The 72,089-nt window shown below is 47.3% G+C and overlaps 1 protein-coding gene across 1 annotated transcript; it reads right to left on the reverse strand.

The window, feature by feature from the left end:
- Window positions 1-9,025: 9,025 nt before the first annotated feature.
- Window positions 9,026-57,844, reverse strand: ddr2l (discoidin domain receptor family, member 2, like). Its single transcript, XM_080211921.1, is given in 18 exon segments — window positions 9,026-10,396; window positions 11,834-11,983; window positions 14,051-14,285; window positions 15,560-15,757; window positions 17,143-17,255; window positions 20,563-20,807; window positions 23,701-23,899; window positions 24,501-24,631; window positions 24,634-24,657; window positions 24,944-25,150; window positions 25,546-25,801; window positions 28,233-28,419; window positions 28,808-28,913; window positions 32,094-32,241; window positions 32,886-33,114; window positions 36,878-36,980; window positions 40,932-41,067; window positions 57,788-57,844. Coding segments are annotated over 17 exon segments (2,736 nt in total). The 5' UTR covers window positions 40,996-41,067; window positions 57,788-57,844; the 3' UTR covers window positions 9,026-10,255.
- Between the last annotated feature and the right edge of the window lie 14,245 nt (window positions 57,845-72,089).

The raw sequence follows: 72,089 nt of genomic DNA on the forward strand, positions 1-72,089 counted from the left end.
AATTAATAACTTGAACCTTAGTCTGGAACAAATCCATGTCAGCTCAGCTGGCTACCATGTACTTTCTCGATCCTGGATTTGGACTTCTTGTTCCAACTCTAAATTTGGCAATTCTCTATCTGCATTTTAATTGTGCATGTTGATTATCTTCTCTTGCAGTTTTAAAGTGCTTTCTAGTTTCTAAGAGCATTGACTGGGTAAAAGTAGGAAAATTGCTACGCACTGCTCTGTGGAACATAAGTTGTGCCAGTGGTGGAACATTTAAAGGTGTTGCTCTCAGATGAAACATTGCAATGTGTGATCTTGCTTGGTCTGTCTACATTTGAGAATTAAGGATTTCACCGTATTAATCATTCATTCAGCTAGGCTGTTAGAGCTAGGGTAATGGGGAGAAGAAGTATTATGATCAATATCCATCCACTTCTCACACACATCCTGAAATGGCTTAGAAATAAATTGTGGACCATTACCCACACAAGAAGACAAAAAGCCACAAGAGAAAGGCAAGGCATCACAGGGAGCAACAAGGGTTGGACATGAACCGAACGAAAAGTGGCAGAGCACCTCTCTCTGTCTGACTCCTAAAAAAAATCCTGAAATGGCTTATAAATAAATTGTGGACCATTATCCATAATAATCATGTCTAGGCACATCAAATAAACGGAAGATAGCGTGTAGATTGTGCAAGACAGTTATGCTTGACATATTGTGCAGTTGATGAAAAATGGAATATTTAGTAAATAGAGCACAGAACACTACAGCACAAACAGGGCCTTCGGCCCACAAGTTGCGCCGATCATATCCCTACCTACCAGGCCTATCTATAACCCTCAATCCCATTAAATCCCATGTACTCATCCAGAAGTCTCTTAAAAGACCCCAACGAGTTTGCCTCCACCACCACCGACGGCAGCCGATTCCACTCACTCACCACCCTCTGAGTGAAAAACGTACCCCTAACATCTCTTCTGTACCTGCTCCCCAGCACCTTAAACCTGTGTCCTTCTGTAGCGACCATTTCAGCCCTGGGAAATAGCTCTGAGAATTCACCCTATCTATACCTCTCAACATCTTATAAACCTCTATCAGGTCGCCTCTCAACCTTCATCTCTCCAGGGAGAAAAGACCTAGCTCCCTCAACCTATCCTCATAAGGCATGCCACCCAATCCAGGCAACATCCTTGTAAATCTCCTCTGTACCCTTTCAATAGCTTCCACATCCTTCTTGTAGTGAGGCGACCAGAACTGCGCACAGTACTCCAAGTGGGGTCTGACAAGGGTCTTATAAAGTTGCAGCATTGTCTCCCGACTCCTAAACTCAATCCCTTGATTAATGAAGGCCAGTACACCATATACCTTCTTGACCACATCCTCCACCTGTGAGGCCAATTTAAGAGTCCTATGGACCTGACCCCAAGGTCCGTCTGCTCCTCTACACTGCTAAGAGTCCTACCCTTGATATTGTACTCCTTCATCCCATTGGACCTGCCAAAATTGAGTAAAGTTGATGACAATGAAATCAATGCCACAGACATGAAAGAGATCAAATGTGATTTTTGGAGCAAAAATGTGGAGGAAATTCTTGATTAATCAATGGTTCTTTGTGCTGACTTGGCATTTGCTCTTGATGTGCCATGCATTTCTTGACAATGACTTTGTCGTCATTGTTCATTCTCAGTCAATGGGCTGTCTCTCTTGTGAGTTATTTCATCTAATCTACGATTATATGTGACTGATGGCATCTATGCTTTCCTTGTGATTGACATTGTATATCATGTGTTCTTCACTCCTTATCTTCTCCTTTTTTATTCATCTATGGAATGTGGGCATTGCTGGCTGGCCAGCATTTATTGCCAATGCCTTGAGAAGGTGGTAGTGAACTGCATTCTTGAACTGCTGCAGTCCGTGAGGTAGACCCGCAGTGCTGTTAGGGATGGATATCCAGTACATTGACCCAGAGACAGTGAAGGAACGGTGATATGTAAGAATAAGAATGGTGTGACTTGGTTGGGGAACATCCAAGTGGTGGCATTTCCAGGTATCTGCTGCCTTTGTTCTTCTAGATGGTAGTGATCATGGATTTGGAAGGCGCTACCTAAGGAATCTTGTAAGTTCCTGAGTGCATCTTGTAGATGGTATACATGGCTGCCACTGTTCATTGATGGTGGAGGGATTGAATTTTTGTGGAAGGGGTACCAGTTAAAGTGGCCTGATTTGTCCTAGATGGTGTTGAGCTTCTTGAGTGTTATTGGATCTGGACTTATCCAGGCAAAGGGACAGTATTACATCACATTCCTGAGGTACATTTTGTAGATGGTAGACAGGCTTTGGGGAGTCAGGAGGTGTGTTACTCACTGCAGGATTCCTAGCCTTCAACCTGTTGTATAGCCACAGTATTTATATGACTAATCCAGTACAGTTTCTCGTCAATGGCATCTTCAGTATGTTGATAGTGGGAGATTCAACAAAGTTAATGCAATTGAATGTTAAGGGGCGATTGTTAGATTCTCTCTTGTTGGAGATGGTTATTGTCAGGCTCTGGTGTATTGAGAATGCTACTTGCCACTTGTCAGCCCAAACCTGGATATTGTCCAGCTATTGTTGCATTTGGACACAGACTGTTTCAGTATCTGAGGAGTCACAAATGATGCTAAACTCTGTGCAGTCATCAGTGAACATCCACACTTCTGATCTTAGGATGAAAGGAAGGTAATTGATGAAGCAGCTGAAGATGGTTGGGCCTAGGGCACTATCCTGAGGAACTCCTGCAGTGATGTTCTGGTACTGAAATGATTGACTTCCAATCACCACAATCATCTTCCTTTGTGCCAGGTTTAACGTAGGTTCCTTGTATTTGTACCATTATGTCCCTATTGATAAAACGCAGGACTTTTTTTATTCATTCAATGGACATAGGCACTGATGGCTCCCAGCATTTATTGCCCATCCCTAATTGCCCTTGGAGGGCAGTTGATAGTCAACCACATTGCTGTGGCTCTGGACTCATATGTAGGCCAGACCAGGTAAGGACAATAGATTTCCTTCCCTAAAGGACATTAGTGAACTAGATGTGTATTTTGGACAATTGACAATGGGTTCATGGTCATCAGTAGATTCTTAATCCCAGATTTTAAAAATTCAATTCAAATTTTACCATCTGCCGTGGCAGGATTTGAACCCAGGTCCCCAGAACTTTAGCTGAGTTTCTGGATTAATATTCTAGTGAAAGTACCACTAGGCCATTATCCCTCCTGCCATGTGCTTTATTAACCACTCTCTCAACCTGTGCTGACACCTTCAATGATTTGTGCACATAAATGCCCAGGTTCCTTTGCTCTTGCATCCCATTTAGACTTATATCTTTTATATTGCTTGTCCATGTTCTTCCTAACAAAATAGATTATCATAGAATCCCTACAGTGCAAAAAGAGGCCATTGAGTCTGCACCGACCACAATCCCTAGCCCCATATCCCTACATATTTACCTGCTAATCCCCACTAACCTATGCATCTCAGGACTCTAAGGGGCAATTTTTAGCATGACCAATCAACTTAACCCCCACATCTTTGGACTGTGGGAGGAAGCCCACACAGACATGGGGGAGAACAAGCAAACTCCACACAGACAGTGACCCAAGCTGGGAATGGAATCCAGGTCCCTGGAGCTGTGAAGCAGCAGTGCTAACCACTGTGCTACCATGCTGCCCTACTTAAACTTCTCTATGTTAAATTTCCTCTGCCACAAGGCCACCCCATTCTACCAATCTGTCAGTGTCACACTACTTCATATTTTACATCACCCACACATTTGGAAATTGTGCTCTGTACATTAAGGTCTCTTCATATCCTCATGGATTAGAAAGAATTTTATTCCGCAGAAACAGACCGATGCTGCTCTTTATCCTTGAACCTTCTTTGATATCAACAAAACCTGGCTTTTTGCATCATTATTGTGCCTCCAATCCCCAACGACAGTCTTTCCACTTTTATTTTTCCCTAAATTTATTCATTTACCCATCATGCCCTGAAACTACCGGAATGTGCTATTATTAGCGCGTACTTATTGTGCACCAGAGTGGGGGAACTGTTGTTCTGGTATTCAAATAAGTTTTTAGTATTTTTTCAGTTTTTAAGTACTGCCATTTGTAACTATTCTTTAATTATTTTCCTATTTTTGGGAGGAATTTGTGAACCCATTTCTTCTCGCACCTCACCTCATCTTGCTCACTCTTTACCTTTCTGGAAATGCTCTTGTTCTCCACCTGTTGACTTTCTCCCTGTCCTGTTGGAACTAACTCAGTCAAAGCTCTGCTCACTCAGATATTAAAGACATTCCACTCACCATTCAGGTTCCTTAGACTCTCCGGGATTATAATCTCTCAGGCTCATATTCATCCAGGTATTTATAACCAGACATGTTCTAAATATCCAAGATATTTAGAATCCTGATATTATATTGTTCCATTTAGAAATCTGGATATCACATTATTTCCCAGACTTTTACCACCTGCGCACTCATAGTCTCCCGGGTGTTTATAAACCTAGCTCCTCTTTTCCCGGGTATTATATCCGAAACATCAACTCTCCCAGGTGTTTATAACTCTAGCCATTGTTACCGGTTTACTTCTAACGCTGGAGTTTATTTTCCCCGGATACTTACAATCCCGGGTCTATGCTCCCGGGCATTTATGATTTCTCACTCTGAAATAACTTGAGACTAGCGTGAACTATCCATCTCAGATTTCTCTTACCTCGGTATTAGCAGCCACTCTATTACTGTGAATCAGGGAGCTTTGGGAATAATGTCCGGCCCCGGAGGGGGGGGTGGGTGGTGACTATCGTCTCCGCCCTGAACTCATGGTCATCTGGGTCGTCACTATCAATAAGTCCTCGTCACTATCGCTCCGGGTCACTATCACTCTCACTGTCCCTGCTCAACATCACAAGACCAGTGCCAACTAGCACTTTACTGTTAAACCAGGTCAGTATCTCAGTGCCATCTCAGTGTCCTCTCTGCATTGTTACTAGACCAGCAGTATAGTGATTTACCCCGCCCCCACTCCCCCCAACTCCCCCACTCTTCGGGGGAAGCGGCAGTGAACAGGAGTCTAAGAGTATTTAACAGTAGGATGACCTTGGAATTTCCTACTTCCATTTTATTCTCGAGTCTTGATGAGTTACGGGCATTGCTGCAAACGCCTTTGACTTGAGTGGCTTGCTAGGCCGTCGCAGAAGGCAGTGAGGAATCAGTATCATCTGGAGTCACATGTGACCAATTTCCTTCCCCAAAGGATACTGGTGAAACTGATGGGTTTTTAATGACAATTGGTGGCAGTTTCATGGTGAGCATTACTGAGACTAGCTTTATACTCCTGATTTATTAATTTAACTTACGATTCCATTAGCTGTCACGTGGGATTTGAACTCAAGTCTCCAGAGCTTTGGCCTCTGGGTTAAAAGTGACATTACCAGTGCACCCACCACCATGCCACCAATTGAGGCAGGGCACAGCCAGGGAGTACTGGAGATTGAGCTTGGGCAAAGTGTCGTGTCCAGTGAAAGCAAGGGAGAGGAAACCGATGAGTGACTGTGATGGGTAAGGAGATTTAGTGGGGTAAAATTGAAATGGGGAAAGGGAAATCTCAGAGTGATCAGACTAATTAAGGTCACCAACTTGAAATGCTACCTCTGTTTCTCTCAAATGCTGCTGATCATGCTGAGTATTTCCAGCAGAATTTGCTTTTATTTCAGGTTTCCACCATTTGCAAACATTGTGTTTGGTTGGTTTGTCTGAAGGTCCTGAGGGGATGATACAAACACTGAAGGCCATTCAGCCTGCTAGATCTATGCTGGCTCTTTACAGACAAATTTCAGAAAGATGCAACAAGGTAGTGATAATAGTTCCAGATGTACACCAATGACACCTAGTTCTCCCTATCACTCTTGGATTGAGCATATAATCCAGCCAAACACTCCAGAGGAGGTGCTGGCTGGTCAGAGGTGCTGTTCAGATGAGACATTAAACCTCCCCAGGTGGATGGAAAGAAAATCCTATGATATTTTGTCAAAGAGCAGGATAGTTCACGCTAGTCTCAAGTTATTTCAGACCCATAACCTATCATCAGAACCAGATGATGTTGGAGGGGAGCAGATTCTCCACCAGAATCCTGTTTATCGTAAGATCTCTAATTGCTTAAAATATGCCCATCTCTTACCAACTCTGGTTGTCTAATGAGAGTGGCCGGGGGTGGGGGCATGGAAGAATAGGTGTTCGGGTGAAATAGGGGTGTAGCATTGAAGTAAAATGGGGCATTAGGTTGAGATGGAGGTAGTAGAGATGAGCAGAGAGACGCATGTTGTTGCTGATGGATATAATAGGGTGGCATAGTAGTTAGTACTGTTTCCTCAATGCCAGAGACCTAGATTCATTTCTGGCCTTGGGTGACTGTCTGAAATTTGCTCATTCTCCATGTCTGCATGTGTTTCCCCCCCTCAGTCCAAAGATGAGCAGTTTAGGTGGATTGCCCATTAGTGTCAAGATAGTCGTGGTAAATGCATAGAGTTACAGGGATAGGACAGCAGAGTGAGCCTGGGTAAAATATTCTTTAAATGTTGGTGCAGACTCAATGGGCCCAATGTCCTCTTTCCGCACTGAAAGGCTTCTATGGTCCTATTCTATTGGTCAAGGACGTGCTTGAAGCTCAGGTGATGATCAAACAGTAAGCCAATATTCCATGTTGTGCAGATAACCTGGGAAGGGCATGGAATCAACAGCAAAGGAACAAAGTTGATGCTGGGAACCAATCTTGTTTCTCCTGGACAGTGGCTGTCACCTCAGCAAATTCCCAAATGGTTATCTTGCTGGCAAAACCAAGGTAACAGGACACAGTGGTAACACTGCACCTGTGTAGGCACGATATCCAGTTGCTGTCATTTTGCCACCAAACAGTCAGAGACCATCAGTATTCAAGAACAGTAAGGAAGCAACAAGAGAAGTCACAACAATATTTCAACACTATTCACGAGTGAAACGAGGCTGGACTGGGGAAGGACAGAAAGCAGGGTAATGACAAATACAATACTTGTAAATATCAAACTGCAACTTTAAAAAGGAATTGGAGAAATACATGCAAAGGAAACTTTTGCTCAACTATGTGGAAAGAACACAGCAGTGGGATAAATTGGATAATTCTATCAACCAACTGTGATGGATACAATGAATCAAAAAACCTGCGTGTAAAATCTGATGAGACTATGCTCATGCGTGATGACCAAAGTTCACAGCAAATCAAACTCTCTGGTGCAGTGTCAGTACCACACCACTGTTCCATTATTCAGCCCCCATGAGGGCCATATACCCACACATCCAACCAGCTTCTCTTCCACCTCATCTTGGGATCCTTCAGGCTCTGAGATGAGGGTGACCTGTACCATCCAGGTAGGGTCACTAACCTCAGACAGCGTGTTGATGAATGTTAGGCAGACATGGTCTCATTAGAACTTACAACCCCATTTGGACATATTCCTGGATATGGCATCACCATCCCCCATCCTCCTGCTCCTGGTCACCTGTCCAATTTAACATTGTTCACTTTCAGAGTGAGAAGGTGGGGCAGACTCTTCAACTGGATGACCCCTGTCAAACATTTTCTTTATATCCAGTAACAACCAAATATTCAAATAATGTGCCTTTAGAAAAACAATTTGTCGCCGCCTAAATAATTTCCCCTGGGTTACTCATGACCGATTCCTGCAGGTTAATGTTTAATTCTTGGCTAGCCAAGCTGAGGCCTCCAAAATCCCTCGATGTATTCCGGAATGGAAAACAAAGTTACTGCTTACACAGATTTGATGAAAATTAAATTTTATTTGATGAAAACTAAATTTGATTTGATTCAGAGATCAGCGGCAGTGAAAATTCTGTAAGAATTGTTTTTGGCATTGCTGGGGACAATGTCCCCAAACATCACTGGACCAATCTGAAGTGAATAGATCAAACTTCATGATTGGCTCCCACAGCCACTGGCTCCTCCACAGTGACTCAATGAGTCCATATCTGCATAATGTTTCACTGAGAACTGGGAGGTGAGAACACACCCCAGGTCTGAGAGACTAGAGTTAAAATAGGCCCATATACAGAGAGAAATTCAGAGGCTTAACATTTAGAAAGATTAAAATTAATTTCAATGAAAAAGTGAGCTATTTCTCAGAGGCAATAAACATAAACATTCTGTTCATTCCAGTCCTATTTCCAAAGCTCCCCCTTACCCAGTATATGCTGCTTCCTACTACTTCATTCTAACTCAATCATAGTGGCTAAACTCCCCCAAAGATCCCACTCCAAGTACTCTTCTTAACAAGACACCTCCAACCTCCCCCCCACCCTCCGCAACAAACATTGGACCCAAACAGGGCAGCACGGTGGCACAGTGGTTAGCACTGCTGCTTCACAGCTCCAGGGGCCTGGGTTCGATTCCCGACTTGGGTCACTGTGTGTGGAGTTTGCACATTCTCCTCACGTCTGCATAGGTTTCCTCCGGGTACTCTGGTTTCCTCCCACAGTCCAAAAATGTGTGGTTCGGTTGATTAGCCATGCTTAAAATTCTCCCTTAGTGTCCTGAGATGCATAGGTTAGAAAGATTGGCAGGTAAATGTGTAGGGATATGGGGGTGGGGCCTGGGTGGGACTGTGGTCAGTACAGACTTGATGGGACAAATGGCCTCTTTCTGCACTGTACGGGTTCTATGGTAAAACTTCTCCACTGAGCCCCTTCCCTCCCCCACTGAATCCCATCCTCAATACTGAACTCCAGCAACTCACCTCTGTCCAACACCTGTCCAACACCGCCCCCCCCCCGCAGTCATTCACATGCCCATGGCTACCTGGGCCCATCATTACTGCCCACTTTGTGCAATTCTCCCCCATGCCCCCCCCCCCCCCCCACCCCACCGCATTCCTGTACAGACTCCCCTCCCCACACTTCTGTACAGACACCTGACCCCCACCCCCATACAAATGTCCAGCCCCTACATCTTCCTGTTGTGCAAACACTCCTCCCCCCGTACCCCTCAAAAAAAACACCCCACAACCAACTCCATATCAGAGTCTTGGGCTCCTCCCCTCTGTAAACATCCAGCCCTACTCCCAGGCTCCATTGTGTCAGTCACTCAATCTCTTCCCCTCTCCTGTGTTGGACACGTACCCCCCTTCCTCCTGCCTTGCATCAGACAGCTCAGTATTGAACACTCCCACCAGACCCCAGACTCCAGAGTGTTTGCCCCATCCATATACAGGGCTGTTGGAACTTTTTGGGGACTAGGACTTAATGAAATTATGACCTCCTATTCACTTTCCCCCTTAATAAAAATCTCTCTGTGCAGCTCCCTCCAAGTACCGGAGGAATTCTGGAGTGAGTAGGAGCCTGTGAGAACCCCTCACCTCAACCCACCAGCGCTGATAGAATGTGACATCAGTGCAAATGCAATATGCATCAAATATTTGGGCAGAGCGTTGGTCAGTCAGGGAGTTAGCTCACGCAGGCAGCGCTCTGCTCCTGGAGAACTGGCTCGCTATTCATTGCAAAGCAGTCCATTGCATTCAAAGTACAAATTTTTAAAAAAATCACAGTGACCGCAGCACAGTGACGCGCTCCTTTCGGCTGAAATCTCCTCAGAGTTACTGGGGTAGTGTTGACATTCTGAGGTGTAGGTAACTAGCAACAGCTAAGTCACCTATCTCCCCTATGGGCTTCTCTGCCCAGTTGTTAGTGTTGAACTTGGTTCTGTAACTCCAGTGTGAGGAAGCAATAACAAAACAAAGAAAGCAGTGCTTGTAATCGCCATAGGGAATGATAAAGAAAAGTAGTCTTGTGTATTCAAGCTTTGGCCTTGTGCACGTCTCTGGGAATTCAAGTCTCGGCCTACTGCAGGCTCCCCCAGCCTCTCCTGCGTTCTCAGAGTATTGGAAACCGCCTCACTGTGCAGTCGCTGGCTGTGCCTGATACTGGTTCCCCACAGAGAAGACCATCACAGCTTAGTGGACAACCTGATCGCCAGGAACTGATGTCATTGGAGAGGCATGAGGCGGAAATGTGCAGAAAATGTACTCATCACATGAGCAGTCACCACGGGCCAATCCTACAGCAGAGATGGCAGGAAGGCCAAGAGGCTGAGTTGTTCATTGGCGTACAGAAGCATGGCATGATGGTAACAACCATCACATCAGCAAGACAAAGGTCCGTCCCAATGTGTAAATGCTAGGCTGCATGGGCTAACTGCTGTTGGAGGAAGTGATGGATCTGCTCAAAGCTAGGTCTGTCCTTGATGTCTCTACTCCAGCAGCTAACCATTAAATCAAAGATCCGTTTCGGACACACGTTTGGCTGGGACAGATAGATCTGTGGAGAGAGGAAGAGACAACAGAATGGTGAGAAATGCACAGCGGATCATAATCCCCTGCTTCACAGTTCCTGACAGTGATAGCTCACTCTACACTAACCTCAGCTGCTGTGCCTGACACAGTGAAGGCCCACTCTACACTAACCTCAGCTGCTGTGCCTGACACAATGATGGCCCACTCTACACTAACCTCAACTGCAGTCATAACTGTGAGGGGGAAATGATGCATATCTGGTGACCAATGCAGAACTGAGGGATGCTGCACTGTCAGAGATGCCATTTACTGGCTCAGAAGTTAAACCAAGACCCTATTTGCCTTATCAACTAGATGTATCAGATCCCATGGCATTCTTTCAAGATGTGGGTATGCCGGCGTTGGACTGGCGTAAACACAGTAAAAAGTCTGACAACACCAGGTTTTAGTCCAACCTATTTATTTGATAATATACTCACTAGCTTTCGGGGTTACCCCCTTCGTCAGGTGAATGGAGAGTTCTGGCCTCAGACAGAGTAAATACTCTTGCAACTCGGCCAACATTGTCTACCTGATACGTTGCAAGAAAGGATGTCCCGAAGCATGGTACATTGGGGAGACCATGCAGACGCTACGACAACGGATGAATGAACATCGCTCGACAGTCACCAGGCAAGACTGTTCCCTTCCTGTTGGCGAACACTTCAGTGGTCACGGGCATTCAGCCTCTGACCTTCGGGTAAGCATTCTCCAAGGCGGCCTTCACGACACACGACAGCGCAGAGTCGCTGAGCAGAGACTGATAGCCAAGTTCCGCACACATGAGGACGGTCTCAACAGGGATCTTGGGTTCATGTCACACTATCTGTAACCCCCATGACTTGCCTGGGTTTGCAAAACCTCACTTACTGTACTGTCTGGAGACAATACACATCTCTTTAAACTGTGATCAGTGCTCCTTCCACTCACATTATCAGCCACTTCAGGTCTTGAACAGCAGGTTAGGTGTAAGGATTCGCATTTTAATCAGTAATCTCTAAACTGTCTGTGCTTTATATGCTCTGTCTGAGGCCAGAACTCTCCATTCACCTGACGAAGGGGGTAACCCCGAAAGCTAGTGAGTATATTATCAAATAAATAGGTTGGACTAAAACCTGGTGTTGTCAGACTTTTTACATTCTTTCAAGAGCCAAGTAATTCTCCCCAATGTTCTGGCCTATGTCTATCCCTCAAACAACACTGCTAAATTAGATTATCTGGTCATTTTGCACTGGTGTTTGTGGAGCTTATCGTGTAACTAGTTACCCCACTTCCTACATTGCAACATGATCACATTTCAAAAGTACTTTAATGCTGGAAAGCTGTTTGGGAAGGCTCAGATAAAATCCAAGCTTTTTTTCCTTTTTTTCAGAGACAGGCATGTACAAGGAGGCCAGCAACCACACTGCCTCGTTTTCCTTACCTGCCGCCCCTGATTCCGGAAGAACTCTCCTGTATTCTCAATGATCTGTTCATCGGACTGCTGAGAGTATGGTTGTTCCTTACAGAAGGTGAACATCTCCCACATTGTCACTCCAAAGGCCCAGACATCACTGGCTGTGGTGAACTTTCCCTGCAATGACACACAGTTGGCTCAGTGTCAGCCGCACATTGTGCAAGACATCACCTATAAACCTTTCTCCTCTTGCCACCACACAAACGCACACTCACATCCGGCACGCCGCACCCCAAAACCCTTCTTCACTCTGTATTTAACTATTCCAATGTTCTCCTGTCCAGCTTCTCATTATCCATGCTCCATAAAACTTCAACTTGTCCAAAGTTCTGCAGTCCATATGCTACCTTGCATCAAAGCCCATTCAGCCATTCTGTGCTCACTGACCTACATTAACTCCCAGTCCGTCCACACCTCAAACTTTCTCAAATTCTCCCACGGCCTCATCATTTCCTACTTCTATAACCCTGTAATTCCCAGGATGGAGTCAGAGGTTTACAGCATGGAAACAGGCCCTTCGGCCCAACTTGTCCATGCTGCCCCATTTTTTAAAATCCCTAAGCTAATCACAATTGCCCGCATTTGGTCCATATCCCTCTATACCCATCTTACCCATGTAACTATCTAAATGCTTTTTAAAAGACCTCTACTACTGCCTCTGGCAGCTTGTTCCAGACACTCACCACCCTCTGAAAAAATTGCTCCTCTGGAACCTTTTGTATCTCTCCCCCATCACCTTAAACCTATGTCCTCTAGTTTTAGACTACCCTAACTTTTGGAAAATATAATCGACCATCTAGCTGATCTATGTCCCTCATTATTTTACACACCTCTATAAGATCACCCCTCAGCCTCCTACACTCCAGAGAAAAAAGTCCCAGTTTATCCAGCTTTCCTTATAACTCAAACCATTAAGTCCCAGTAGCACCCTAGTAAATCTCTTCCACATCCTTTCTATAATAGGGTGACCAGAACTGTACATAGTATTCCAAGTGTGGCCTTACCAATGTCTTGTACAACTTCAACAAGACGTCCCAATTCATGTATTCAATGTTCTGACCAATGAAACCAAGCATGCTGAATGCCTTCTTTACCACTCTGTCCACCTGTGACTCCACTTCCAAGCAGCTATGAACCTGTACCCCTAGATCTCTTTGTTCTATAACTCTCCCCAACGCCTTACTATTAACTGAGTAAGTCCTGCTCTGGTTCAATCTACCAAAATACATCACATTTATTTAAATTAAACTCCATCTGCCATTTGTCAGTCCACTGGCCCAATTGATCAAGATCCCGTTGCAATCGGAGATAACTTTCTTCACTGTCCACTATGCCACCAATCTTGGTGTCACCTGCAAACTTACTAACCACGCCCCCTATATTCTCATCCAAATCATGAATATAAATGACAAATAACCACGGACACAGCACACTGCTGGTCACAAGCCTCCAGTTCGTAAAACAACTCTCTACAACCACCCTCTGGCTCCTGTCAAGAAGCCAATTTTGTATCCACTTAGCTACCTCACACTGGATCCCATGTGATTTAACCTTATGCAACAACCTACCATGCGATACCTTGTCAAAGGCCTTGCTAAAGTCCATGTAGACAACATCAACTGCACTGCCCTCATCTACCTTCTTGGTTACCCTTTCAAAAACCTCAATTAAATTTGTGAGACATGATTTTCCACTCACAAAGAAATGCTGACTGTCCCTAATCAGTCTTTGCATCTCTAAATGTCTGTAGATCCTGTCTTCAAAATACCTTCCAACAACTTATCCACCACAGATGTGAGGCTCACTGGCCTGTAGTTCCCAGGCTTTTCCCTGCAACCCTCCAATCTTCAGGCACCTGACCTGTGACTATTGATGATGTGTGCACTCCCAGGACCAGCCTCATTCATATCCTCCAATTTCCATTACTCCACCATTGGCAGCCTGACTGGACCCCAAGCTCTGGAATTCCCTCCCAAAAGCTCTTTTCTCTCTACCTCTTTTTCCACTTCTTTCTTCTCTTTGACCAAGCTTTTGATTAATTTACTAATATTCCTGCCTTTAGCACATCAGCTTTTGAGTGAATACTCTTCTGACATGAACCATGGTAGGCTTTCTGGTGTGATAATCACTACAGTAAATATAGGGTGGAGAGGGGGGTGTGGCTGATTACAGGCTGGCACTCACCAGCAGAATACTTTCCCATGCCATCCAGCGGATGGGCAGCACGGCACGGCCCTGGATCCGGTAATAGTCACCGCTGTACAGGTTGCGGCTCATGCCAAAGTCGGCTATCTTGATGGTACAGCGGTTTCCCACCAGGCAGTTGCGTGTTGCGAGGTCCCGGTGTACGACATTGAGCGAGGAGAGATATCTCATGCCAGAGGCGACCTGGGCCATCATGTGCAGGAGAGACTGGTAGCTAGGCAAGGGGAGAAAGGAGAGAGAGTGAACAGGCTGAGCCAAGGGCACAAGGCTAGCCAAGCAGCACAGAACTGCCAGGGGATAGCTGAGCCTCACTTGGTCATATATCCCATCGTCCTTACATGCTGTTACAGGGTTGAATCAAGAAACACTTTACTTCCAATACAAGCTTGAGCATTAGGAAAAACAGAAATCATCTAGAATAGAATAGAGTCCCTACAGTGCAGAAAGAAGCCATTCACCTCATCTAGCCTGCACAATCCTACCCTGGTCCTATCCTCTAACCCCATATATTTACCCTGCTAATCCCCCTGACACTGTCAATTTAGTATGGCCAATCCACCTAATTCACACATCTTTGGAGTGTGGGAGGAAACCGGAGCACCCAGAGGAAACCCAAGAAGGTGCAAACTTCACACATACAATGACCCAAGGCTGGAATCGAACCTGGGTCCCCAATGCTGTGAGGCAGCAGTGCTAACCATTAACCAGGATAACACAATGATTTTTCTTATAACTCTCACAAAAAAGTCTCAATTTCTTACACAAATCTCAAAACCAGTGGAAGGATATTACTAAGGTCTTCAATGTGCTGTCATTTTATAGGTTAAAATGTGAGTACAATCTGACATTACTGCTTCCGTGTCTATACCAGATACAGCTACAAGTAGTTGTTTGTACTTGTTGCTGTGCTTTTGGTACCTCTCTTTCCAATCTTCATCAGAAATGAAAGGTATGTCCTGGGTTCCATTCAGCTACACCCCCACCCCTGGCTGTATACCTGCAGGATTCTCTGCAGTTTTTCAGTTCTTTTAATATAGTGAAGTAGTTCTGTACATCTGATTAATAAACTATTCTAGACCCTGTGATAACAGTGCAAGGGACCACTGACAGGTGACACTGTCTAGTTCTATTGCCTCAGGAGGACGCTCCAGCGCAGGACTGAAGACAGGACATTAAATCGAGGTCTCACCTTCCCTTTGGGGTGAATCTCGTGGCTCTGTTTTTAAGAGGAGCAGCCTGTCCAAGCAATATTTAAACCTCAAACAATGTCACCAAAAGGCAGATTAATTGGGCCTTGCTCATTCTGTCATGGGATCGTGCTGTACACAGATTGTTTCTTGCATTTCCTTCATTACCCCACTTCAAATATACTGTGAAACACCTTGCTGTAGAAATACACTTCTTTTGTGTACTACATCGTCTCTTCTATCATCACCTTCCTCCCAATGGCTGCAGTATAGTATGCTGTCCCTGGTGGTTTACTCCTACCTGACACTAGGGATGTTCTTTGCCAAAGTAAAGTGGCTCTCCAGCTCCCGCTGGCTCAGGAACTGGTTGAGGTCCCCATTCTCCATGTACTCGGTGACCATGCAGAGTGGGTCATCACGGGTACAGACACCAAGAAGCCGGATAATATTCGGGTCCTTCAGCCGTGACATAATCTTCATCTCTTTGAGGAAGTTATTCCTGGAAAGGACGGACAGGGATTGGTTATAACCAGGAACTCTGGTATCCATTCCCTCTCTGATATAGCACATCGTCCATCATGACATTCCCTCTGTTGCCTTCAATCATCTGGCTGTGAGGAGGTGTCAATTATACTGACCATGTGGTAGCGCAGTGTGCCACGCTCAATCATTATGTAGGATTAGAGAGATTATGTGGCACAGAAACAGGCCATTCAGCCCAAGCAGTTCATGCCAGAGTCTGTGCTCCATTTCAGCCTCCTCCATCTTTTCTCATCTAAACCTAACATTGTAACTCACTATTCCTGTCTCCCTCAGTTACTTGTCTGGATTCCACCCCCCCAACTCCCCGCGCGAGCCCGCCCCGTGCCCCCGCCCACTCCCCGCAGGAGCCCGCCCCGCGCCCCCGCCCCGCGGGAACCAGCCCCGCGCCCCCGCCCCCTCCCCGCGGGAACCAGCCCCGCGCCCCCGCCCACTCCCCGCGGGAGCCCGCCCCCGCCCACTCCCTGCAGGAGCCAGCCCCCGCCCACTCCCCCGCCCAACTCCCCGCGCGAGCCAGCCCCGCCCCGTGCCCCCGCCCACTCCCTGCAGGAGCCCGCCCCGCGCCCCCGCCCCCTCCCCGCGGGAACCAGCCCCGCGCCCCCGCCCCCTCCCCGCGGGAGCCAGCCCCGCGCCCCCGCCCCCTCCCCGCGGGAGCCAGCCCCGCGCCCCCGCCCCCTCCCCGCGGGAGCCAGCCCCGCGCCCCCGCCCCCTCCCCGCGGGAGCCAGCCCCGCGCCCCGCGCCCCCGCCCCGCGGGAACCAGCCCCGCGCCCCCGCCCCCTCCCCGCGGGAACCAGCCCCGCGCCCCCGCCCCCTCCCCGCGGGAACCAGCCCCGCGCCCCCGCCCCCTCCCCGCGGGAGCCAGCCCCGCGCCCCCTCCCCGCGGGAACCAGCCCCGCGCCCCCGCCCCCTCCCCGCGGGAACCAGCCCCCGCCCCCTCCCCGGGTAAAAAAGCTTCTTCTGAATTCCCGATTGGATTTCTTAGGGACTATCCTACATTGACGGCTTCTAGCTATGCTGCTCCCCACAAGAGGGGACATTCTCTCACTATCCATCCTATCAAAACCTCTCAGAATTTTAAACACTTCTATTAGGTCATCCCTCAGCCACAGAAAAAGGGATCCAGCCCATCAATCCTTTTCTGACAGTCCAGGAGAACTCCCAAAACCCAAATCTCTCCACCTGTGATCATTTCATCCCTCCCAAACTGACAGCTGTCCTCTGTACGTTTACCCCAGACTCCTGATAGGATAGGGATCAGCTGGCTGTGCACGTTCCTGACACCCCCGCCGTTTTTACTCAGCCAATTCCAACACGTTGCAGGTTGAAGGATAAGCAGCACCTACCGGGCATTTGTTGTGGCGTCTGACCTCAGCATCTTCACAGCCACCAAGACTGGCCGTTGTCCTGTATTGAGGAGGAAGTCGGGTTGCAGACTCGCCGCTTCACACAAGTGGACCTGGAGAAGGAGCACAGCTTCATCACTCACTATCAGTCAACGTGATAGACGCAGCATGCTTCTGGACTGACCCCTAAAACCATCCCCCCTCCCCAGACCAGGCCCACTCCACCCAGACCCCTCAAACTCCCCCTACCCCGAACTAGAAAACATAGAAATATAGAAAAACTACAGCACAAACAGGCCCTTCGACCCACAAGTTGCACCAAACCTGTCCCTACCTAATAGACTTACCTATAACCCTCAATCCTATTAAGTCCCATGTACTTATCCAAAAGTCTCTTAGAAGACGCTATCGAATCCGCCATCGAATCCGCCTCCACCACCACCGACGGCAGCCGATTCCATGCACCCACCACCCTCAGTAAAAAACTTACCCCTGACATCTCCTCTTTACCTACTCCCCAGCACCTTAAACCTGTGTCCTCTTGTAGCAGCTATTTCAGCCCTGGGGAAAAAGCCTGAGAATCCACCCGATCTATACCTCTCAACATCTTATACACTTCTATCAGGTCACCCCTCAAAGTCCTTAAGAACATAAGAAATAGGAGCAGGAGTAGGCCATCTAGCCCTTCGAGCCTGCCCCGCCATTCAATAAGATCATGGCTGATCTGAAGTGGCTCAGTTCCACTTTCCCACTTTCTCCCCATAACCCTTAATCCCCTTGTCTGTCAAAAACCTATCTACCCGTGTCTTAAATATATTTAGCGAGGCAGCCTCCACCACTTCAACGGGCAGAGAATTCTAAAGATTCACCACCCTTTGAGTGAAGAAGTTCCTCCTCAACTCTGTTCTAAACTGCATTCCCCCCCCCCCCGCCTTATCTTGAGGCTGTGCCCTCTAGTCCTGCTGTCCTTTCTGAGCGGGAAGAATCTCTCTACCTCTACCCTATCCATCCCTTTCATTATCTTATACGTCTCTATAAGATCCCCCCTCATCCTTCTAAACTCCAACAAGTATAGACCCAGTCTATTTAGTCTCTCTTCATAGTCTAACTCCCTCATCTCCCGTATCAGCCTAGTGAACCTCCTCTGCACTCCCCCCAAGGCCAAAATATCCTTACGCAAGTGCGGCGACCCAAAACTGCACACAGTACTCCAGCTGCGGCCTCACCAGCATCCTGTACAGTTGCAGCAAGACCTTCCTGCTTTTATATTCTATCCCCCTCGCTATAAAGGCCAACATTCCATTCACCTTCTTGATCACCTGCTGCACCTGCAGACTGGGTTTTTGCAACTCATGCACAAGGACCCCCAGGTCCCTCTGCACTGTAGCATGCTGCACCTTTTTGCCCTTTAAATAGTAATCCCTCCTACTATTACTCCTGCCAAAGTGGATAACCTTACACTTGCTAACATTGTACTCCATCTGCCAAGGTCCTCGCCCACTCGCTCAGCCTATCCAGATCCCTCTGTAGACTTTACACACCCTGCGCACAATTTGCCGTTCCACCAATCTTCGTGTCAACAGCAAATTTCATCACCCTACACTCAGCCCCCTCCTCCAGATCATCTATATAAATGGTAAATAGCTGAGGCCCCAGCACCGATCCCTGCGGCACTCCACTAGTCACCAACCGCCAATCAGAGTAGCACCCATTGATACCAACACTCTGCCTATTAGACAACCAATCCTCTATCCACGCTAACACCTTACCCCCAACTCCATGCCCCCTAACCTTCTGAAGCAACCTTTTGTGTGGCACCTTATCAAACGCCTTCTGAAAATCGAGAAACACCACATCCACCGGTTCCCCTCTGTCTACCGCACTAGTCACATCCTCATAGAAATCTAATAAATTCGTCAAACACGACTTCCCCTTAACGAATCCGTGCTGCGTCTGCTCTATCAAACAGTTCTTCTCTAGGTGCCTCACTATTTCCTCTTTGATGATGGATTCAAGCATTTTTCCAACTACAGACGTTAAACTAACTGGCCTATAATTCCCTGCTACTTTTTTTAAACAGCGGTGTAACATTAGCCGTTTTCCAATCTTCCGGCACTTCCCCAGAATCCAGCGAAGTTTGGTAAATAATCACTAAGGCGTCTACGATCACCTCTGCCATTTCCTTCAGAACCCTGGGATGCATTCCATCCGGTCCTGGGGACTTGTCCACCATCAGTCCCGCTAGTCAATCAAGCACTACCTCTCTAGTGACAGTAAATGCATTCAGTCCCTCAAATCCTACCATCCTTCTATCTTTAATATCCGGCAAACTATTCGCATCCTTCTGCGTGAAGACCGAGGCAAAAAACTTATTTAAGGCCTCAGCCATTTCCTCATCTCCTACCACTAAATCCCCCCTCTCATCCTCTAAGGGTCCAACATTCAATCTAGCCAGCCTCCTCCTCTTTATATATTTGTAAAAACTCTTACTGTCCTTTTTTATATTTAGTGCTAGTTTAGCTTCATAGTCTATCCTTCCTTTCTTTACCAACTTCTTAGTCATTCTTTGTTGATTTTTGAACCTCTCCCAATCTTCTACTCGCCCACTACTTTTAGCCACTCTAAACACATCAGCTTTTAATTTAATACTCTCCTTTATTTCCTTCGATAACCACGGCTGGTTATCCCTTCTCCTACAGTCCTTCTTTGCCATTGGAATATATTTCTGCTGAGCACCGAAGAAGATCTCCTTAAAGATCCTCCACTGTTCCTCAGTCGTCCTACCGACCAATCTGTGCCCCCAGTCTACATTCGCCAATTCCTCGCATCTTATCGTATTCCTTCGTCTCTCCAAGGAGAAAAGGCCGAGCTCTCTCAACCTATCCTCGTAAGGTATGCCACCCAATCCGGGTAACATCCTTATAAATCTCCTCTGCACCCTTTCTATGGCTTCCACATCCTTTCTGTAATGAGGCTACTAGAACTGAGCACAGTACTCAAAGTGGGGTCTGACCAGGGTCTTATAAAGCTGCATTATCTCCCGACCCCCCAGATCAAACCACTGTCCCCCCAGTGTGAACCCACCACCCTCCCAACTTCCCCCCCCCCCAAGCTGAACCCCCTAGCCCCCGCGCCACCCCCCCCCCCCCCCACAACACCCTGGCTGAACCCCCTCAACCCCTCCCACTCAGGCCAACTCCCCCAAACTGACAGTTGTCCTCTATATGTCAGCCCCAGACTCCAAATAGGATAGGGATCAACTGGCTGGCTGTGCAGGCTCCTGCCCCCTCTGTGATTTACACACTGATATCTGCCCTCAAAAAGCCTTGTGGACCCTCATAACAGCTTGTTAGGACCAGGAGCAGAATGCGAGTGCAGTTACACAATGCGTAGGAACGAGGTCATGTGAAAAACACTCACCTCCCCGAACTGCCCCTCCCCCAGCATCTCCTTGAAGTGCAGCTGATGACGGGAGATCTCCTCCACAGCCAGCTCCATCTTAATGAGGGAGTCCACGGTGAGTGCAGGAACTGCGTATGTGTTGTTCCCAGTCACACCCTGCAGATTGACTATATCAGCCTCAGCGTAATGTGGGACGCTGCTCTGGAAACTCTGGTGTGGAGTGGCCTTTGTCAGATCAGGTTCTGCGTAGTCCCCACTGCATGCTGGGAAAGAGACACATGGGAAGTTAGCGCTCAGACGGAGAGGCAGTGATGAAATATGCAACAGTCACCAGTTCCCAACTCTATCATTCTCAACTCACTCAGTTACCCTTCCAGTTAACCACAGCCAACCCTCTGCTATTGAGTCTCAATGTGAGAGTTAGTGTGTCGGATGGTGGGCTGTGACTGGAGGGTTTCGTTGAGAGGGGTGGGCTGTGACTGGAGGGTTTCAGTCGGTGGGGGGGAGGGGGGGGTGCGCTGTGTGGAATGTGTTGTCTGTATCCTATCTCAAATGTCGTTCACTCATCACCACCATGTTCGCTGATCTATGGTGACTCTCAGTCCAGCAATGCCTTACTTTTTAAGTTCTCATTTAGTTTTCAAATCCCTCAGTGGCTTCACCCCTCCCTATCTCGGTGATATCCTATAGCCCCACAATCCATAGAGATACCTGTGGCTGTCCCATTCTTGTTGCTGGTCTATCTCCAATATCCTTCATCCCACCGTCAGCTGGGTTCACAGTAAGCAATGGAATTCCCTTCCTAAATCTCTCAACATCTCTCCTCTTCTTTAAGCTATCGTTATAAACCTACTTGCTGAACCCAGCTTTTGGTCACCTGGTCTAATATCTCCTGTGACTTGGTGAAAGATTCTGGATGATTACTGAGGGAAACAGTAAAAGTCTACATTTAAACATCGAGTTAAACTGCAAGAATAGCAGAAAAAACTCGATGAATTTTTGTAACATTTCAGTAAGCTTCTGAAAATAAAGCAGTCCATTCCTACAGGCAGCAAGAGCTGCACCACAGGCAGGTTTGGACTGATAAATATCTGCATCACACAAATGCCAGGCAATGATCATCTTCTGCAAGAGAGAATATAAACATCTTCCCTTGACCTTCAATGGCCCTGCCCTTACTAAAGTGCCCATTATCACAATTCGGGTGTTGACATATGCAGAATCCCTGCAGTGCAGAAGGAGGCCATTTGACCCACTGAGTCTGCACTGACTACAATCCTTCCAGATCCCTATTCCTGTCACCTCAGTTATTTACCTCGCTAACCCCCAGACACTAAGGGGCAATTTATCATGGCCAATCAACCTAACAGCACATCTTCAGACTGTGGGAGGATACGGGGAGAACATGGAACATGGCAAGTGGAATTTAACACAGACAAATGTGAGGTATTGCACTTTGGAAGGACAAACCAAAGTAGAATGTGGCTCTGAAGAGTGCAGTTGAATAGAGGGATTTGGGAATACAGGTACAGAATTCCCTAAAAGTGACGTCACAGGTGGATAGGATCGTAAAGAGTGCTTTTGGTACACCGGCCTTTATAAATCAGAGTATCGAGTATAAAAGTTGGAGTGTTATGGTAAGGTCATATAAGGCATTGGTGAGGCTGAATTTAGAGTATTGTCTACAGTTTTGGTCACCTAGTTACAGGAAGGATGTAAATAAGGTTGAAAGAGTGCAGAGAAGGTTCACAAGGATGATGCCGGGACTTGAGAAGCTGAGTTACGGAGAGAGATTGAATAGGTTAGGACTTTATTCCTTGGAGTGTAGAGGAAATGAGGGGAGATTTGATAAGAGGTGTATAAGATTTTGATGGGTATAGATAGAGTGAATGCAAGCAGGCTTTTTCCACTCTGGCTAGGGGAGAAAAAAAACCAGAGGGCGTGGGTTAAGGGTGAAGGGGGAAAAGTTTAAAGGGAATATTAGAGGGGGCTTCTTCACGCAGAGAGTGGTGGGAGTGTGGAATGAGCTGCCGGATAAAGTGGTAAATGCGGGGTCACTTAACATTTAAGAAAAACTTGGATGGGTTCATGGATGAGAGGGGTGTGGAGGGATATGGTCCAAGTGCAGGTCAGTGGGATTAGGCAAAAAAATGGTTCAGCACAAACAAGAAGGGCCAAAAGGCCTAGTTCTGAGCTGTAATTTTCTATGGTTTTATGGAAACTCCACACAGACACTGACCTGAGGCCGGAATTGGACCTGGCTACCTGGAGCTGTGACGCAGCAGTGCTAACCACTGTGCCACCCATTGACCAGAGATTTAATGGGACAGCCACAGAAATACACTAAAGCCTGACATGATCCAGGACAAGACGATCATTTGTCTGGCACCTCATCAACCATTCACTGTCTCTATCACTGACACACATTGGCAGCAGTGTGTACCACCTACAAGATTCACTTCAGTAACTCACCAAGGTTCCTTCGACAGTACCTTCCGAACCCATGACCTCTACAACCTAAATATTCATGGGCAGCAGATGAATGGAAACACTACCACCTGCAAATTCCCCTCCAAGACACACTATACTGTCTCGTAAGAAGTCTCACAACACCAGGTTAAAGTCCAACAGATTTATTTGGAATCATGAGCTTTCAGAGCGCTGCTTCTTTGTCAGGTGAGTGATCCTGCCTTGGAAATACATCTTCGTTCTTTCATCATCACTGGGTCAAAACCCTGGAACTCCCTTCCTAAGAGCATCAGACATGTCCCCGGATTGCAATAGTTCAGAAAGGCAGCTCACCATCACCTCCCCAAAGATAATTAGGGATGGACTTTGACCATAAAAAGACAACTGATAGGGAGAGAGGTGGCCACAATCAAGGATAATAAATGACTCAAATGGTCAAAAACTGCACCACAACAACAAGGCACAGATGGGGCGGGTGGTGAAGAAGAAGGAAATTGGCGAGTGAAGAAGGTGGAGATGGGGAGGGGTGTGGAGGGGAAGATTGAAGGAGTGAAGGAGGGGGAGATTGAGGGAGTGAAGGAGGGGGGAGACAGACATGCACATCCAACCTCCTATTCAAGGATTGTAGGCTCCCTGCATTTGCTCAGCCACTGTCAAGCTCCCACTCCAAATTTCTAGAGTACCAACCTGAATCTTCAGCACTCTGAGAAAGTTCTGGAAGTTTACGCAGTAGCCTGGCAGGTTCCTGGTATTCCAGATCAAATGGAAAGACACGCTCATAAGTAGGGTTGGTCTGGAATATCTGCGTCTGGTTGCCAATGGCGATGGTGTCACTGTACAGGGATGGGCGCAATGTTCCATCCTCCTCCAGGATTCTCCGCGGAGCCTTGGGAAACAAGCAGAGTAAATAGAGCAGCACAGATCACACCAAGCAGCTATCCCACTCCATTTACACAGCACTCAGCTGCAGAGCAGGAAGCTTTGAGGCACTGAGGCCAACTCAAACTGCAGCAGAATGGGGATGGATGCTGTTACTGGGAAATTCCACTGAACAGGCACCTCACAGGAGAGAAGGGCACATGGGATTCAGGTGTGGGCAGGCACAGGGAATGTAAAAATAGGAGGCACATGGATCGGAAAATGAGGTGGGGAAGAGATGATAGAGAGTATGGGAGAGATAGTGATGGGTACAAACAGTATCATGCTGCTGAGGAGCAGTGGCCAGGCCCCGTTACTGAGGCGGGGGGGGGGGGGGGGGGGGGGCAAGAGGGCGGCAGCTGGGCCCCGTTAATGGGGGGCGAGGGGGGCAGCAGCCGGGCCCCGTTAATGGGGGGGGGGGGCGCAAGGGGGCCAGCGGCCAGGCCCCGTTAATGGGGGGCGAGGGGGCCAGCGGCCAGGCCCCGTTAACAGTGGGGGGGGGGGGGGGGCAGTGTGAGAGGCGGTGCCCGGGCCCCGTTAACGAGCACAGTGGAAGGTTGATGACACACCTTCTCCAGGATCCTCTTCCAGTGCTGTCTCCACAGGATGACAATGATGATGATGAGGAGGAGGAGGATGATGGTCACCAGACAACCAATCAGAATGGAGGTATTGCCATCATTGACATTGTCCTGTCTCTGCTCATGGTGGGAGGAGGAGAGCTTCCTGTGGGGAGAGAGAGAGAGAGACAAGTACAGCTGTGAGCCACGTCCAATCCTTTCCCAGAACTGAACACACAGAGAGAACACATCCACACATTATGCAGAAGGGACAGCAGAGAGAGCTAGCTTGGGGGCTTGGGGGGGACGGGGTGGTGGTGTGAAGACAGAGTCTGGAGGGGAGGGGTGAGAGCCAAGTGAGGGGAGGTGATGGAGAGAGGGAGCTGCACGAGGGGCAGGGGAAGATACTGTGGAGGGAGTAGATACAAAACAATGATGTGGGAGCTGCTTACCGAGAATGAGTGTGTCAAGGCTGCTGGCAGTGTGGGCCTGTGTGGGGGTTGGGGTGTTTTTCAGGGTCACATTTGGTGTGGGGCTGGGTCCTGAGCCGAGACCGAGGCCAGCATTGAGCCTGGGAGTACTCCGAGCCTCTGGGATTTGCAAAGTGTCTTCTCTCTGGGATGGCTGAAGGTGCTCCAGAGGACCCGTCGCCCCAGTTTCTGCCGAAGATCAAATTCAAATCACACAGCAGCACAATGCCGTCACAGCCTGACCTGCTGCCTAACCGTCCGCAACCCCCCCCCCCCCACCCCGACCTCCTGCACTCCCCCCCCCCCCCCCCCCCCGCAACAACCTTCTATGCCCTCCCTCCGCTCTCTTCACCCTCCCCTCTGACCTCCAGCACCCTCCGCAATTCCCACCCCACACCCTCCACAATTCCCACACCCCCCCCACCCAAAATTGCAATCCCGGTCCGATAACATCACTGAATCCTGATCTGCATATTGAAAGGGACCTCGCAAACTTCCTGTGAGACTGGAATTAGAGCGAAATAACTGGCATCATGTTAACTTCCCCACACGAGTTACAATCGGGGTCCTGCTCGGCTCCTTACCTACGACTGTTGACTGGAAAGAAATCTCACTGAACAACATCCAGCGATCTGCAAAGTAGAACCGGCAACGGACTGCCTTACCCAGCCGCTGCCTCAGGGGCACCATGACAAAGCGGGCACTTGGGTTCTTGTCATCCATCACTGTCGTGACACCCACCCATTCCCGCTCCCAGTTCGCCACCAGCTGCTGTTTGAAGGAGCACTGAACCTGGTGGAATATCTTCACTGACTTTGTGTACAGATTGTTACAGTGCACCTGTGGGAGAGACAGAGTCAGTCAGGGACAGAGTGAGAGTAGGGTGGGGGCAAGGGAGACGGAAGTGAGGGGACAGAGAGAGAGGTGGTGTGTGAGCATGAGGGGAGGACAGAGGGCAACAAGGAGCACCGCCTTCAGAGACAAAAATCACAGATTAGACAGAGAAAGAGGGAAGCAGATACAGTGAAATTGTATAACAGAAAGAGACAAATAGAGAAAGTAAGTGAGAGCAAAAGAGATGGATAGCCAGGAGGATAAAAACAGTGGATAACAAAGATAAAGAGCAAGTGACAGAGGGAGAGCATGTGAGGCAGACAGATTGCAACAGTGAGTGTCAATAACAGAGAGGCAGGCAGATGGAGAGACATTCTGATGAAAGGTCATCCAGACTCAAAACGTTGCCTCTATTCTCTCCTCCACTGCCAGACCTGCTGAGATTTTCCAGCATTTTTTGTTTTTGTTTCAGATTCAAGGATCTGCAGTAATTTGCTTTAATTTTCATATAGATGCCTTCAGTGAGAGGGTGAGATAAAGACAGAGACCAAACAGAAAGAGAGAGAGCGACAGACACAGTCAGAGGGAGGAATCTGAATTCAATCTGACCGGGTTTGGGAGTGGGGTCTTGTACAAGGAAGTGACATCAATGGGGTATTGGAAAGGCTGAATTGGCCTGCCTACATTCAACTTTAATGTTCAGTTGAGAGCGAAGAATGTGTCAAACTGCAGAAAGACAACGGAATGTCATTCACTAATCAGCAGGAGGAGGGAACCAAGCAGAGATAAATAAGCCAAAGCAAACAATACACCAATTACAGGGTTTACAGGCAGAGGATTAGCTTTCTGAACCTGATCCAACACAGTGCCTCAGGAGCATGAGTTCTGTGTCAGGCACATATCTTGGATAAAGACCTACAGGTGGGCATGGCAGAATGCACAATTTTGCTGCCCAAAAGCAGGTCTGACAGGAGTGAACAATGGCATGTTTGTGAGGGCTGAACAAGGCCAGTCAGAATGAGCAGGTATTCTGCTCTGATACCATACTTACCTCCCACTGATGTGTCATACTGACCGCTCTAGAGGTGTAACTGATTGCACACAGGCAGCAGCCAAGACACCTTCACAACACCCTGGTGTCTTTGGCAACTGCAAGAGTTTTCACTCCATCAATGTGCAGTTTGTATAATCACAACACCAACATCATGCACGGTTTGAACCAGGTTCCTAGGGGGCTGCCTTCACCTAGGCATGACCAAACCTTGCTGTGCTCTTCACATCTTGAAGCAGTGTGTGTGGCTGGCTCCTGGGAGAGAAGGCCATTGTCTGAAGATGTAGCTGATGGCACCCCTTTGGAGCCACAACAACGATGTCCCGCAGAGATTCAATTGAACTGATCAGACAATGCAGCTATCCTCTAGCCAGCAATCGTGCTGTTGAGGGTGTGCTCCAAGGAACAAATTTGGGAGCACCCTTCAGTATGCACCAGAGCCCCTACTCAGCTGGTGACCTGGTTCAGTATGGGGCAGGAGTACGGGTGTAATGCCACTTCAGAGAAGAGGGGGGCAGGGACTTGAGGTGGCATGAACCCAGCAGCGATGATACACATTGCTGCCCAGGTGTGCCTGGGAACACCTAATCTTCACTTAGACTGAACTCATTCACCCATCTGACAACCAGATTCTGAAAACATTTGGTGCCTGCAATCCCCAACACAAAACTACCTTACAATGGTCAAAACATCCCCATCAGAGAGCCACTGCTCATCTTTTAGTCTTGTTGTCCATCACAAGTGCATACACCTTTCATCAGCAGTGGGCAAAAATGGGCCATCCAGGAAGACAGGAAACAAGATTGAAATCTTACAGAAAAACTACGTACAGGTTAAACAATCTAGCACTGTCAAACATTCATGAACACACCTTTGTCAAGCTCTAAGCCTTTACTCTTCCTTGCACTTCAACAAGGTGCAATCCCTTCAGTGGAGGGAGAGAGAGAGAGACAGGCTACTCAGATCCTGCTCTGACCGAGCGATGCTCTCACCCAATGGTCGCTCGGTTTGGTAACCCACAAGGGCCTCAAATAATGTTTCAGCTACAGCCTCAGACACCAGGATGCATGCGCACGTGTGTGTGTGCGGGGAGGTGGTGGGTGGTTTCTGCTGTCCTGTCCAGTACGGGAATTGTAGTAGGCGAATCACTGTTGACTTCTGATGGGATTCTCTGATTTTGGGGCGATTGAGGCTGGAAAATCCTGCCCTACATCCCTTTGGCCGTCTACCAGCTGAGAATGGCCCAAGGAACTTGGGAATGTCGTTACTGATGTAATGTAGGAAAGGCAGGAGCGAGACAGGCAGCTGGCCTGGGGGGTTGGGTAATGAGGCACAGAGATTGTGGCGGGCAGGGGCTGACAAGCAACCAGTCTGATGCTCACCAACCTTCATGGCAGAGAAGTTCCTGCATTGGTCGAACTCGAACTCCAGCTCCACGTACTGCGCTGTGAAGGTGTCGTTGCTCCAGCCGACATAATCATACCCAGGCCAAACACGGTGCTCATGGCTCTCAGTGAAATCATCCAGTCCCAGCACTCCATCTGTCAGCTGGCCCAGACCATCGTGACTGCGCCTGCGGGAGTGGCATCAATGAGACTTAATACAAGATCACACCAAAGAAAACCCCCACCCTGACACCTCACTCCACCTAACCACTGGAGGGGCATCGCCACCTGGCTGGGAGCCACATTTACACTTACTGTGTAAGTGATGGCTGCTTACCAAAGCTTCTGTCCCTGATGTCAGAGAGAAGAAATACTGTACCCAAAACCAACACAGCCCACTGTGTAGAGGGGGATGCTCACTCTGCACGAAGCAGACATTAGCAGAGTAAATCCCCCTGTGGTAACAAGTGCATTCAGTACCTTTATCTTATCAAATCATATCTAATGTCTGGAATTTGATCAGTATTGGATTAAAATGCTCCATTATCACTTAAATATTGTAACAAAGAACCTCACCTGGAGTCCTGGATTCCGTCATACGTGGAATCATTGAGGTAGACAACTGCTGCCCCTGGCTTTCCAATCGTCTGTCCCACTGGCCCACTATAGGAGTACAGGCCGTCTAGACACAGAACAAGTAAATTAGGTCCACATGTGGAGCTGGTGGCTCAGTAACAAGAGCAAGGCAAAGAGCAAGGGAAGTCTAGATTAAACTGCACTTATTTCAATGCAAGAGGCCTGACGGGCAAGGCAGATGAACTCAGAACGTGGACAATGGCTTAAGGAAGGGGCAGCTCAATGTTCCAGGGTACAGATGCGATATGAAGAATAGAACAGGAGGTAAGGTGGGGGAGGGAGTTGCACTTTTAATTAGGGACATCATCATGGCAGTACTGAGGGTGGATACTTCTGAAGGTTCGCCCACTGAGTCGAACAACTCAGTCGAACTGGGTTGAACAAAGAGATAAGAGAGAAATCATTTTGATAGGATTGTATTATAGGTCCTCAAACAGGCAACAGGAAATTCAGCTTACGTGTAAGGAGATTACAGACAGCTCCAAGAAAAATAGGTGGTAATAGTAAGGGATTCTAACTTTCCCAAAATTTACTAGGACAGCCACAGTATTAGAGGGTTGGATGGAGAGAAATTTGTTGTGTATTCAGGAGGAATTTCTCATTCAGTATATGGATGGCCCAACTACAGAGGGGGCAAAAGTTGACCTCCTCTTGGGAAATAAGGAAGGCCAGGTGTTAATGACCGACCACGTTGGGACTAGTGACCATAATTTTATTAGTTTTAAGATAGCTATGGAGAACAATAGGTCTGGCCCAAAAGTTACAAATTCTAAATTGGGGCAAGGCCAATTTTGATGGTATTAGACAGGAATTTTCAAAAGTTGACTGGGGGAATCTGTCAGCAGGCAAAGGGACATTTGGGAAGTGGGAGGCTTTCAAAAGTGTTAACCAGGGTTCAGGATAAGCACGTTCCTTTTATAGAGCGAAAGGCAAGGCTGGTAGAAGTAAGGAACCCTGGATGACTCGGGATATTGAAGCCCTGGTCAAGGAGAGGAAGCAGACACATGACATGCATAGGCAGCTGTGATCAAGTGGATCCGCTGACAAGTATAGAAGGCAAATGAGAAGAGTTAAGAGAAATCAAGAGGGCAAAAAGGGGATACGAGAGTGCTTTGGCAGATAAGGCGAAGGAGAATCCAGAGAGCTTCTATAAATAGATAAAAAGCAAAAGAGTAACAAGGGAGAGAGTAAGGCCTGTTAAGGATCGACAAGGTCATCTACATGCGGATCCACAAGAGGTGGTTGAGATCCTAAATGAATATTTCTCATCAGTATTTACTGTTGAGAAAGGCATGGATGTTAGGGAACTTGGTGAAACAAATAGTGATGTCTTGAGTGTACATATTAAAGAGAAGGAGGTGCTGAAAGTCTTAAAGCGCAAAGTAGATAAATCCCTGGGACCTGAAGAAGTATATCCCAGGCCGTTGTCGGAGGCTCGGGAGGAAATTGTGGGCGCCCTAGAAGAGATATTCAACAGGTGACTGCCTGAAGATTGGAGGGTGGCAAATGTTGTGTCTTTGTTTCAGAAGAGCTGCAGGGGACAAGCCTGGTGAGCCTAAAATCTGTAGTGGGTAAGTTGTTAGAAGGTATTTTGAGAGACAGGATTACAGGCATTTAGAAAGGCAAGGACTGGGGTTTCGAACAGTCAGCATGGCTTTGAGAGTGGAAAACCATGTCTCAAGTTTGATTGACTTTTTTGAAGGGGTAACCAGTGAAGTAGATGAGGGCAGTGCAGGTGATGTTATCTACATCGACTCTAACAAGGCCTTTGACAAGGTACCGCATGGTAGGTTGTTACATATGTATAAATCTCAAAGATCCAGGGCAAGGCAGCCAAATGGATACAAAATTGGCTTGATGACAGAAGACAGAGGGTGGTAGTAGAGGGTTGTTTTTCTAATTGGATGCCTGTGACCAGCAGCGTGTCTGAGGGATCAGTGCTGGGTCCACTGTTATTTGTCATTTATATTAACGATTTGGATGAGAATTTAGGAGGCATAGTTAGTAAGTTTGCAGATAACATCAAGATTGGTGGCACAGCGTACAGTGACCTAGGATTGCAACAGGATCTTGATTAATTGGGCCAGCGAACTGACAAATGGTGTTTAATTTAGATAAATGAGAGGTGATGCATTTTGGTCAATCAAACCAGGGCAGGGCTTACTCAGTTAATGGTAGGATGTAGGGGAGAGTTATAGAACAAAAAGATTTAGGAGTACAGGTTCGTAGCTCCTTGAAAGCGGAATCACAGGTGGACAGAATGGTGAAGAAGGCATTCAGCATGCCTGGTTTCATTGGTTAGAACACTGAACACAGAAGTTGGGGTGTCTTGTTGAAGTGATACAAGACATTGGCAAGGCCACACTTGGAATACTGTGTGCAATTCTGGTCACACTATTATAGAAAGGATATTATTAAACTAGAAAGAGTTCAGAAAAGATTTACTAGGATGTTACTGGGACTTGATGGTTTGAATTATAAGGAGAGGCTGAATAGACTGGGAATTATTTCCCTAGAACGTAAGAAACTTGGGGGTGACCTTATAGAGGTCTATAAAATAAGGAGGGGCACAGATCAGCTCGATAGTCGATTTATTTTCTCAAAGGAAGGGGAGTCTAAAAACTAGTGGACATAAGTTTAAGGTGAGAGGGGAGAGATACAGAGGGTGGTGAGTGTCTGGAACAAGTTGCCAAAGTTAGTAGTAGAGGTGGGTACAATTTTGTCTTTTAGAAAGCATTTAGACAGTTACACAGATGAGTATTGAGGGATATGGGCCAAATGTGGGCAATTGGGACTAGCTAAGTAGTTAAAAAAAAGGCAGCATGGACAAGTTGGGCTGAAGGGCCTGTTTCCAATGCTGTTAACCTCTATGACTCTATGCTGAATGTTTGCACAGGCAGTGCAGAAACCTGCCTGTTGTGTACTATTAGTACATCAGAGTTTGAACAGTGACAGCTGGTCTAGCATTTCCCAATGACAGATGTTAGGCTAACTGGTCTACAGTTTCCTGCTTTCTGTTTCCCTCCTTTCTTGAATAGTGCTGTTATATTTGTATTCTCACTGCTATAAATCCTACAGAAACTAAAGCACAGAACTTAGAAACCGAGGTAACCTGGAGACAGGTACAGAATGCTCAGAATGAACCCACAATTTATTATGATTCAATGAGCCTCCCTACTTCAAACTTTAACCCACAGACCAGGAATATTGAAGGAGACGGACTCACCGATCCAGACACAGCCATAGAGCTCCAGCCGCATACATACACTTGATGGCTGCTCAGTCATTGGGATCACCCGCACATAGCGAGCAATGATTGGAGGGCGCAGGTCTTTCAGAACTATATCGTAAGTGTTAACATTTCCAGAAATAATCTGCAGGATGAGGATGTGACAGAGGTTAGAGGGTGCAAAGTGGGAAAGGGAGGGAAATGAAAGTGCCTGAAGCTGCAGAAAGCAGGGCTTTTCATCAAAGTTTATTATGCTGATCCTGTCCCCAATGCGGCCAAAGTTTATAGATGGCATGGAGGAACAGTGGTTAGCACTGCTACCTCAAAGCACCAGGGACCCAGGTTCGATTCCCAGTTTGGGTCACTGTGCATGTGGAGTTTGCACATTCACCCCATGTTTGCATGGGTTTCCTCCAGGTGCTCCAGTTTCCTCCCACGGTTCAAAGATGTGCAAGTTAGGTTGAATGGCTAAGCTAAATTGTCCTTTAGTGTCCTGAGATGTGAATGTCAGAGGGATTAGCAAGCTAACTATGGGAAGGCTCTGGGGATAGAGTCTGGCTGGCATTGTACACTAAGTGTACAATGATTCACTAAGCATCAGTGCAGATTCGATGGTCTGAATGCCCTCCTTGTACACTGTATATTTTCTACGGTTTATTATCCTGATCCCAATCCCAATCTGATCAAGTTTAACCTGATCCTTACCCCAGTGTTGATCTATTCTCGGTGTCTCAGACTGCTCAAAGCGGTGGTTAAGTGCTGGTAAGATTCAGGAGGCACATTCCTCACCTGCTTCCCCTGACGGTCCTTCCAGGTTATCCAACGCCTCCCATCCCGACTGTAATCCAGCTTGTAAGCACGGGCAAACTCGTTGCCACTTCCGTAGGCATGGCGCCCCTGTGTACCAACCAAGGTGATGAAGTGGAGCTTGTGGAGGTCAATTTGCAGGTATTCCACACTGTCAGGGTACAGCAGGTCGACTGGACACCAGGCTCCATCAGCCCTCTCATTCTCCAGTCTGAAAGACAATGCAGAGCACTTGCATGACTGCACCAGCAGGGGTCAGTAAGAAACCATATTAACCCAGCAGCCGCAGCCAGGATGAACTGCCACTAGCAGTTTACACATTCTATTGCACAACAGCCAGAAAGGAAAACACATCCCCTAACATTTAAACAAGCTGATTCCGTCCCCGCGCCCCCCGCCACAACCCAAATCCTCCCCCACTCCATCCCCAGTATCCTCTGCAATTTCAACGACCTGGGTCCTGTTCCAAGTGCACTGGCAGACTATCGAGAACAAAACCAGGTCAGCATTCGTTAACTTAACTGTAGGCAAAGGATTCGATTGTGAGATCAACAAAGACACACTCGCGACTGCCCCCATCCTGAGAAACACTGGCACTCCACAGATACACTGGCACAATAACTGTCACAGACTCCATCACCCTCATGCACCCAAAACCTCGCCAGCAAACTCACCCTCAACCTTGCCTCTACTTTCTCAGAAGACTAAGGAAATTTGGCATGTCAGCTACAACTCTCACCAACTTCTACAGATGCACCATAGAAAGCATTCTCTCTGGTTGTATCACAGCTTGGTATGGGCCCCTGCTCTGCCCAAGACTGCAAGGAACTACAAAAGGTTGTGAACGAAGTCCAGTCTGTTACTCAAGCCTGCCTCCCATCCATTGACTTGTCTACACTCTCTGCTGCCTCGGCAAAGCAACCAGCATAATTAAGGACCCCACGCACGCTGGATATTCTCTCCCCCACCTCCTTTCGTCAGGAAAGAGGTACAAAGTCAGAGGTCACATAACCAACCGACTTAAGAACAGCTTCTTCCCTGCTGCTGTCGGACTTTTGAATGGACCCACCTCGCACTAAGCTGATCTTTCTCTACACCCTAGCTACGACTGTAACACTATATTCTGCACTCTCGTTTCCTTCTCTATGTATAGTATGCTTTACCTGTCTGTACATTGCGCAAGTAACAATACTTTCCTGCATTTTTCACATGCGTGCGCTCACATACATCCATGTGCATGTACATGCATGCACACATGCTTTAGAGAGTCACTTGCAAGGAGCAATCACAGGAATATCCAATGACACGGGACAGTTGTAAAATTCCTGCAGCAAAAAATGAAACCACTTGTCCTGACTTGACTTGTTCATCAACTCCATCACCAGACTGACGGGCTGACAATATTCCCTTTCTGAGCTCACCATCTCACCCAAAGGTTGGAATGAAGGAAAATTCCAAGCTTGGCTGCAGAGGGAGGGAAAATCCTGGCTGGGGTTTAAGGAATAAAATGCAGACAGAAGCCTGTCTCCAGATTAACTCAACCCAAATGCCCCAGCCCTCAGACCTGAGGGGAGAGCCAAACCACATTTAATAATTGCACAAAGTGTGGTGATGAGCAGGGCAGCGCTCACCACCGAATTTAACTGACAGCTTTTCTAAATAATAATTGGAGATATATATTAATGTTTTAAGCTTAAATGCAGACAGTACGAGTTAGAAGCTTGCAGCTGATGCAAAATTCACAGATTACATGGTAAATAGAGCACAGAAATAAACTGAGCCAACCAGTTCCTGTTCAGTTCAGCTCCACTCAAACCTCCTCCCATCTTTTCTCATCCAAACTATCTTCACAACTTTCTATTCCCCTCTTCTCACATCCTTGTCTACTTTCCCCTTAAATGTAAAATCTTCAATCCAACTGCCCCCAGCAGGGGGGGGGGGGGGGGGGGGGCAAGGCTCACACCCTCCCCGCTTCCCGTAGAAGTGAGTCCCACAATCTTCCCTATCCCATTTTCCAGTGGTTGGGGTCTGTCGCCTTGCACGATATGGTGTGCCAAGCGCTCATCCAAATGCTTCTGCCTCTCTCACCTTTTCAGGCAGTGAATTCCAGATTCCCACCACCATCTGGGTGGAAATGTTTTTCCTCAAATCCCTTTTAAATCTCCTGTCTCTTATCTTAAATCCCTGCCTCCCGGTTATTGACCTCTCTGCTAAGAGGAAAGATTTCTCCCTATCTATGTCCCTCATCATGTTATACCTCAAACAGGTCCTCCCTCAGCCTTCTCTGCTCTAAGAAAACAACCCCAGCCTAACTAGCCTCTCTCTTCATAGAAGAGATGCTCCAGTCAGGCAACACCCTGGTGAATCTCCTCTGTGCCCTTTCTTGATAACCTTTCATATTTTTAAAAGCCTTTCTAATTCCCACCCCTGCTGATGTCTAAGTCCAGAAGAACTCCCAGAGCCCAAGCCTCTCCATCTGAGACCATTTCATCCCTCCCAAAAAAAGACTCAGACTATCAGTTCTTTCCTGATACTACCTGTGGTATCTTCCTTGTAAATCTTTCCTGCTCTCTCTTTTTATAACATGTCAACCAGAACTGCATGTAGTACTGATCTAACCAATGTCTGGTGCAGATTTAGCATGGAGCAAATGCTGTTAGGAAGAAGCTCCAGGATTTTGATCCAACAACAGTAAAGAAACAGCGATAAAGTTCCAGGTCAGGATGGTGTGTGTGTACAGACAAGAATTTGCAGGTGGTGATGTTCCCATGTATCTGCCACGCTTTCTCGGTGGTGGAGGTCACGGGTCTGGAAAGTCCTGAAGATGCTGATTCCTGCACTGTTAGTGACTATACCTCAAAAGGACCTCATGGGCTGCAAAGCGTTCAGGAAGCATCCCGAAGCTGTGAAAGGTGCAAGTCTTTCATTCCCAATGGTTGGCAAGCTGTCTGATGGTTGCTGAATATATCACTCATGCTCATTTACTTGTTAAAGTCTCCTTTTTGAAAGTGAGGGAGATGTTCCTGAGGAGGCAAAGGATATTTCCCACCTTCCTCTGATCAAACTCACTTCCTGTTGTCTGATTTTATTTGGGCTTTACCTGTTCTTTTTTACTTGAGGTTTTACTGAGAGAAATAGTCTGGAAACCTGTTGATTCTTAAGAATCACAAGAATCATAGAATCTCTACAGTACAGTAGGGGGCCATTCAGCCCAGAGAGTCCGCACCTACCACAATCCCACTCAGGGCCTATTCCTGTAACCCCACATATTTACCCTGCTAATCCCCCTGACACTAGGGGAAATTTAGCATAGCCAATCAACCTAACCTGCACATCTTTGGACTGTGGGAGAAAACCAGAGCACCCGGAGGAAACCCACGCAGACACAGGGAGAATGTGCAGACTCCATACAGACAGTATTCCAAGGCCAGAATCAAACGCGGGTCCCTGGCGCTGTGAGGCAGCAGTGCTAACCACCATGCCACCCCTAAAGTCGGAAAACCTTTTACAAAGATTCACAGGATGGAACAATGTCGAGGCAAAAGGCCACGTGATTGGGATGGGTTAGAGAGAGGTATGAAAGGGTGGGATTGCTGTCTGTGTTCTTGTATACGTGACATCATGGAACTGTATTTCTCTATCAGGCATCCAAGCCAGAGCTTTTCAGCTGGTGCCAAGGGTCTGATATATACCTTCATCACAGCCTCAGAGAATGTGATGACGATGGAACGAAAATGGAGACTGAAACAGTCGCTCATCAGAGGACAGACATCCTTGCTGAAGCACAGGGCTGGTGGGGGGGGTGGTGGTGGCGGCATTGGTGTTGATCTTGTTGTTCTTATTGGGGTCAGGGTGAAGGGCCAGAGGACTGCCCAACAGATACCCAAGGCACTAATATCTATTGGGATGGAGGACTGACACACTCACTCACTACGCAAGGGCTGTTATGACTAGATCCCTGATTGAATACTCACCTGCCAAATCGGGCTGCGGTTGATCCATACCACTCATTGGAAGCAGTGATGTCTTCATCTGGGATGGTGCCATCCTGCATTCCCAAAGCATAACGGCACAGGCCTGTGGGAATAAAGGACACCTCAGTAACAGCTAAATGGTCTCCAAACTGGGGAAATACAATAAATCCCAGTGAAGTAAACATGACCACTGTGTTGGTGTGCTCTATCAAAAAGCACCAATTGCTACAGAACTAGTCCAAATAGTTTCTTTTTCAGGCAGTGCATTCCAGACAATAACAGCATTTTAACTGCCCTTGCACAGTGCTGGGTTTAATGTTACTGGATTAGTAATCCTGAGAGCATTCAAACCCCACCATGACAGAATGTAAATTTGAATGATATTGAAAAGAATGTGAGATAAATATCTGGGGATAGAGTTTCCACTTTGGGTGCAATCAGGAATCTGAGTGAAAATTACATGAGTTCACCGAAGACAAGTTATGGTTCCAGTCCAATACTTTTGCATAATCACAGATGTCAAATCTTTCATGAACCAGTGCAAACGCACTGTTTTTGAACATATCTGGTGTACTTTTTACATTAGAAATTACTCCATATATTGAAGAGCAATAAATCTGATGCAGTTTTATCATTACAGCTAGAAATGGATTTAAACTTTTTAATCCGTGCCTAATATACCACCTGAGTGTGACCAGATTTTAAACCATAGAAAATAACTTTAAAGATTGGACAAAACCAGTGTAACGCACTTAAAGCTTGCAGAAATCCCACTGGATATAGTTCCCTCGATTTAGATCAGATTGTCTTGGAAAAGCTGATGTAATCCAGTGGAAACTCTACCCCATTTGCCCCCGGTAAAATAATGGAGACCAAGTACTGGATCGTCACCAACACACTTTGGGGAAGGGAGCCTTACCCACTCTGCCCTCTGTGGTTTCAGTCCCACTCTAACATTGGTGGAGATGTGGGGACGGGCCCCAGTGTAGTGGCGATGTCACTGGACTAGTAATCTAGAGGCCCAGGCTAATGCTCTGGGATATGGGTTCAAATCCCACCGTGGTGGAATTTTAATTAGTTAATAAATCTGGAATAAAATCCTGATCTTAGTAATGGTGACCATGACAACTACCATCAACTGATGTGAAAACCCATCTGGTTCACTCATGTCCTTGAGAAAAAGAAATCTGCCCCCTGGCCGACACGTGACTCCAGACACACAATAATGGGCAAGCAATTAATGGCTTTTCGGGATGGGCAACAAATAGTGGCCTTCTCAGCAATGCCCCATAGCCCATCAAAGAATAAAAGAGGATGGGGGTGCAGGGAGAAGAGTTGGGAGTTCATTGTAGATCAGTCTGACTTAAAGAAGTCTCCTTAATCTTCTGTAAGTTAACCATAAGTCTTTATTTTTATAAATATATAAAAAGGAAGAGGCTGGCTAGGGTGAACGTTGGACCCTTAGAGGATGAGAAGGGGGACTTAGTGGTAGGGGATGGGGATATGGCTGAGGTCTTGAATAACTTCTTTGTTTCGGTCTTCACAGAGGAGGACGTGAATAATTTGCCGGGTGTCAGAGATGGAAAGGTGGTAGGACTGGAGGGTCTTGATGATATTACTGTTATGTTACTAGAGAGGTGGTGCTCGACAGACTGGAGGGGCTGATTGTGGACAAGTCCCCAGGACTGGATGGAATGCATCCGAGGGTTCTGAAAGAAATGGCGGAGGTGATAGTGGATGCCTTGGTGGTTATTTTCCAAACGTCGCTGGATTCCGGGGAAGTGCCGGAAGATTGGAAAACGGCTAATGTTACGCCGTTGTTTAAGAAGGGTGGCAGGCAAAAGGCAGGGAATTATAGGCCAGTTAGTTTAACGTCTGTTGTAGGTAAAATGTTAGAATCCGTCATCAAGGAGGAAATAGCGAGGCATCTTGAGGGGAATTGCTTGATAGAGCAGACGCAGCACGGTTTCGTTAAAGGGAAGTCGTGTCTGACAAATTTACTGGAGTTCTATGAGGATGTGTCTAGGGCGGTGGATAAAGGAGAGCTGGTGGATATGGTCTTTCTTGATTTTCAGAAGGCGTTTGACAAGGTACCTCACAAGAGGTTATTGCAAAAGGTCAGGGGACATGGAATTGGGGGTAGGGTGTTAGCGTGGACAGAGGATTGGTTGTCAAATAGGAGGCAGAGAGTGGGGGTCAATGGGTGCTGTTCGGATTGGCGGTTGGTGACTAGTGGAGTGCCCCAGGGGTCAGGGCTGGGGCCTCAGTTATTTACCATTTATATAGATGATCTGGAGGAGGGAACCGAGTGTATGGTGTCGAAATTTGCTGATGACACCAAGATTGGTGGAACGGCAAATTGTGCGGAGGGTGTGGAGAGTCTACAGAAGGATCTAGATAGGCTGGGCGAATGGGCCAGGAACTGGCAAATGGAATTTAATGTTGGCAAGTGCGAGGTGGTCCACTTTGGTAGGAATAATGGTAGGAAGGATTATTACTTACGTGGTGAAAAACTGCAGCAGGCGACGGTGCAGAGGGACCTCGGGGTCCTTGTGCATGAGTCGCAAAAACCCAGCTTGCAGGTGCAGCAGGTGGTCAGGAAGGCTAATGGGATGCTGGCCTTCATAGCGAGGGGGATTGAATATAAAAGTAGGGAGGTCTTGCTGCGGCTGTATAGGGCATTGTTGAGGCTGCAGCTGGAGTACTGTGTGCAGTTTTGGGCGCTGTACTTACGCAAGGATATTTTGGCCTTGGAGGGAGTGCAGAGGAGGTTTACTAGGCTGATGCCGGAGTTGAGGGGGTTGAGCTATGAGGAGAGGCTGAATAAACTAGGCTTGTACTCGTTAGAGTTTAGAAGAATGAGGGGAGATCTCATTGAGACTTATAAGATGATGAATGGGATGGATAGGATAGAGGTGGAGAGACTCTTCCCGCTCAGAAAGGACAGTAGGACTAGGGGGCACAGCCTCAAGATAAAGGGGGGGCGGTTTAGAACGGAGTTGAGGAAGAACTTCTTCACTCAAAGGGTGGTGAATCTCTGGAATTCTCTGCCCGTTGAAGTGGTGGAGGCTGCCTCGCTAAATATTTTTAAGATGCGGGTTGATGGGTTTTTGATAAGAGAGGGGATTAAGGGTTATGGGGAGAGGGCGGGAATGTGGAACTGAGCCGCGACAGATCAGCCATGATCTTATTGAATGGCAGGGCAGGCTCGAAGGGCTAGATGGCCTACTCCTGCTCCTATTTCTTATGTTCTTATTAACTACTGGAGCTACTTACTCATGTACAATAAAGGGTAGAAGTGAGGAATTGCCCCAATATTTATCATAGAATCCCTACAGTGCAGAAGGAGGCCATTTAGCCCATTGAGTCTGTTTCGACCACAATTCCACTCAGGCCCTATTCCCGTAACCCCTTGTATTTACCCTGTAAGCTCCCTGACACTAGGGGCAATTTAGCATGGCCAATCAACGAAACCCATACATCTTTGGAGTGTGGGAGGAAACTGGGGCACCTGGAGGAAACCCACGTAGACACAGGGAGAAGATGCAAACTCCACACAGACAGTGACCCGAAACCGCAATTAAACTTGGGTCCCCGGCATTGAGGCATCAGTACTAACCACTGTGCTACCATGCCACCCTTAGGTCCATACATATCTCTGTATAACACCACGCTGACCCCCAGCTCTGGGTCACATGGCTTCTAGCAATACTGTGTGGGGGGTACTCTTCTCAGCCCTACATTAACCCTCTCTGTGCCAGACCGCTGCACTACAGCCAACACCTTCAATAATAAGTGAGCGAGTGTCAGCAAGAGGCAGCATCTCAACTGAGCTTCAAACTGTCACAACAGGAATCCCTGCATCATTCCACAAGCAACATCCCTGCAGTAACCACACTGCCCCACAATATCCCAGTTCAAGCCAGTTGACTTGGCTTAGAGAAAAGCTGGATGGACCGTCATGTTCTGACTGATTACTGGAACCCCCTCGATAAACAGATAGGGCAACCCAAACCAAAATTCCTGAACATTGGAAATTCCCAGAATTTCTTACCAGGATTGACTTGAGCTTTAGAATTCCCAGGATAGTGAAGCATCAGCAGGAAGCACCAAAGCATTATTGGTAGGAAGGCACTGCTCAGGCTGAGAAAGAGTTGACTTTGCAAAAAAGGAGGTTCTGGACTACATCTCTGTAAAGGAAGGAAGGAAATGGAATAAACACCAGCAACAGGATTCAGGGAATAATCACCACAAATATCAAAGAGAGAATGAACAGGATGATAACTGAAACAGCAGCCAGGGAGTAAAAGGAATAATTACCAGGAAATATCAAGCCTCGAGAATGGAGCTGGAGGGTGTCTGTGGCTCTGCCCACCCAGCTGCACAATAACAAGCTTTGTTTCCATCATTGCTGGCCTTTGTGTTGTCCAAGTACTGAGTCTCCCCTGACTCAGTGATGGATGTAATAGCTCTGGTCAATACTGTGCAAACACAGGCTTGGCAGCACTCAGTAAATTCCTGCACAAAATCCCTCCCAGCTTTTCTCTCTCTCTCGCTGTCTCCTTCCAACCAGGTTGATGTCACGTCAGAAACTAAAAGTCCCTGAACAGTTTGCCGATGTAATTGTGTTGAGGCCAGAGGACACGTGGTCCATTGCAGCCTCATTCAGCTCTGGAAACGAGGCCGAGAAAGCAGCTCAAACAGGTCCCTTGGCAATGAATTCTGAACACATCAGTAGTGGCACGAAGGAGTGTAACAAGGCTACATGGACTGAGCCATTGTTTTTGTGTTTTGCAATCAGCAGGCTGCACTTGGGTCAGTTTGCGGACAAATAAACTTTTCATTAATCCCAGTGCCTCCTTCTAAATAAACATACAGCCTGTTCTGGGCATGACAGCTGCTGACTCACTCACTAACTACCAACCAGCCTGTAGAAAGAGATGCTCTCTTCCTTTCAGTTCAAACATGTCAGTTAGTTTTAGTGGAAAGTAAAGACAGTATATTCATCGAAGAGAGTTTGCCATCCACCCCACAGCAGATAATCTCACCCATCTAACAGAGTCCATCAGAGACTCTAAACTAAAGCAAAATACTGCAGATACAGGAAATCTGAAATTTAGTTTCCGAAGGGTCACACCAACTCAAAACTTTACTATTTCTTTTCCCACAGATACCAGCGAACCTGCTGAGTTTTTCAGAACTTCTGTTTCTATTTTGGCCAGCACAGTGGGTAGCACTGCTGCCTCACAGTGCCGAGGATCCAGATTCAATTCCAGTCTCGGGTCACTGACTGTGCGGAGTCTGCACATTCTCCCCATGTCTGCATGGGTTTCCTCCCACAGTCCAAAGATGTATAGGTTAGGTGGATTGGCCATGCTAAATGCGCAGGGTTACTTTGGGGGCAGGGGGTGGGGTGGGTAGGATGGTCTTTCAGAGTTAGTGTACACTTGGTTGGCTGAATGGCCTCCTTCTGTAAAACTATAATTGACAGTGAATAGTTCTGGAGATGCCAGCAGACTGTGTACAGGCTAGTGTGCACACTCCCCCATCCTCCTTCAAGTACCTACTCCCAGCTCTGTGAATTTAATTATGTTCCAAAGTTATAGAACAGAATCAGAATTATAGAATCTCTACAATGCAGAAAGAGGTCATTTGGCCCATCAAATCTGCACCTACGCTCTGACAGAGCATCTTACCCAGATCCTTTCCCCTACCCACACATTTACCACGGCTAATTCTGACAATCTGACCAGAACTGCAATGGAATGCCAAGGAAACACAGCTAATTGCGAGCTCACCATTGGCTTATAAGTCCCCGTGATGTGTGTCCAATCTTTTCTATGGGTAACAGAGAATTTTAAACAAGGTTTGAATATTAAACTGGATCTGAATGTCAGGCATCACACCAATAGGTACTTCCCAAGGTGTCTCGTGTGTGAAGAGAAAACTAGCCAATGTAACAATCACCAGCTTCTCTGATCTTCTTCTGGAAACTTCATTATTTCATGGTCACATTAAGCTACAGCTTTCTCCCAAGACCCTGTACAATTATTGCTATGCATCACTGATGTATAAAGGACAGACGAGGAGCCTGTGGTTGTTTATATTTTAAAACTCTAAGGGAATAGAGGGATTAGCTCCTGATAATAATCAGTGCCACAGTTGGCAGCACTCCAGCCTCAGAGTCAGGTAGTCAGACGTTAAAACTTATTTCAGCGGGAGCTGCACTGGCCAAGGTGGAGATGTGAAAGTGAAGCATCTTCCTCAGGTGGATCTAAAGAATCCCCCCACAACATTTCAACAAAGAGTGTCCTCTTGAACATTCTCACTAAAACAGATGATCTGGTCATTTTCACTGTGCGATCTTGCTGTGCACCAACTGCTGCCAGGTTTCTCACAACTGTGACTACACCTCAGCAGCCCCATTGGCTGTCAAGTTTTCTGAGACAGCTTGAGGTTGTGATAGGCACTACATAAATACAAAGGACATGTGCTGGAGTTTAGGAGGTGTCAGGAAGTGTGGGGTTAACTGATTTCTACATTAGGAGCGAACATGTGAAATGAATTATTCAAGTCAGCATGGAAACCAAGTGTGTGAACAGATTTCAGGGCAGATTGGAGAGATAACTGAGGGGCAAGTCAGTGGCTCTGCAGACAAAATCTGGCAGTCTTTGGCCCAAGTCAATGCAGCCCAGTCTGACATCCCTCTCCAAAACTCCTTCCAGGGCCCTCAATTCAGGTCAGAAGTGCACCCCCCCCCCCCCAACACTCCCGCAGGAAAAACTCACATTCTTCATTTTGTATCAATTAACCCTTGCACCTCCATCTGAAAACATCACTTCCAGACCCTGCCGCGATTTCCCTCCCCTTTTATTGCCCCATTCCCCCTCCCCTCTATTGCTGCCATTGTTCCCCAGTGGCACAGGATCCAAGCCAGTTAACAATGTCCCAGTTCAGAGCTGCTCTGAGAACTTAATGGCTGGTAGCCCAGCTTCTTTACAATGCAGGTCGGAACTCTTATTCTCTTTCCCTGTCCACACAGCATCTGCTAGCGGCACAGGGGTAATAGCAAGGACAGTGGGGTCCGAATCTTGTCCAGTAGGAGTGGGGAAAGGTGAGGAAACGATGGTCCAAAGGTAGTTACAATTGTCACCCCTCCCCAGAGTACAGATGTAGTCGTCCATCCAAAGGGGCTGAATCTCAGTGACAGAACACCACAGGCCAATGAGACACTCCTGGAATCTTCACAACATGGTAGCACGGGTTTAATTCCCAGCTTGGGTCACTGTCTGTGCAGAGCCTGCACATTCTCCCCATGTCTGCCTGGGTTTCCACTGGGTGTTCTGATTTCCTCCCAGTCAAGGGTTAGGTTGAATGGCCATGCTAAATTGCCCCTTGCTGTCAAGAGTTTAGCAGGGTAAATACGTGGCTCACCAGAGTGGGTTCAGGTACAGTCTCAATGGGCTGAATGGCCTCCTTCTGAACTGAAGGAATTCTATTCTACTTCTTTCTTTCTATCCACTCAGAACATAAGAAATACGGCTAGGAGCAGGCCTTATGGTCCCCCCAGCCTGCTCCAACATTTAATAAGGCTGAACTTCAATCTCAACTCCACTTTCACAGCTAATTCCAACATCCCTTGGTTTCCTTAAGACTCTAAAGATCTGTCTTTACCTAGAACATATACATTGATTGGATAACCACAGCAGCAGCCTGGGGTTGAGAACCCCCGAAGGTTCACAACTGTGTTAATGAAGACATTTCTCATCTCTGTGCTTATCCTCTTACCCAAAACCCTGTACAATTACAACAAGATTTCTTTATTCCAGTACTCCAGCATCCAATGTGCCATGCGTCTTTCTAACTGCTGGCTGCATCCACATATTAATTGCATTTTTCTGCATTACAAGCACCCAAATCACACTGAAGAACATCATCCCATAGCTGGTCATCTTGTCAAAAATATTCTGCTTTTACAATCTTCCTACCAAAGTGAACATTCCCACATGTTCATATTCCTTTGCAAACTCAGTATCCTTCATACAGCTTACTTGTCTATCATTAATAAATTTGGATACATGGCCCTTCCAGTCTCTTCACTGAAGTCACTAATATAGATTGTAAATAGCTAAAAACCCCGTACTGATCCCTATGGCACTCCATTGCAACAGATTGTTGACCTGCAAATGACCCATTTATTCCAGCTGTTTTTGTCCTTTGACTGATCCTCATTGCACGCTAATATATTAAACCCCCCGTCCCATAGCCACAAGTCCTTATCTTGTGCTGCCACAGCATCAGGAGCAAGGCTGAAATGATCACAAGGTCAACAGAGTAACCGATACCCCAATGGAGGGAGAGAAGAACACAAGTAGTCCTCACCATCAGACAGACAGATCATCTCCACATTTTCAGAGTCCTGTCTTAGGATCGTACAGCACAGCAAATCATTCAGCCCATCATGCCCTTTGCGGGTTATTTGAAAGAATTAGTTTCACTATTCTATTTCAAGATAATCCCCATTATAAAGGTATTATCCAATTCTCTTCTGATAGTTACTGTTGAATCTGCTTCCACCATCATGTGAATCCCCCCGGGACTTGCCCAGAATCTCCAGGACACTGTGTGCGACCTTGGAGAAAAATCACTGAGACACAAACAGATCGTTCCTTTTCTTCTTCAAACACTCTTTACCAGAAATGAATTAAAATTGAAAATGAGGAAAGGCGGCTGTTTGGCTGACAGTCAAGCAGCATCCAACTGGATAATAAGTCTTTCTGCTTTCCAATTGGCGCAGGAAAGCAGTGCGTCACAAGGATGGATGTGTTGGCCAAGTAATGGCTGGAACGTGGATTAAGTCATATGATGAAACCTCCAGGGCTGCATTTAATCACAGATGGCAACTCTCGTTTTAGGCAATGCATTCCTAACCATAACAACTCTCGCCATAAAACAACTTCTCATCGCTCTTGCTGTGTCAAATTACATCTGTGACCTCTGATTACTGACCCCTTTTGTCAGTGGAAACCTATTCTCTTTACTTATTTCATCATCTTAAATACTTTGATAAAAACTGCCTCAATCTTTGCTGCTCAGAAGAGAACAACCCCAGCTTCACCAGTCTCTCCACGGAACTGAAGTCACCCACCTCTGGTCACGCTCTGAATGTGGTGTGGCTGTCGGAACAAAGCTGACAATGGCTGCAGCCATTCAGGCCTCAAAGTGTTAATGGTTAGCTTCGCATGGAGTGGGTGGGGGGAGGGGGAAGGGGAAGAGACGCAGGATAATTGACTGCAGCTGAAACCCTGAACAGTCAGACTGGAGCTGCCTGGGGAACTCAGGCAGGATTCACTTAGAGAAGCCAAAAAACAGGGCCCAGAAGATGGAACAGATGGTTAGGGTCATGGAATTGGTTCCCTCTGCTCCAAGTTCATCACAAATTCCACTGTCAGTCCCTCTTCTCCACCCCCACCAGAATCTGTACAACTTAACAAACTGGAATATCAGAACTCTTTGTTCAACAGGAAAGCAGAAGGGATAGAATCTCTTGGTTCAGTGCTGCAGCATTAAGCCTTTGCACAGATAGATCCCACAGCACCTCATGCTGCCTTGTATCTTTATAACATTAAACCAGAGGCCATTCAGCCCCTCAGCCCTGTTCAGTCAATTAAATCGTGATTGGCCTGTAACTGAATTCCATTTGTTCACCTTTGATCCAAATCTCCTGATATCCTTATCCAAAAATATTCACTAAATTTTGAAAACTACAATTAACCCTCCAACAGTTTTTTGAGGGAGACGATTCATATTTCCATCAACGTGTGAAAAAGTGCTTCCAATTTCCCTCACGGCCTGGCCAGATGAATTCTCTCTGGGGCTAAACCCTTCCCTTTCCTTTCTGTCCTCCCATCCCAAAGCCTCCCCACACCTGAGATGCCTTTAACTGCACCACCGTTACGCACCAGCCATCTTAACTAGACAAAGCTATTGGTCCATATGAGCATTTGCAAAGCTACACCTTCAATCTCGAAGCTCCAATCACTTGCTGCCTTCATCAGGCCATGAAGTCACAGGAGCAAAAGGACTGCATTCTGTACCTGACTGGTGAGACTACGAGAAAGCACCAGGTTGAATGAGATTAGGTAAGATTGCAACGGGAGGAAAATGATGACCAATGCCGAAGAGGAGGGTTGTAAAGTGATGTAGGAAGTTAGACATCGGACAATAGAGAGAGAGCACATCTTATGATGGGGTATGTAATGGAAAAGAGCAGGCAAGAGATATAGCAGCTATTAGCACGGAATGTACATAACAGGAACAGGCCACTCAGCCCATATGGCTGTTGCGCGTGTTTATGCTTCGCAAGCAACTCCCCCCACAGAATCTCACCCTATCAGAATGTGCTTTAAACCCTTTCCCCCTCATGTAACTGAAGAATGAATTGATGCTATTCACCTCAATAATCAATCTGTTGGAGCCATCAATATCTCTGGGAAGAACAGTTCTCCCAAATTCCTTCTCTGATTTTATAGTGACTCTCTTCTGTTTATCGTCCTGCATTTCTTCAAATGGAAACATCCTCTTTGCATCTATGCAGAATGGGCGGACAGGTGGCAGATGAAGTTCAATGCAGAGAAATGTGAAATGATTCATTTTGATAGAAGTAACATGGGAAAGAATAAAAAATAGAGGGAACAATTCTAAAGGGGATGCAGGAGCAGAGAGACCTGGTGTGTATGTGCAAATGTGTTTGCAGGTGGCAGGGCAGATTGAGGGAGCAGTTAATAAAGTATACATTATTCTAGGTTATAATAGGGGCATGGAAAACAAGTGCAAGGAGGTTATGTTGAGCTTGTACAGGACACTAGTTTGGCCTCAGCTGGAGTATTGGGTCCAATTCTGGTAGCCCCTCTTGAACAGCTCTGCTAAACAGCAGCCGGTTAGCTAATATGGTTAGAGCACGGTGCTAATAATGCCGGGATTGTTGGTTCGATTCCTGTACTGACCAAGAATGCACCTTCACCACATCAAGGCAATCACATTGCTTGCTCGGTGTAACTGACCAGCCAGTCCAAGCTTCAATGGGTCTGGCTTCAACAGGCTGATTCTGACTGCCCTGTGATTCCTCTGCCCCGTGCTTCTGGGTTGGGTTAGGGGTTATTGTCTGAGCTGTGGGCAGGCCAGGTCTGTGCTCTCCCACTGTATCCACACACCTGTCCAGACAACCTCACATTATCCATAAAACTTTAGCCATTTTCAATATCTATAACACCATCATCATCCTGTGATTCTGCCTCCCAAGGAAGAAAGTATGAGAGAGGAGAGATAACCAGAGGGATAGTTTGAGGGGAAGGGTGGGAGAATTGTCAGTACAGAAAGACAATGCTTCATTTCTCAGCAAGCAGCAGTACCTGGGTATCCACTATCTAAACAACAAACATCACACCACTTCACACACAAACACACTTAACGTGCTAAGAGTCAGACTTAGTAAATGGGTTCCCTTCTCCCAGGTAAACAAGGCCATGTGCTGAGTGCCTTCTCCTGGCCTCAAACCAGAAGCGTCAATACAAGTCTCCTTGAATACAAGCCAATATCGTGCTATTCACACATCTTATCGCATAATCACTGAGCCAAACAGGAATACTGGGCAAAAAAGAGTGGAATCAACTTCAGAACGTCCATGTGATTACATCACATCTACACTTAACCTCCACAGCAACTGATGCACAAGGTTATAGCTACACCAGTACAACACAGATCCAACAACTCAAGACTGGGCATCCATGGAGCACTGTAGCCTATCAGCAGCAGCAAAATTGTTTCTAACAACAATCTATACCCTCATAGCCTGGCATACCCACCACTTAACCAATACCACCAAGCCAGGGGAATCAAACCCTGGTTCAATTGAGAATGCAGGAGAGCATGACAGGAGCAGCACCAGACATAGCAAAAAATGAGGTGTCAACCTGGTGAAGCTGCGAAACAGGACTACTTACATGCCAAGTGGCAAAAACAGCAAGTGATAGACAGAGCTAAATGATCCCACAACCAACGGATCAGATCCAGCTCTGCAGTCCTCCCACATCCAGTCATGGAGTAGTGGACAATGAAACAACTCACTGGAGGAGGAGGCTCCACAAATATCCCCATCCTCAATGTTGGAGGAGCCCAGTACAGAGCAAAGATAGAGCAGAAGTATTTGCAACCATCAGCCAGAAGCGTTGAGTGGATGATCCATCTCTGCCTCCTCCAGTGGTCTCCAGCCAATTCAATTCACTCCACATGATATCAAGAAACAGTCAGAAGAACTGGATACTGCAAAGGCTGTCAGCCCTGAAAATATTACAGCAACAGTGTTGAAGATTTGGGCTCCAGAGCTTCCCGCTCCCTTAGCCAAGCTCTTCCAGTAGTTACAACACCGACATTTACCTGACAACTGGAAAATTGCTCAGGCATGTCTTGTACACAGAGATCAGGACAAATCCTACCTGGCGAATTAGCCTCCCATCAATCTACTCTCGATCATCAGTGAAGTGACTGAAGGGGTCATCAACAGTGCTATCAAGCAGTGCCTGCTCAGTGATGCCCAGTTTGGGTTTCGCCAGCTCCTGCCCTCGTTACAACCTTGGCTCAAACATGGACAAAAGAGCTGAATTCCAGGGGTTAGGTGAGAATGACAGCCCTTGACATCAAGGCCGCATTTGACCAAGTATGGCATCAAGAAGCCCTAGCGAAAATAGAGCCAATGGGAATCAGGAGGCAAACTCTCTGCTGGTTAGAGTCAGACCAGGTACATAGGAAGGTGGTTGTGCTGGTTGGAGGACAATCATCTCAATCCTGGGACATCTTTGCAGGAGTCTCTCAGGGTAGTGCCCTAGGCCCAATAATATTCAACTGCTTCATCAATGACCTTTCCTCTGTGATAAGGTCAGAAATGAGGATGTTCACTGATGATTGCACAATGTTCAGCACCATTCGCAATTCCTCAGATACTGAAGTACTCCATGTCCAAATGCAGCAAGAACTGGACAGTATCCAGGCTTGGCTGACAAGTAGCAAGTAACATTCGAGCCACACACGTGCCAGGCAATGACAATCTCCAACAGGAGAGAATCTAACCGTGACATTCCAAAGCATCACTATTATTGAATTCACCCAATAGGAAATAAACTTTTCTGGTCAAAGTAAGGCTTACATTAACACTGCAATGAAGTTACTGTGAAATTTCAAGATGAACTGGACTGGCCATATAAATGGCCTGTCAACAAGAGCAGGTCAGAGTCTAGAAATTCTGCAGTGAGTAACTTACCTCCTGATTCCCCAAAGCCTGTCTACCATCTACAAGGCACAAGTCCGGTGCGTGATGGAATACTCCCCTCTTGCCCTGATGGGTGCAGCTCCAACAACACTCAAGACGCTTGACACCATCCAGGACAAAGTATTGGCATTCCCTCCACAAACATTCACTCCCTCCACCACCAACAGACAATGGCAGCAGAGTGTACCTTCTACAAGATGCACTGCTGGAACTAACCAAGTTTCCTTCAACAACATCTTCCAAACCTATGACCATGTCCATCTAGAAGGACATGAGCAGCAGATACATGGGAACACCACCACCTGAAAATTCCCCAACTGACTCACCATTCAGACTTGGAAATATATCGCTGTTCCTTCACTGCAGCTGGGTCAAAATCCTGGAACTCCTCCCTAACTACGCTGTTGGTGTTTCTGAACCACATGGACTGCATCAATTCAAGATGGCAACTCATCAGCAAATGCTCAAGGGCAATTAGGGACAGGCAATAAACGCTGGTCTAGCCAGTGGTGCCTATGCTCAGCACAGTTAGTGAGTCCATAAGAGCAATAAGTGCTCAGTGCCCACTCTGGGCACATTACATAAGAACATAAGAACCAGATGCAGGAGTAGGCCATCTGGCCCCTCGAGCCTGCTCTGTCGTTCAATAATCATTCATGGCTGATCTTTTCGTGGACTCAGCTCCACTTACCCACCCACTCACCACAGCTCTTAATTCCTTTACGGTTCAAAAACATATCTTCCTTGCCTTAAAAACATTCAATGAGGTAGCCTCAACTGCTTCAGAGGGCAGGGAGTTCCACAGATTCACAATGCTTTGTGTGAAGTTCCTCCTCAACTCAGTCCTAAATCTGCTTCCCCTTATTTTTGAGGTTTTGCCCCCTAGTTTCTCCTGCCAGTGGAAACAACTTCTCTGCTTTTATTTTTATCTATTCCCTTCATAATCTTCTGTGTTTCTATAAGATCTTCCCTCATTCTTCTGAATTCCAATGAGTATTGCCCCAGTTTACTCAGTCTCTCCTCATAAGCCAACCCTCTCAACTCCGGAATCACCCTAGTGAATCTCCTCTGCACCCCCTCCAGTGCCAGTATATCTGTTCTCAAGTAAGGAGGCCAAACCTGGACACAGTACCCCAGGTGTGGCCCCACCAGCACCTTATACAGCTGCAACATAACCTCACTGTTTTTAATCTCCATCCCTCTAGCAATGAAGGACAAAATTCCATTTGCCTTCTTAATTACCTGCTGCACCTGCAAACCAACTCCTTGAGATTCCTGCACAAGGACACCCAGGTCCCTCTGCACAGCAGCATGCTGCAATTTTTTATCATTTAATAGTCCATTTTGCTGTTATTCCTACCAAAATGGATGATCTCACATTTACCAACATTTGTACTCCATCTGCTCGACCCTCGCCCACTCACTTAGACTATCTATATCTCTTTACAGGCTTTCAGTATCCTCTGCACACTTTGTTCTGCCACTCATCTCAGTGTCATCTGTGAATTTTGACATACTACACTTGGTCCCCAACTCCAAACCATGTAGGTAAATCGTAAACAATTGTGGTCCCAACACTAATCCCTGAGGCACACCACTAGTCACTGATCGCCAACCAGAAAAACACCCATTTACCCCCACTCTTTGCTTTGTTAGTTAACCAATCCTCTATCCATGCTAATAGATTACCTGTAACACTGTGCACCTTTATCCAATGTAGCAGTCTTTGGTGCAGCACCTTGTCAAATACCCTCTGCAAATCCAGATACACCACATCCACAGGTTCCCCATTGTCCACTGCCCATGTAATGCTCTGGGTGCCATTCACTCACTCTTGAAATTGAATCAATGTAGTGCAAAACAAGAATATTGGCAGCAAACTCCTTCAAAGAAATAAAACCATAGCCAAGTTTCTTCAATGTGTCCAATCTGCACCTCAACGTGGTCCTCAATTTCTTCCCAGCCTTTGTGACCTCTGAACTCGACTATCCCATTGCACGCTTGACTGTTTTCCCACATTCCATCTTCCTCCATACACTTGAACTAATTCAAAACTCTACTGCCTGTGTCTCAATGCACACCAAGTGCCAGTCACCATCTCCATCCTCCTGCCACCAGCCATGTCTGCTTCCAGTGTCCAATTCACTTGACAGATCTCCTTTTCCATCTTCAACCCTTACACCCTGGGTGAACTGTGTCCTGAGTTCCTTCTGCACTGGCATCCATCCATACTGATACAAAGCAAGGAGTACATCTTGTTCTGACTTCCTAAATCACACTGCCAGCCAGTTCACATTGATGTGTGGGAGGTTCAGCCTTGAGTGGAATCTTTTACATCAACCCAATCTATCAACACCACCATTTCATCCAACCCCATTACTGAATCATTAACTGTTCTATATTACATTGCCCGAGTCCCTCAATTACATTTTACCCACTGTCACTCCCATTCTCTAGTCCAGTGTTGGGTAACTTGTGGCCCAGGAACCACATGCGTCCCATCTGGGTTCTCAGTGTGGACCATGAGACATTTTGTTGACCGTTGTCCATGCACAAGGTTGCCACGTTCTCCTGATTTCCATCAGGGTAGTTTTTCTCCTACTGGTGTGATTGAAGTGATTCGCACATAAAGCAAGGGCAAGTGAAGCGAAGCGCATGCTGATTGCTCACAACATTGACCATGAGAGCCATACGCTCCCCGTATCCAAAGCTTACTTGGAGTCAGAGTGATAAAGGTTTACAGCATGGAAACAGGCCCTTCGGTTCAACTTGTCCATGCAGCCCCTTTTTAAAACCCCTAAGCTTATACCAATTGCCCGCATTTGGCCCATATACCTCTATACCCATCTTACCCATGTAACTATCTAAACGCTTTTTCAAAGATAACATCGTACCTGCCTCTACTACTGCCTCTGGCAGCTTGTTTCAGACACTCATCACCCTCTCTATGAAAAAATTGCCACTCTGGACACTTCTGTATCTCTCCCCTCTCACCTTAAACCTATGCCCTCTATTTTTAGACTCCCTTACCTTTGGGAAAAGGTATTGACTATCTACCTTATCTATGCCTCTCATTATTTTATAGACCTCTATAAGGTCACCCCTCAGCCTCTGACGCTCCAGAGAAAGAAGTCCCAGTGTATTCAGCCTTTCCTTATAACTCAAACCATCAAGTCCAGGTAGCATCCTAGTAAATCTTTTCTACAGTCTTTCTAGTTTAATAATATCCTTTCTATAATAAGATGACCAGAATTGCACACAGTATTCCAAGCGTGGCCTTACCAACGTCTTGTGCAGCTTCAACAAGACGTCCCAACTCCTGTATTCAATGTTCTGACCAATGAAACAAAGCCTTCTTCACCACTCTGTCCATCTGTGACTCCACTTTCAAGGAGCTATGAACATGTACCCCCTACATCTTTTTGTTCTGTAACTTTCCCCGATGTCCTACCATTAACTAAGTGAGTCCTGCCCTGGTTCGATCTACCAAAATGCATTACCTCGCATTTGTCTAAATTAAACTCCATCTGCCATTCATCAGCCCACTTGCCCAATTGATCAAGATCCCGTTGCAATTGGAGATAATTTTCTTCACTGTCCACTATGCCACAAATCCTGGTGTCATCTGCAAACTTACTAGCTAAGCCCCCTATATTCTCATCCAAATATTTACATATTACATATTTTTTTTTTACCATTTGAAGCTAATGTTTCTATTAATATAAGTGATTAAGCATTTTTAATAACTCTGAAATATTCAGCATGTATTAAATGTATTTGATCTTATTCATGGGGTCTTGTTTAGTGAACAAGCTTACATTCAGTGTGGTCTACTGAGATGAGGGAGGTCATCTCATGCGGCCCACTTACTGGTCTAGTCTTGGGGATCCACAAATCCACATTTGGAGTGCTAACTCAAGCCAAGCTCCCTGTACCCATCAGCCCTATGTGTTCCTGCTGTCTTCCTGCAATAATCCCTCTAAGGCTTTGTGTCATGCTGTGTGAAATCAGTTCCACTGCCGCAGCAGCCTTTCTCTCTATTTCTCATCCTGGAGTGGGTGCTGCTACCTCCACCCATTCCCAAATATTCCACCAGTAAAGTTCCAGTAGATCAAAGTTTTGCTAACAGACAGTAGGTATATATGGGCCATTTTCTAGTTGACAGAATGTGACGATAACTAGAATGATGGGACTGAAGGTCTGATTGCTAAATTTGCCGATAACACAGACAGGTAGGGAAGTAAATTGTGAAGAAGACGTGAGGAGGTTAGAAACAGACATAGAACGGTTAAGCAATTGGGCAAAAATCTGGCAAACGGAGTATAAACTAGAACTAGGAATCACTCATTTAAGATGGAGGCGAGGAGAAATTCTGAGCAGTGCAAGACTTTGGGAACTCATTTTCAAATAGCGGTGAAAGCAGAGTCTTTGAATATTTTGAAGGCAGAAGTGGGTAGATTCTTGATCAGCAAGGGTGATACATGCACAGATGAATTAGGAGCAGGAGACCGCCACTTGGCCCTTCCAGCCTGTTTCGCTGTTCAGTAAGATCAAAACTGATTTGACTGTAACCTGAACCCACATTCCTGCCTTCCCCCAACAAAAGGAAACATCCTTGTAGCATCCACCCTGTCATTACCTCTCAGGATCTTTAAAGGATTGACTCAAGCTACCTCTTATTCTCCACATGCTCCAACCTATTTATCCCTCTGGTTAATAGGCTCTAAGCTTGTGCCACATCAATGGAACTTGCTAGAACATGATGGACTGACAACACACGAATTAGGTTCGATCACAAACCCTGTATCCCACGCAGTCCGATTGCTGCACCCTGCATACCACAACTCCACTCCCTTTGCTCCATTTCCGCACTATATATCCCAGCTCTGCTATAGAACAGTGGCCATGTCTCTTGAATGTAGTGAACATTACAAATGGCTGCTACACCGCTTTGTTAAAAGGCTGCTTCTACATTCCACGCACTTCTGAACGGTGACACAAAAATGTCTTCCACTGAACTGTAACGCTGCCAGTTCCACATTGCAAATAGCCCAACCCCCCTTAAAGGAACCTTTTATTCAGTTGAAGCCTGTCACTGGCACGATCTCAATCTTCCCTCAATGTCTTGTCTCAATGCACTTCACCCTTGGTAACCTCCAGGATACTAGTCCCTCAACTTAATTCAACCACTCAGATCCCTTGATCGCACCAGCAAAATGAATAAACACAGAAAAAGCAAATGTTTCCTCAGCCCCCAAAGGAAATAATCACAACTGACCCCTTGGGCCCAGTCTCTCACACTGATCCCCCCCACTCAAGTTTTTAGGTGTCCAGAACACCAACAACTTGTCCTGGTTTCCCCCCCCCCCCCACCAATGCCAATGCATCATTGCCTGCTTCTACTTTCTCAAACTAAAGAAATTTGGGATGTCCACCATGACTCTCATCAACTTTTACATTTGTACCATAGAAAGTATTCTTTCTGGATGCATTACAACTTTGCATGGCTCCTACTCTGACCACAGACTCCCTACAGTGCAGAAAGAGACCACTCAGCCCATCTAGTCTGCACCAACCACAATCCCACCCAGACCCATAAGCCCACATATTTACCTTGCTAGTCCTCATGATACTATAGTCAATTTAGCATGGCCAATCAACCTAACCCACACATCTTTGGACTGTGGGAGGGAACCCATGCAGACATAAGAACATAAGAAATAGGAGCAGGAGTAGGCCATCTAGCCCCTTGAGCCTGCCCCGCCATTCAATAAGATCATGGCTGATCTGTCGTGGCACATTCCCACCCTCTCCCCATAACCCTTAATCCCCTTGCCTATCAAAAACCTATCAACCCGCGTCTTAAAAATATTGAGCGAGGCAGCCTCCACCACTTCAACGGGTAGAGAATTCCAGAGATTCACCACCCTTTGAGTGAAGAAGTTCCTCCTCAACTCCGTTCTAAACCACCCCCCCTTTAATTTGAGGCTGTGCCCCCTAGTCCTACTGTCCTTTCTGAGCGGGAAGAGTCTCTCCACCTCTATCCTATCCATCCCATTCAACATCTTATACGTCTCAATGAGATCTCCCCTCATTCTTCTAAACTCTAACGAGTACAAGCCTAGTTTATTCAGCCTCTCCTCATAGTTCATCCCCCTCAACTCTGGTATCAGCCTAGTAAACCTCCTCTGCACTCCCTCCAAGGCCAAAATATCCTTGCGTAAGTGCGGCGACCATAACTGCACACAGTACTCCAGCTGCGGCCTCACCAGTGCCCTATACAGCTGCAGCAAGACCTCCCTACTTTTATATTCAATCCTCCTCGCTATGAAGGCCAGCATCCCATTCGCCTTCCTGACCACCTGCTGCACCTGCAGGCTGGGTTTTTGCGACTCATGCACAAAGACCCCGAGGTCCCTCTGCACCGTCGCATGCTGCAGTTTTTTGCCACGTAAGTAATAGTCCTTCCTACCATTATTCCTACCAAAGTGGACAACCTCACATTTGCCGACATTAAATTCCATTTGCGAGTTCCTGGCCCATTCGCCCAGCCTATCTAGATCCTTCTGCAGACTCTCCACACCCTCCGTGCAATTTGCCGTTCCACCAATCTTGGTGTCATCAGCAAATTTTGACACCATACACTCAGTTCCCTTCTCCAGATCATCTATATAAATGGTGAATAGCTGAGGCCCCAGCGCCGACCCCTGGGGCACTCCACCAGTCACCAGACGCAGGGTAAATGTGCAAAGTCCACACAAACAGTGACTCGAGGCTAGAATTGAACCCAGGTCCCTGGCGCTGTGCTGCCTAAGACCTCAAGAAATTACATCACAATCCATCACACAAACCAGCCTCCCATCCACTGACTCTGTCTACACTTCCCACTGCCTTGGAAAAGGGGCCAGCATAATGAAGGAGCCCACACACCCCGGACATTCTCTCTTCCACTTTCTTCCTTCAGGCAAAAAGTTACAAAAGTCTGAGGTCACATACCAACCGACTTCCCAGCTGCTGTCAGACTTTACGAACGGACTTATCTTGCATTAAGTTGATCTTTCTCTACACCCTAACTATGACTGTAACACTACATTCTGCACCCTCTCGTTTCCTTCTCTGTGAACGGTATGCTTTGTATAGCGCGCAAGAAACAATACTTTTCTGATGGTGAAATACTGCAGATGCTGGAGTCTGAAACACAAAGAGAGAATCTCAGCGAGTCTGTGAGTATCTGTCAGGAGAGAGTTTCCCCCCCCCCCCGAGCCGTTATCTCTGTGCAGAGGCTGTCAGACCCGCTGAGATTCTCCGGCAGTTTTTGGTTTTGAAACTTTACTTTTGACTGAATCGCAACACAGGCGGCAATAATAAATCAAACCCAGTCCCAGTGACAGCGGGCTGAGCCTCCAGCTCTCACCCTGGCGCTGGTCACCAGCTCTGACCGGGGACTGGGGCCCAATACCCCATCCGGCGACAAACCCCCAGAGGCGGCTCCGAGCCCGCGCCGGCTCTCCCGCTGCCTCTCCGTACCGGAGCCGCGGGTCTAGGCCCGGGTCTCTCTCTCCACCCCCCGAGCTCGAGCTCTTTACCTCACTCTCAGTCTGACTCTCTCCGACTCCAACCGCCACCTCCGCTCCCGCCCGGAAACTGAGCCCAGGCTCCGCCCCGCGACATTTCCGGCCCCGCCCCCCCCCAAGCCGAGGGCCTGCCCCCAGCCCGAGGGCCCGCCTCCAGACTGAGACCGCGCCCAGCACCCCAAGATCCGCCCCCAGGCTGAGACCCCGTCCCCAGTCCCCGCCCCCAGGCCGGGACCCCGCTCCCAACCTCCAAACTAAGACCCCGCCCCAAACCCCGCCTCCAAACTAAGACCCCGCCCCAATCCAGCCCCCGCGTCCCCAATATCAAGCTCCGCCCTTAGGCCGAGGGTCCGCCCCTTCCGGTCGCCCTCCGCCTCTTCTCCCTCCCCCCGCCTGTTTCCCTCCCCTCCCCCACCCTGTGCTCCCACCTCCATTCCCCTCAGCCTCACCCTCCTCTCCCCCTGCCCCAAGTACACATTTCCATCCCCCTTCATGCCTCCCCACCCCCCCCAGCTCTCTAACCCACAACCACCCCCACCCCATTCAGTAGACACACCCCCCTCCCCAACCCCCTCCCCTCCCCCCACCCCCCTCGCCTTCCCCTCCCCCCCACCCCCTTGTCTCCCCTCCCCTCCCCACCCCCTTGCCTCCCCCTCCCCACCCCCCTCGCCTCCCCCTCCCCACCCCCCTCGCCTCCCCCTCCCCACCCCCCTCGCCTCCCCCTCCCCACCCCCCTCGCCTCCCCCTCCCCACCCCCCTCGTATTCCCCTCCCCACCCCCCTCGTATTCCCCTCCCCACCCCCCTCGCCTCCCCCTCCCCACCCCCCTCGCCTCCCCCTCCCCACCCCCCTCGCCTCCCCCTCCCCACCCCCCTCGTATTCCCCTCCCCACCCCCCCCTTACCACCCACCTGCCCGGACTCTCAATCCCCCAAAACCCTTTCCGCCATACCCCCTTCCCTGTGACCCCCCCAACCCCCCAACTTGACCATAGTATTTCTCCCAGGGGTCGCTCAATTCAAAAGCAGAGAGGCTTTGGAAGGTGAATATTGGATCACAATGTGGGCTTAAAAGCACGTGGAAAGGCAGCTCAGGAAGATATGGTAGTGCGGGGGCGTACAAATATTGACCAGGTGATGGCACCTGCCTGTGGGTTAGTTAACAAGCAGCATGGAAGAAGCAGATATTGGCAATGTTTCGTGTTGGGAACTAAGAGAGGGAGTGTCCCTTTAAGAGATTTGAATCATGCCTGATTAACCCGGAGAACATTCTTTCTGTAAATCTCCATGGGAGTGATGGGAAAACGCAGATGGATTTATCGTCGCCTTTCTTGGCTCCAGCTCTCGGTGATCAGTGGAATCTCGCCTGGGTCTTTTCAGCTGACAGGCTGTGAGCAGAGTGAGAGACCAGCGCAACACCCTGCCTGTTAACCCTTCAGTGCCAACTCCCCCTCACTTCTACAATGGCCATGAGGGAGGGAGCAGGGTCCCTGGGTCAACTCCCCTGTGGCAGGCAATGTTAACTGGGGCAGCACTGAGTACAGGGGGCTGGGATGGGCAGCAGTCAGTGTTACACCCCCCACCCCCTGGGGAAGAGATTCAACCTCACAGGGAGGCAGGCAGAGAAAACACAGTTAAACCGGCCCAAGGCTTTGTTGTCTGGGAGGGGGAGTCATGAGAACTGAAGTAACTCATTCAGATGTGGAAAGCCAAATACAATATATAAAAAAAGAAAGATTTCTGCAGGCAAATTTGGCGACTCAGTAGTTAGCACTACTTCCTCAAGCGCCAGGATTTGATTCCGGCATCGGGTCACTGTGTGGAGTTAGCACATTCCCCCCGTGTCTGCGTGGGTTTCCTTTGGGTGCTCCCACTGTCCAAAGATGTACAAGTGAGGTTGATTGGCCATGCTAAATTGACCCTAATGTCAGGAGGGTTAGCAGGGTAAATATGTGGGGTTACGGGAATAGGGCCTGGGTGGGATTGTGGTTGGTGCAGACCCAGTGAGCCGAATGGCCACCTTTTGCACTGTCAGGATTCTATGATTCACAGAGATTTTCACACCTTCAGACTATCCCAAACATTTTATAGCCAATCACATACTTCTTCGGACAGTAGTCACTGTTGCATAGCCAGCCCACGGATAATCTGTTTTAGACCACTAGACCATAAGATTTATGAGTAGAATTAGGCCATTCGGCCCATCAAGTCTTCTCCACCATTCAATCATGACTGTTACACTTCTCATCCCCATTCTCCCGCCTTTTCCCCATAATCTTTGATTCCCTTGCCAGTCAACAACCTATCTCTCTCTGTATTAAATGTACTCAGTGACCTGGTCTCCACAGCCTTCTGTGACAATGAATTCCACAGATTCATCACCCTCTGGCTGAAGAAATTCCTCCTCAGCTCAGTTCTAAAGGGTTGTTCCTTTACTCTGAGTCTGTGCCCTCGGATCCTGGCCTCTCCCACTAATGGAAACATCTTCTCCATATCCACTCGTGTTGGTGTTGACCAGGACAGTGGGGAGAACTACCTGAAACTTGTTCACACTCTGCTGTGGGATCTTTCTCTACCCAGCCTGGGGGGGAGGCGGAGGCTTCAATTTGACACTCAATCCATACTTGGGAATGGAAGCTGCTGATTGGTGGAGAGGCCCTGTTGGGTCTACAGCATGGGAGCCCAGGATTAAATTTCCCATGATTCTGCCCTTCCTGGAATCACCCAAATCTCCTTTCCATTCATTATTTGTTTCTTTGCACCATTATTCCATTTGGCATTAAATCTCTACTGCCTTACCTAAAAGACCTACATTGCAGAAGGAGACCATTTGGCCCATTGAGTCTGCACCAACTCTCTGACAGAGCATCTTACACAGGTCCATACCTGCCCTATCTCTGCAATTCCATGTATGTATCTGCCAGTCCCCAATCTATACACCTTTGGACATTAAGGAGAAATTTACCTAATCCACCTAATTTGCACAGCTTTCACTTTTGTCCATTCCTCACCTCAATCCTTGACTCTCTACTTGTTTATAAACTGTGAAACCCACATCGAATGCACTACTTCAGGGAGATGCAATGGTACCCAAATGGTATGGGCCATAGTGACAGTGAGGTTACCAGGTTCAGTGTGGATAGCAGGGACACAAGAATAGAATCGACACTGGAGTCACAATGACTGTGTTGACACCAGAGGTTAAAGTGATTGTTTTTTCTGGGATTTGGGTGTCCCTAGCCAAACCAGCATTTATTGCCCATTCCTTGGTGGCCTTGAGAAGTTGGTGGGGAGCTGCCTTCTTGAACTGGTGCAGTGCCCGAGGTGTAGGTACACCCACAATGCTGTTAAGGGGGGAATTCCAGGATTTTGACCCATTGACAGTGAAGGAACACTGATATATTTCCAAGTCAGGACGATGAGTGGCTTGGAGGGGAATCTCCATGAAACGTAGAACATTACAGCGCAGTACAGGCCCTTCAGCCCACGATGTTGCGCTGACCTGTGAAATGAATCTAAAGCCCATCTAACCTACACAATTCCAATATCATCCATATGCTTATCCAATGACCCTTAATGTTGACGAGTCCACTACTATTGCAGGAGGGGCATTCTGCGCCCGTACTAGGGGGCACAGCCTCAAGATAAAGGGGGGGGCGGTTTAGAACGGAGTTGAGGAGGAACTTCTTCACTCAAAGGGTGGTGAATCTCTGGAATTCTCTGCCCGTTGAAGTGGTGGAGGCTGCCTCGCTAAATATTTTTAAGACGCGGGTTGATGGGTTTTTGATAAGCGAGGGGATTAAGGGTTATGGGGAGAGGGCGGGAATGTGGGACTGAGCCACGACAGATCAGCCATGATCTTATTGAATGGCGGGGCAGGCTCGAAGGGCTAGATGGCCTACTCCTGCTCCTATTTCTTATGTTCTTATGTTATTATGTACTACCCTCTGAATAAAGAACCTACCTCTGACATCTGTCCTATATCTATCACCCCTCAATTTAAAGCTATGTCCCCTCGTACGTGCCATCACCATCTGAGGAAAAAGGTTCACACTGTCCACTCTATGTAATCCTCTGATCATCTTATACGCCTCTATTAAGTCACCTCTTAACCTTCTCTCTAACAAAAACAGCCTCAATTCCTTCAGCCTTTCCTCATAAGACCTTCCCACCATACCAGGCAACATTCTGGTAAACCTCCTCTGCACCCTTTCAAATGCTTCCACATCTTTCCTATAATGCGGCGACCAGAACTGTACGCAATACTCCAAGTGCAGCCGCACCAGAGTTTTATGCAGCTGTGATCTCACGGCTCCGAAATTCAATCCCTCTACCAATAAAAGCTAACACACCGTACGCCTTCTTAACAACCCTTTCAACCTGGTGCCAACTTTCAGGGATCTATGTACATGGACACCAAGATCTCTCTGCTTATCCACACTACCAAGTATCTTACCATTAGCCCAGTACTCTGTATCCCTGTTACTCCTTCCAAAGTGAATCACTTCACACTTTTCCGCATTAAACCCCATTTGCCACCTCTCAGCCCAACTCTGCAGCTTATCTATGTCCCTCTTTAACCTGCAACATCCTTCCACACTGTCCACAACTCCACTAACTTTAGTGTCATCCACAAATTTACTAATCCATCCTTCTACGCCCTCATCCAGGTCATTTATAAAAATGACAAACAGCAGTGGCCTCCCTTGCACTACACCACTAGTAACTGAACTCCAGGATGAACATTTTCCCATCCACCACCACCCTCTGTCTTCTTTCAGCTAACCAATTTCTGATCCAAACCGCTAAATCACCCTCAATCCCATGCCTCCATATTTTCTGCAATAGCTTACCGTGGGGAACCTTATCAAGCGCTTTACTGAAATCCATATACACCACATCAATTGTTTTACCCTCATCCAACTCTTTGGTCACCTTCTCAAAGAACTCAATGAGATTTGTGAGACACGATCTACCCTTCACAAAACCGTGTTGACTATCCCTAATCAAATTGTTCCTTTCTAGATGATTATAAATCCTATCTCTTCTAATTCTTTCCAAAACTTTGCCTATAACAGAAGTAAGGCTCACTGGTCTACAATTACCAGGGTTGTCTCTACTCCCCTTCTTGAACAAGGGGACAACATTTGCTATCCTCCAGTCTTCTGGCACTATTCCTGTAGACAATGACGACATAAAGATCAAAGCCAAATGTTCTGCAATCTCCTCCCTAGCTTCCCAGAGAATCCTAGGGTAAATCCCATCTGGCCCAGGGGACTTATCTATTTTCATACTTTCCAGAATTACTAACACCTCCTCCTTATGACTTTCAATCCCATCTAGACTAATAGCCTGTATCTCAGTATTCTCCTCGACAACATTGTCTTTTTCCTTTGTGAATAGTGACAAAAAAAATTCATTTAGCGCCTCCTATATCTTTGTACTCCATGCACAACTTCCCACTACTGTCCTTGACTGGCTCTAATCTTACCCTAGTCATTCTTTTATTCCTGACATACCTATAGACAGTTTTAGAGTTTTCCTTAACCCTACTTGCCAAAGACTTCTCACGTCCCCTCCTGGCTCTTCTTAGCTCTCTCTTTAGATCCTTCCTGGTTAACTCGTAACTCTCAAGTGCCCTAACTGAGCCTTCACGTCTCATCTTTACATAAGTCTCCTTCTTCCTCTTCACAAGAGATTCAACTTCTTCAGTAAACCACGGTTCCCTCGCTTGACCACTTCCTCGCTGTCTGACAGGTACATATTTCTCAAGGATACGCAGTCGCTGTTCCTTGAACAAGCTCCACATTTCAATTGTGCCTATCCCCTGCAGATTTCTTCCCCATCCTATGTATCCTAAATCTCGCCTAATTGCCTCATAATTACCTTTCCCCCAGCTATAACTCTTGCCCTGCGGTATATACTTATCCCTTTCCATCACTAAGGTAAACGTAACTGAATTGTCACTATCACCAAAGTGCTCACCTACCTCCAAGTCTAACACCTGGTCTGGTTCATTACCCAGTACCAAATCCAATGTAGCCTCACCTCTTGTTGGCCTATCTACATAATGTGTCAGGAAACCCTCCTGCGCACATTGGACAAAAACTGACCCCTCTAAAGTACTCAAACTATAGCTTTTCCAGTCAATATCTGTAAAGTTAAAGTCCCCCATAACAACTACCCTGTTACTTTCGCTCCGATCCAGGGTCATCTTTGCAATCATTTCCTCTACATCTCTGGAACTTTTTGGAGGCCAATAGAAAACTCCCAACAGGGTGACCTCTCCTTTCCTGTTTCTAATCTCAGCCCATACTATCTCAGTAGATGACTCCTCATCAAATGTCCTTTCTCCTCTGTAATACTGCCCCTGACTAACAATGCCATGCCTCCCCCTCTTCTACTGCCTTCCCTAATCTTACTGAAACATCTAAACCCTGGAACCTGCAACAACCATTCCTGTCCTTGCTCTAATCATGTCTCCGAAATGGCCACAACATCGAAGTGCCAGGTATCAACCCACGCTGCCAATTCACCCACCTTATTCCGGATGCTCATGGCATTGAAGTGGACACCTTCCTGCCTGCCGGTACACTCCTGCGACCTTGGAACCTTATTCATGACCTCACTATTCACATCATCCTGTACACTGGAGCACCAATCCAGATTCCCATCCCCCTGCTGAATTAGTTTAAACCGTCCTGAAGAGCATTAGCAAATTTACCCCCCAGGATATTGGTACCCCTCTGGTTCAGGTGTAGACCATCCCACTTGTAGAGGTCCCACCTACCCCAGAATGAGCCCCAATTATCCAAGTATCTGAATCCTTCTGTTCTACACCATTTCTGTAGTCACACGTTCAACTGCTCTCTCTCTCTCTATTCCTCTCCTCGCTAGCACGTGGCTTGGGCAACAAACCAGAGGTAACAACTCTGTTTGTTCTAGCTCTAAGCTTCCACCCTAACTCCCTGAATTTCTGCCTTACATCCCCATCCCTTTTCCTATGTTGTTGGTGCCTACGTGGACCACAACTTGGGGCTGATCCCGTTCTTCCTTAAGGATCTCGAAAACACGATCCGAGACATCACAGACCCCGGCACCTGCGAGTAAACACACCAACCGCAAATCTTCCTTGTTCCCGTGGAATCTCCTATCAGTTCCCCCTAACTACAGAGTCCCCAATGACTAATGCTCCACTCCTCTCCCCCTTCCCTTCTGAGCAACAGAGGCAGACTCTGTGCCAGAGACCTGTACCCCATGGCTTACCCCTGGTAAGTCATCTCCCCCAACAGTATCCAAAACAGTTATACAGAGGAACAGCCACAGGGGATTGCTGCAATGACTGCTTCTTACCTGTTCTAACAGTTACCCAAGTATCCTCATTCCTAAGAGTATGAACCTCCGTGTAGCTTTTATCTATTACTGTCTCTGCCTCCTGAATGATCCTGAGTTCATCCAGTTCCAGCTCCAGTTCCCTAACACGGTCTTCAAGGAGCTGGAAGTGGGTGCACTTCCTGCAGGTGTACACAGCTGGGACACTAATGGTGTCCCTCACCTCAAACATGCCACAGGAGGAACATTGCACTGCCTGCATTGACATCATTGTTAACTTAATAAGAAACAAAAGAGAAAAAAAGCTCACCTACTCTCACACCAGGTCTTTTTTTTTAGGTTAGAGGAGAGGGGAGGGTGGGAGACACTGCACATATAGTGTCTCAGGTTTCCTTCCCATTCAAATTTATTTAATTATTTCATTAATTTATTACTCAGATGTTTGACTGGAATTACACAGGCGACAGTGTCCAAGTGACAGACACATCTACAGAAAGAGTGAGACCATTGATAGACACTGCTGGGAATAGGGCCATGAATGAGGGAGTGAGGTAGAGAGCATAAAGAACAAAGAACAACCCAGCACGGGAAACAGGCCTTTCGGCCCAACGAGCCCGCGCCGCCGCATCCTCCTACACCAATCTGCCCTGTGTGTCTGTGAGTGGAACCCCTAACTTAGCCAGATTCAGGGGAGAATAGTGTCAATTTGTTCCACCAATCAGCCTAAGAGCACATCTTTGGGGTGTGGGAGGAAACCGGAGCACCCGGAGGAAACCCACGCAACCACAGGGAGAATGCGCAAACTCCCACAGACACTGGCCCAAATCCATGTATCTGCACAGCTAGCAGTGCTAGTCACTGAGCTGTTGCGGCGCCCATCTACTGGTCCAGGTTTAAGCACACACACCGACACGAAGTACTAGGCCACTCCCGGAACCTCCAAGAGCAGCCCACGCACGACCCACCGTGTGCATGCCCCTCGTTTGACAACAAGGTGGACCTCCACCTGCGGAATAAAAAGACAAAAACGTTAACATATAAGTCTACATTTCCGGTGTCTCCCGAGGCTCTGACCCTATTTAATACCCCCTACTATAACCCTCCATCCTTGTTTCGCTCATGTGTCTATCTAAGTAAACCTTAAACAAGTCCAACGTTCCTGCCTCCACCACCCTACTCGGTAGCGCGTTCCATACCCCCACGACCCTCTGCGTGAAGAACCTTCCTCTCACATCCAAATTATACTTCTCCCCCCTCACCCTTAGATCATGACCTCTCGTAATTGTACCCAGCCTAGGGAGCAGCCTCTCACTATTGACTCTATCTATTCCCTTCAGTATCTTATATACCTCTATCATGTCTCCCCTCAATCTCCGTCTTTCTAAGGAGAAGAGTCCCAGTTTCTCCAACCTTTCCTCGTAACTCAGTCCTTCCATACCAGGCAGCATCCTGGTAAACCTCCTCTGCACCCTCTCCAGAGTCTCCACGTCCTTCCGGTAGTAAGGTGACCAGAACTGGACGCAGTACTCCAAATGCAGTCTAACCAACGTTCTGTACAACTGAAGCATTAGACGGCAGCTCCTATACTCTATACCCCTTCCTATAAAGGCTAGCATTTCATAAGCTTTCTTCACAACCTTCTCTACTTGTGTTGCCACCTTCATAGACTTGTGAACCTGCACTCCCAGGTCCCTCTGTGTTTCTATACTCCTAATTTGTCTACCTTTAATCACAGCTCCTCTCTACATTATTCCTTCCAAAATGCATCACCTCGCATTTGTCAGGATTAAATTCCATCTGCCACCTATCTGCCCAATATACCAACCTATCTATATCCTGCTGTATCACCTGACACTCCTCCTCGCTATCCGCCAATCCTGCCATCTTGGTGTCATCTGCAAACTTGCTGATCACACCATGTACGCTCTCTTCCAAGTCGTTTATATATACTACTAAGAGGAGAGGTCCCAGTGCTGAGCCCTGCGGCACACCACTGGTGATAGACCTCCAGCCAGAAAAGATCCCCTTGACAACTACTCTCTGTCTCCTATTGCCCAGCCAGTTTTCAATCCACCTAGCTACCTGTCCTTGTATCCCATGTGCCTTAACCTTTTCCACCAGCCTACCGTGAGGGACTTTGTCAAACGCCTTACTGAAATCCATATAGACGACATCAACGGCTCTCCCATCGTCAACTGTTTTTGTCACCTCCTCAAAGAATTCTACCAGATTCGTAAGGCAAGACCTCCCCTGAACAAAGCCATGTTGCGTATCCCTAATCAGATCGCAACGCTCCAAATGCTCATACATCCTATCCCTAAGAATTTTTTCCAATAATTTTCCTACCACCGATGTCAAACTCACTGGTCTGTAATTACCAGGGTTATCCCTACTGCCCTTTTTAAACAGCGGTACAACATTAGCTACCCTCCAGTCCTCTGGGACCTCACCTGTGTCCAAAGAAGAGACAAAGATTTGCGTCAGAGGCCCAGCAATTCCATCTTTCACCTCCCTAAGCAGCCTGGGATAAATACCATCAGGACCCGGAGCTTTATCCGTTTTTATGCTACCTAAAAGCCTTAGCACTTCCTCCCTCGTAATGGATATTTCCTTCCACTGATCTACAGCTCCCTCCAAGACACTGCACGACACCGAACCCCTCTCCTTCGTGAATACCGACGCAAAGTATTCATTCAGGATCTCCCCCATTCCCTCCGACTCAATACATAACTCCCCACCTTTGTCCCTAAAAGGACCAATTTTCCCTCTAACCACTCTCTTGCTCCTAATATAAGAGTAAAATGCCTTTGGATTTTCCTTAATCCTATCAGCCAAAGCCATTTCATGCCCTCTTTTCACCCTTCTAACTCCCCTTTTTAGCTCCCTCCTACTCTCTCTATATTCCTCCAGCGCAATCTCTGTTCCCAGTTGTTTTGCCCTAACATATGCCTCCGTCTTCTTCCTGACCAAGTCTTCGATACCCCCTGTAATCCACGGCTCTCTAATCCTACCTTTCCCATCCTTCCGCTTAACCGGCACATGCCTTTCCTGCAACGCTTTCAGTTTGCCCTTAAAAGCCTCCCACTTGCCAACCGTGGACTTGCCAGCTAACAGTCCCTCCCAATCAGTGTCCTTCAGCTCCCTCCTAATCCGGCTATAGCGCACCTTCCCCCAGTTCAGCACCCTCCCCTTCGGCCGGCACTCGTCCCTTTCCGTTTTTATCCTAAAGTAGACGGACTTGTGGTCACTGTTAGCCACATGTTCACCTACCGCAACCTCAACCACCTGCCCCGGCTCGTTTCCCAACACTAAATCCAGTATAGCCCCTCCCCTAGTCGGGCTAGTTACATACTGCTCTAGAGACCCTTCCAAAACACATTTCACAAACTCCTCTCCCTCCGTACCCCCAGCTCTAGGCCCCCTCCAATTCACTCCAGGAAGATTAAAGTCACCCACTACAACCACCTTATTCTTTCTGCACCTATCCAAAATGCCCCTGCAAATACCTTCCTCCACTGACCTCGGGCTGTTGGGTGGCCTATAGTACACCCCTAGCAATGTAATCTCTCCCTTTTTATTCCTCAACTCCACCCACAGTGACTCAATCCCTAACTCCTCCATATTATCCTCCCTCTGCACTACTGTGATGTTTTCCTTTACTAACAGTGCCAGCCCTCCACCTCTCTTCAACCCTCCTCTGTCACACCTAAAACACTTATACCCAGGAACATTCAGCTGCCAGTCCTGACCTTCACGTAACCACGTCTCCGTTACTGCCACCACATCTAACTTCCTCACAAACATCAAGGCCTTAAGCTCATCCATTTTTCCTGTCACACTCCTCGCATTGAAACAGACACAGTCCAACCCACCAGTGTCCCTTGGAACCTCCTTCTCCCTGATAATTTTCCTCTCACCCGACTCTCTCCCAGCCCCAGTGTCTAATGAGCTGTCAGTCACATCCCCACCCCCCCTCCCTATTAGTTTAAACCATTCCTAAACACACCAGCTAACCTCCCTGCTAAGACACTTGTCCCCCTCCCATTCAAATTCTCCCCACCCCTCCTATACAGTTGCCCTTCTCTCATAAATACCTCCCAGTGGTTTACAAAAGTAAAGCCCTCTACCCTACACCAATCCCTCAGCCATGCATTCAGCTGCATGATCTCGTCATTCCTAGCCCTGCTGGTACTGGGCAGCAGCCCAGAGAATGCCACCCTGGAGGTCCTGCTCCTCAGCTTGGACCCCAACTCCCTAAATTGCCTACGTACATCTACCCTATTCCTCTTTCCTATGTCCCTCTCCCCTATGTGTATTATTACCTCTGCCTGGGTCCCCTCCCCTTTCAAAATTCCCTCTACCCTTTCTGTTACGTCCTGTACCCCTGCTCCAGGGAGGCAGACCACCATCCTGGAGTCACGCCTCTGCCCACAGAACCTCCTGTCAATGCCTTGGACCCTCCTATCCCCTACCACTATCACCTTGCCAGCACCCTTCTGCCCCTCTAAGTCATTCTGTCCCTCCTGCCTATCCTCCTGTGCCCCTGTCGATGAATCTTGGGGGGCCACTGGGGAGGCCTGAGGACCAGGACTATTCTTCGTCTTCCTCTTTTTCCGCCTAACAGCCGTCCACCCTGCATGAGGGGTGGATCCTGAAAAGAGAGACTGAGAGCAGCAGAAAGAGTGAAGAACAGAGTGAGAATGAAGTGAATGAGGGAGAGATAGAGAGCAAGAGACAAACAGAGCAGAGAGGGAGGGAGAAAGTGAGGGGAGGGCGTGTGAGGGAAATGAGGAGCACAAGAGCAAACAGAGTATAGGATAGTGATAAAGAGAGTGAGTGGAGTGAGAGTGACAGAGCTGAAGGACAGAGAGAATGTTGACAGCAGAAAGTGAAGGGATTGGAGAGTGGGGAAAGCTGAGAAAGAGGGAGAGAAGCAAAGAGAGATCAACATTGTCACATTCTTCCTCAGTATTATCAATATCGCCAATTTGGAGATAATTGAAGATTCTGACAATGTTCTTCAATTCTTGGTGTTCAGTATCAGAGCACAAACTCCAGGGTGTGTTCTGAAGACCAACATATTTTTTATATTTTGCTCTGAGTGTGGGGATCTGGTGTTTCACTCCAGGTGTGATTCTATTGACACACTAGAAGCCTTTATCAAAACAAACTTTATTTAACAATACAGTTTAACTATAACAAATGAATTAGCTTAACTTTTACCAATTGAACAATACTTATACATGACAAGGTTATTAATTGCTAACCTATCTCCATTAGTTCCAATTCAAGCAATATTCCTCTCATTGACTTAAACTCCTCTTCAAAATCAGTTGACAAACCCCCAGGCTCACATGCTTATATATGTTAACAGTCGTCAAGACTTTGGAACACCTCTGGAGAGAGAGGCAGAAGGATCTGTTTTCTGACAGCCCCAAACAGCAGCCTCCAGAGAGAGGGAGTGGGAGAAAAAGAGAGAAAGACTTCTTTCAGAACCAGCTGAAGCTGTCTGTTTAAAAAAAATCTGTGTCTACTATAAGCTTAGCTCTGTCCATTCTCTGTCTTTATCAATCAACCTAATCAAAACCTGAGGCTGACACTCCAGGGAAATAAAACAAAATGAACAAAAACACTTTAACTCCGATTAAAACAAACACACCTCTATCTAAAATAAATCATCACCCTGCATTCTCAGCATGTGAGCTGCAGACAATTCGGCACCATGTAAAACAGAGCTGAATTTTAAACATACCCCTCACATGGATCATGATAAAAATACATTTCTTAAAGGCACAGTATCATCCTGGTCACTGTTTCCAGGCCACTGGTCTGAATGGTGACCAGCAGTCGTCCCAGAGTAGATCCCTATGGAACACGATTTCACACCATTCACTATTCTCAGCATGTATCCCGCTTAATATTTGTTCCCGACCTTTCCCCTAACTCCACATGTAATGTCTTTATAGTGAGTCTACAATACAGATCCTTATTAGAGGCCTCAATTTGACAGGCCATGCAGGGAACATCTGCTGCATTAACATCATCGATTCTTTCTATTACTTCTTCAAAAATTCCAACCAGCAAAGGCAAACAGAACCTACGTCTAAAGTCTAATCTAAAAGATGGCACTGTAGCACCACCCCAGTACAGCACTGGAGCATCTGCCTAGTTGACATGCTGAAGTCTCTGGAGTGAGAATGTTGCCCACTTGGCACATTCCCCCTCTTAGCCACAGCTATTCCAGTCCCTTGTTCAGGCTCTGGGGTTGGGGGGAGAACTTGCTCAGTCCTACACTGACTCCATACCTGGTGAGGGGTGAGAGACTGTGACGAGCAACCCACATTACAGCTCCCTCAGCACGCTGGTTAGGACTGCCAACACCTCCTGCATTTCCCCGGACACTCCAGGGACTGAACATTAATCCCCAAGACTGCCATAAACAAACCAAGAGATAGACCATGGGGGTTGTCAAAACCCAGTATTTTGTTCTTCATTTTCTTATAACGTTTACTCATTACAATAAGATTGCTGATGATGATGTACAGTGACCAGGGCGGGGCAATTAGAGACATCAGGCCATGTGATCAAACCTCCCAGAATCCACTCAAACAAACTTGGCAACGTTAAGTGCTGACTGGCTCTGCTGCCTCACAGTGCCAGGGGCCCGGGTTCGATCCCTGGCTTGGGTCACTGTCTGTGTGGAGTTTGCACATTCTCCCCGTGTCTGTGTGGGTTTCTTCCAGGTGCTCCAGTTACCTCCCTCGGTCTAAAGATGTACGGGTTAGGTGCATTGGCCATGCTAAAGTGTCCATTGGTGTCCCAGGATACATAGGGTAGAGGGATTAGCGGGGTGAATATGTGGGGCTACGGGGATAGGGCCTGGATGGGATTGTTGTCGGTACAGACTCGATGGGCCAAATAGCCTCCTTTTGGAGTGCAGGAATTCTATGTATCAACCTATGCGATGTGGAAATGCTAACAGCTG

This window comes from Carcharhinus amblyrhynchos, chromosome 25 (genome assembly GCF_965287045.1).
Source record: "Carcharhinus amblyrhynchos chromosome 25, sCarAmb.v2.hapA, whole genome shotgun sequence".
NCBI lineage: Eukaryota > Metazoa > Chordata > Chondrichthyes > Carcharhiniformes > Carcharhinidae > Carcharhinus > Carcharhinus amblyrhynchos.